Below are 72,089 nucleotides of genomic sequence, written 5' to 3'. Positions count from 1 at the left end.
CTGAAGCGTCTGTTCACTTCTCTCGTCCTCAAGCCCACTGGAGTTCTTGGAGAAATTTAGCGAGCTCAGTTGTACATTTCAGAAAGCTGATTCACAAATGCCATACAAACACACCCAACACAAAGCCGGCCAAAAACTCAGTGAGTCATTTTTTTCCAAACAGACAGCGTTTATGGGGAGGTAGATTTAACAGAGCACACCAAACCCCTCCTCTTTCTCCTCCCCATGCTTTCTGTCTCTCTCCCCACCCATTTTAGTATGGTTTCTTATGTTGATTTGCTGGGCCAGTTTCTATTAGGAAAAGATAGTTTTGATAGTCAGCATCTTTCAAATGAGACTTGCCCTTCACCTAAATTACTAAATCAAAAATCTAATTGTTCTGTGGCAACTTTGATGTAGATTTCAAAGATATTTTGAAAGAGATGTGGATGGGTGCCAGGATGTTATTATGTGGCGATAAGGCATTCTAAGTGTTTATTTAGCATTTTCTCTAGGGCAGAACGAAGCTATTGCTGATAAACAACAAAGGAAGACCCGTGACTGATTTCTTTTTTAGGTGAATATGACTGTGTCTGTCAGGTTTCTCTCTCTCTCTCTCATACACACACACACACACACACACACACACACACACACACACACACACACACACACACTCTTTCCCTCAGTAACCTCTATGCTCTGATTAGCTCACATAGTCTCACACACTATCTGGAATGTCAGCCTGACTAATAATAACATGGAACTGAATAGTAGGCCAGCATGTTCGCAGCTGTGGTGAAGTGACAAATCCAAACACACAGATACTCATGAGACAATCAAAGGTACCGTCTTCTCTACGAACATTGCAATGTTTCTTTATTATCTGACAAACTATTTGATACTGGTCTGAACCTTACTAATATATTAGAACATATATTAGAACATACTAATATATTACATTTATAATTATCACTTGGACATGCAACATTGTTGATTATATTAAAAACACACTTTGCTTTCCAGGTGTGTAATGTTATGTATTTGTTTTGAACGGAGCACCAGTGGCAGTCCTGACTCACTTAGTACCCTGGGGAGAGACATGAGCAAAGAAAAATATAAGCTGAGTTAGAATAGTGCTACTGTTTTTAATTAGTGTGCAAGGATCACTGGGTTATAATCTTGAAGTAATATTTAATTTTTTAAAACTTGACAGCCTGTAATAACCATGTATGTAATGGTAGTAAACGGGAAGTTTTGAATACACTTGGCTTCAAAATCAGAAGGTGCATGACCCCTGAATTTGAATGGACTTTGGACATTGACCCCTCTCACCCATTTTGATTTATATATATATATAAAGTGTGTCAGATTAGGTAGGTCAGTACCTGCCCCTTGCTGGGCCACCTCATGCAGATCTGAGAGGGTCTCAGCTGAGTGTATTGCCTCAGGAAGCTTCAGGGTAGACGGCAGAATGTCTCTAATATGAAACAAAGAGAGCCAGACAGACAAATAGTGCGTGAAAGAGGGTAATAAAAGAAGAGCAGGAGAAAATACACACAAAATTATTCACTCTTTTCTTATATTAATGGTGACAGGTCAATTCATTAATCTAGATTACATTTAGCTAATTTAATAATTCTACTCTTAATGGGCGGTAAAAATTGGTATTGATCAGAGAGAAGGCAGACTTTCAGTTTCTATGAGCGGCTTGAGAAAACAAACATGACGTGAAGAACTGTTGCAATATTCTGACTTATGGATGACATCAAATAAATAATTTGAATTTAGAGACATATATTACTATATCCTGTTGCTGATAAGGTGATGGATATCACTGGGTTTTATGAGCAGTGGGTTCATTACTGCACCATCATTCATTGATCTTTACTCATAAATCTTGTTTACATTCTGTCTTTTATGCTCTTATCATGCTTTAGCACTGCAGTCAAGGTAAAGACAACAAGACAGCAATGAACATTTCATCCATTCCCAATGTATGAAATCAAATTGTTCATAGTGGATTGTTTTTATTTGAAGAAAATGTGAGTGGTTGAGTTACATGGCAAAGTATAATGCTTAGGGCTAGGGATTTGTTCAAATTCCTCATAGTATGCATTAGCAATTGCAATAGTGATGCTTGCCTTAGCGGTCTAATACTTGACCAGTTTAACAATCGTCAGTCATTGAAAAAGTGTTACCTGCTAATACAATAAAAGGCCACAAGATGAAAGAGATCAGCAAAACTAATTCCTGAGCCCTCCAGAGAAAATGCTAGGAAAAAAGAACAATATACAAGAATTAAGATATATATTTAATCTTCAAGCATTTCCATCATTCCATCAAATTTCTGAACTGACTCTGAACTTGGCAGGTAAAATGTTCACAAGCCTCCAGCGCCATTCAGACCACATTCATTCCCAAGGCACAGAGGATATTCACAGCTGGATTGTGCCCCGGCCAAAAACACTAGGGTGTGTCTGATATTTCACATGGAGATTTTCTTGGAACTGCACTGCTGTAAATGCCTGAAATACTGCCAGGCTACTATTGTGACATTTAGCTACAAATATGGTGCCTCTGTTTCAAACCAAGCCAGTTGCAAACGACCGTTCAGGTTATTACAACTGATTAACTACCTGTGAAACAAGAGGGAAAAATGTCCTATTCTTTTACAAAACAGAGATTTATAAAGTGACATTACATAGAAAAGTGCATGTGTGTGCAGTCAATGGCAAGCAACCTTTGACCTCTCGACTGCGTGCACGTGAAAGCAACAGGCCCCTCAATGTCAACAAATCATAAAAAAGATAATAGATAAAAAGACCATAAAATGAAAGAAGAAATCTCCACAAATCTTTCACAGCCAAACATACTGAACCAAAGGTGACACAGTACTCAGAAGTAAACATAAATAGATGTGAGCAGAGTGTCAACAAAAGTTATGGCTTATTATGATATAAGAGACCCGACATACTGTACTGGCTCTCCTTTAAAGGGATGTGAATCACAGAGGAGTCTGAGGTACCATCCATGTGGAATGACAAGACCTTCTTTTGCAGGACAGATGACCTCCAGACCAAAAACACCTGGACAGGAAGAAAGAACTTTTTTTGCTGTCGTTGTTGTTTTTTGGAGGAGGATTTGCTTAAAGGGTTCTAATGCTGTGGTTTTAAAATGGGAGTTATAAAATGAGAGTATTGATATATTATATATTGATTGATATATTGATATATTAAATTTAAGTGGTAGTTCACACAAAAATGGAAATTATCCCATGATTTACTCACCCTTAAGCCATCCTAGGTGTATATGACTATTTTCTTTCAGACGAACACAATCGGAAGTTATATTAAAAATATCCTGGCTCTTCTAAGCTTTATAATGGTAGTGAATGGGGCGTGGTATTTGGAAGCCCAAAAAAGTCCACCCATCATAAAAGTAATCCATATAGCTCCAGTGGGTTAATAAAGGCCTTCTGGAGCAAAGAGATTGGTTTCTGTAAGAAAAATATCCAGATTTAAAACTTTTTAAAATATAACAACTAGCTTCCGGCAAACATCCGTAGACTCTGTACGCATCGAGTTATGGTGAGTAAGAGTTAAAGGTGCAGAGTGTAAAATTTGGGAGGATCTATTGACAGAAATGCAATGTAATATACATAACTATGTTTTCAGTGGTACATAAAGACCTTACATAATGAACCGTTATGTTTTTATTACCTTAGATTGAGTAATTTCTATCTCATACATCCCCCTCCATGTCAAGTTGTCATTATGTGCCAGCATGTTTCTACAGCAGTCCTAAACGGACAAAATTTTTACACACTGCACCTTTAAGAGTTAAGAGTAACCTCTGACCCGACGCATGACCTAGGAGCGTAAGCTTAGACGCCTCTCGCAGTTTAAACAAATAGGGCTTTGCAACAAACTCAAGCTCCTCTTAGACTTCTAATTCATAACCGGTGTTTTGTTTTGCTCTATCCTCTGCGCTTCCGCGTTCATCATTACGTCATGCATCGGGTCAGAGGTTACTTTTCCGCTGTAACTCGATGCGTACGGCCACTTGCCAGAAGCTAGTTATTATGTTTTATAAAGTTTTAAATATGGATATTCTTCTTACAAAATCCCATCGCTTCACTTCAGAAGGCCTTTATTAACCCACTGGAGCCGTGTGGAGTACTTTTATGATGGACGGATGCACTTTTTTGGGCTTCAAAATACAGCGCCCCATTCACTAACATCATAAAGCTCGGAAGAGCCAGGATATTTTTATATATAACTCTGATTGTGTTCGTCTGAAAAAAGATAGTCATATACACCTAGGATGGCTTATGGGTGAGTAAATCATGGGATAATTTTAATTTTTAGGTGAACTATCCCTTTAATTAATCATGATTCATTTTTGAATTCCAAAAGTTTCATAAACTTTATGTTCTTCTATTAAAACAATAGTTATTGAGGGGGGAAATTATGATTTCAATTTATATCTTGATTTTAGGTGATTTATATGCTAATTTAAATTAGATTATTTTAATGTACTAATAATAATGTATTAATTTAAAAACCTACATAAGTCATCCTGAGGCCCCCTAATGTATTTATCAAAAGTCTCAATCAAAGTTTCTAGCTCATATTTTAATAATAATTTAATAATGGAAATTCTGTATTCTGCATGTATTCACCCTTGTGTAACTGAGTCTGAATGAGATGAGGTTGAGGGCAAACTTTTTAGTAAATAATAATCTTTCCAACACATAAAAAGCAATAATTATGGCTTCAGACTCAGAAAAGATGCATGAAACATTTTATGATACTTTTGTCATTTCTGGAGCTTTTTTATATGGAAAACAGCAATCTGGACATCCTTGTGTCTTTCACAAAAATCAAATGCATTTGGAACAGCATGATGATGAGTAAATGATGACAGAATTTAAAATTATGTGAACTATTATGAACTATTTAAAAATTGTCTGGTGTCTTTGTGTTTACTCTCTCAAACATGTTTTACCCCAGCTGGTTGCTGCAGTAGGATGCCAGTGGCCTCTTGCTGGTCGATGGAACGCAGAAGCCAGATGGGGTGTGTGTGTATCAGTTTGTCCAACACACTCACACTTGTGCTTGTACCATCCCCATCAAACGCAGGATACTGTAGACACACAGTGCTCATCCCTCCCTCTATCCTACAGAGAACAAAACAGGGGATGGCTGTAGTGGTTGTCTTTGTTTTGATAGAGATTTCTTTTTATGTCCTTTAATGGAAGAAAAGACTGACTAGAGACTGGCGCCCTCTACTGGACACTGTAAAACATATAGAGGTTCTTTGGGAATGTAATGACATATTACAGTACATTAACTTAATATATATATACACAAGCAATGCATCTATTAATAGTACAGGTAACACAGGTATAGTTGCATTTAAATACACTCCTATTTAACTTATTGTACAATGATGTTATTAATGCATTCTCATCACGTGTACGGTATGTGTACTCACTCTATGAACATAGACGTGTCTGGATCTCTGACTGGATCTCTGTCTTTTTCCTGCGTAGCATGAACCATTTGTCGCTCCAACGTACCCAGTGACAATGCAAACGCATCGACAAGCTGCACATTCATTAAAAAAAAATAAAAGCAAAATCGTAGTTGTCCAAGCACCAAAACATTTTGGTGAATTATTATCTGTAGTGCTCTTTTTAAAATCCACAATGGCAATATTGAAAGAATCTAAGAAAGAGAGAAACTGACACGAAACCTGTAGAGAACAGTGAAGAAAAAAAACAGAAAGCTGGAAAATACTGTAAAAACAAGCTGAAAGAGGCTTATTTGTGACCAAAACAAGAGAAACCGCTTCAGCCTCCTCGGACATCTATCCATGAGCAGGAAGCAAGTTAGTCACTTTCCTGTGTTCTTAATCTATTCTCCCCGACAGGAAATGGGATTTACCATGGCAACACAACTCAACCATCACAGCACAGTGTTGTAATGAACCATTAATAAGTCTAGACTTTTCGATTACTCTGTGCAAGTACTTGCATGTAGATATGCAAATACACAACTCGACTGAAAAAACACTTTTTCCTTTCTGAGTTCTATGACAACCAAATGACAAGACAAATAGTTGAAAAGGGTAAAAAGTATCATCAGCAGTTTTACTGGTATTCTGAGTGGTTTATAAGAAGTTACTTTGCGATATCTTTGCTGTTAGGTGGCTGGTATTTGTTAAACTGCAATGTAAATCAATGGGATTTTTGGGTGCATTTGATTGTCCAGGAAATATCACTTTTGGAAAAGTAATAGCATATCTCTTCTCAACAAGGTGCATGATTTGAGGCAACATGCATGTCGAGTGAACAAAGGAGCAGGACTAGTTTGATACAGTTCCCAAACTCTTTTTATATTACATAAATTTGAATTTATTTTCTGCATAGTAAAAACAACTGTTTGTGTAGTTTGTAGATAAACTACATAAAAAGCAGTGCCTGGCAGGATGATAGTGACATTCTAACCAAAACTACTTTTTAAAGTAAAGTAATGTTACTAATATGGGAACTGCACTTGACTCCATGTAAATATTTTGAATCAGTGTGCCAACTTCCTGGGCTTTTAATGTTGACCTGCAATTTTGGACTATTTTGGATTAAATTGAGGGCCATTAAATTCAGATAAAAATAGTCAAAAGGCTCTATGTTGTAATTCCTAATACTGATTAATTAACAGAGTGAACGTCATAAAATAAAATATATACTATGGAAGATAAACTTTAGGTGAGTGAGATGGAGGATGAGGACAAAACAGAGAGAAACTGTTTAGACTGAATGATAAGATAGCAAAAAAAGCCCTGGGAGAAGAAGGACTAATTAAGGAGAGAGAAAGAGAGATGTGCAGACATCTATTATGGGACGCTTGAATGGTTTTGTCTGGGCAACAAGCCTGGCTGCACACACACACACACACACACACACACACACACACACACACACACACACACACACACACACTGTCTGTTCATTGATTTTTACAAGGGACACCAGGCAGCCAGTGAATGTACGCAGTGGAACAGAAAATGTTCTTTAGGAGAATGGGGATATTTATACTAATCCAAAAACAGTCCCTGCATGAGCGCATTGGATAATGAGAGTTTGTAGCACCATCTGTGTGTTCTGCTCTTATTAAAATGTTACAGAAATGTTTTAAGCACAAAGGCAGCGTAGATTTATAAACTCAGAAACATGAATTTGGATATAAAAATGATTTTAGTGCATCAATTGAAAACATTTACATCTAAAGGATATATAATCTTCATTTACAGCAGCCTTCTATTCAAGAGTGTGTAGTAATGTAGTAAAGCCAGGATCATTATTACAATTACATCTATACATTTTGCATTTGAATCGTCCTGCATTGTTTTTGCTATGAGTGTAAACCTAAAGTTTATGCTTTAAATCATGTCATCATTGTTAAGGAGAAGTGTGTGACTACTTTTCTATGATTTACATTTACAATTTCCACCACTCAGACAGTAAAACAGATTTAAAAAATCCCAAACACTTAAATTGAGAGAGGGAATCAGCAACTACCACTTTGACACAATTCAAAAAGCTCATAAAGAGATTGTTAAACTAATCTATATGAATTGAGCGGTTTAGTCCAAATTTTCTAAAGAGACACGATCGCTTTATATGATGAACAGATTTAATTTAGGCTTTTATTGAAATATAAACATTCATTAACTCATCAAGCATGTTTGTTTGACGCATGCGAGAACCAATGAGGTTCATTCTTGTGTGTTACGCAGCAAGTTTGATCTCGCGCGTCAAGTAAATACAGTTGAGCTTCTGTTTATGTTCGCTGATCAATGTTTATATGTGAATAAAAGCCTAAATTAAATCTGTTCATCATATAAAGTGATCGAGTCTCTTCAGAAAATTTGGACTAAACCACTCAATTCATATAGATTAGTTTTACGATCTCATTATGAACTTTTGGAAACTTCAAAGTGTCAGTTGCGTAGCTGTCAATGGAGGGACAGAAATTGCTCAGATTTCATCTAAAAGATCTTCATTTGTGTTCCGAAGATGAACGAAGGTCTTACGGGTTTGGAACGACATGAGGATGAGTAATTGATGATTTTCTTTTAGGGTGAACTAACCCTTTAAAATTTAAGTGCAGGTCAAGAAATGAAAAAACATTATAAAACACAGAATGACCATCTTACCTGAAGAAAGCTACCACTTCTGTCTATCCGACTGAGTTGAAAAGACGAGTCCATCGCCATGTTGCTCGTTTTTTTTTAAAGTCCTGCAATTCAAAGAAGGCATAAGGATCACTAAATAAAATAATAATATAAATGTGTTTTCAGAATGACCGATGCATACATTTGTACTGTATTTGCCATGCTCTTGTCTCCCTTTTCATTCTCTGTAGAGGTTTTATTATTTATGGATGAAAGATTTTGTCTGTGAGCCTGTATTTAGAGTCTGGAAGCTATAATCATGTCTTCAAAGAGACAATTACACTCTGATGGCCCTGTCTGCCTGACATTTCTTGAATCTATTAAACAAATATTTTCTAAAGCAGTATTTGTTTAATTAACTCACAGCACTAAGAAGTACACAAAAAGTCACATACACACACAAACAAGATCTTAATCAGATCATTTCCTCAAAGCTGTTTAAAAAATTAATTTGCAGAAGTTATTCATGGGAACATACAGTCAGTGGTCAGATCTGAGCACGGTCACAGCATACAGTGTGTGGCTAGTACAGGCCCTAGGTCTAAAATGACAGTATAATGAAATGAATGAGATTATACACACTCCAGCTCACCTGCAGATTGAACAGCTAATCACAGATCAGCGAAGTTATCGTGTTTATGAAAGCAGCAGGAGTTCAGTCATCCCTTTCGCTTTCTGAACTGCAGCATCAATGGAGCATTGTTGTGTTCTTCACACTATTGATTCTGTCTTTGGGGACATCCATAGCCTGGAAATAGTCTGAAGTGAAACTAGTGTGTATGTTAGTGTGTAACACAGCTGCAAACGGACAAAGACACATGTGACCAATACATTGAGAGCGAAAGAGCAATAGATGATTTTAAAGAGAGCATAAAATTGTGGTTTCTTTGTCACATACACAAGTGAACATTCTCTCGTATACTGTATATATATATATATATATATATATATATATATATATATATATATATATATATAAGGGTCATTAGTATATTAATAAAAATATATAAATATTTTATATAATTACTTCATAACTTTAATAGAAATATTTTTAAATGGATAAATGGGTGTGTATATACTGACACTTAAAAAGGAAGCATGTCTTATTACACATATTCCATTTCACACACCAATGACAATCACACAAGAGGAATCTAAATAAATCTAGTTCCTATATCCATTGTATGAACATAATTCTTGGTAACCCAAACCACAGACACACATGCATAAATACATGATGGAAACATTTCTCAATAGGCAATGAGGTCTAAGGCTGAAAGTTTGTTTTCTGCACAGGACTCAGGAGGGTGAATGCTCTACAGCTCTCTACCCTCATTCATCCTCTTTCTATGCACAAACACATACATCTTCCAGCTTGTTCCTGTCATTACAGTATATGGAAGCAATTTGATGTGAAAAATCCTTACAGATGGACCACATCATTGCACAATGCATGCTGGCGCCATGAGGGTCTGGAGATTCCACAAACAAACCAACAAACAAAATAGGACCATGATTACACTTACTGTAACTTTGTTGTGGACGTATATTAAAATGCTCAATTGAAATAGTTGCAAGAATTTTGTAAAACAGACTGTGCTCATATCATGCACGGTATTTTACAATACCGCTTTTATAGAAAGTTTCACAAGTCAAACATTGTATAGCCATATATGGTGGACAAAGTAGATACCATTAATGTTTTGATATTTGTGGAGTAAAAATTATTTTTATTTTTTAATGAAAATATAAAATAAGACCATTGGGCTAAGATACCTCAGTATTTTAATGAGTTAAATGTACAAAAGTTAGGCCTACTAAATAAGCAAATATTTGTATTTACTTCCCCATTTTCCTATTCATAACACATAGGCTGATAACAACAGTTTAGAAGAAGGAAGAAAAGAATTAGAGTGTTGAAACTCTTGTGTGAATAAAACACAGTGAATCTGCATAGCGTTTAAAACCTTGCTGTCTCTCTTTAAAGCAGGGAAAACAAACAAGCCCAAGGCGAAATGAAACAATTTCACTGTTAACGCATTTAATAACAAACTAATTACGCAATACTATCATGTAAGAAAAATGATATTACATAGACCTACCCATGAGTGCTCCTCTCCAGCAGACGAGTATTTAAAGCGCGTTCCGCCGACACATGTTTCTTAACACAATGATGACAGTTCAGTGATTCTGCTACTATCCGACAGTTTGACGCGCGTCACATCAAAGCGCTGAGGTCACATGATCACAAGACTGACGCTGCACGTCATTGGTGGTAAAAAGCTGTATAAATAATATGACAGAACAATTGCTAAATATGGTAAATAAATATGGGGGAAATTTAAAAAGAATAATTAAAGCGGTTAAACTTAATGCAACTGCTTTGACTGCTAAATATGCTGACACTAATACTGCTATGATGAAAAATGTAGTCTGAGCCCTTTGTCTCAGACTGTAATGTTCTTGAATGTTGCTTGCTAGACATCTTTTATATTCATAAGAAAACATGTACACATAAAATAAACATGCCTGTTTTTATAATTATCTGAAGGAAAATTCATTCATTATAAATTCATCAAAGCTGTACAGATACACGTCTGTTTTTCACGTTTAGGAATAATCCTACTCAAAGTCCCATGCAATAAAACAGATTACCTCACAAAAGCGCTTTTGTGCTTTGTCAGTTGGTCACACTTTTTATAAGAATATAAACCCAACGTGCGACTTGAATGACCTATCCAATTTCATTTGACTGCCACCAGGTCTGTAGCATCACCAGCAAAGCATTTTGAAGTAATGGAAAATATATTTATGAATAATGATTTCACTTTGTAGATCTAAATGAGATATTCAAATATGATACATAAAAAGAACAATGTTACTTTCCCAGTTATGCAATAAGCAAAAACGATACACATTTTTCTTTTCTGTTTTTATTAAATCATATCACAGAGATGTATACATTTAAATAAATTAGATGGCCTAGTAAATATTCAGATATGTTCAAAGTAGTGCCAAAATACCACTGATATGTGCCTGAGTCTTTTTTCTACTGGTAATTGTGGAGCTGCCACTTGTTCTTGTGTGTATATACAATCCAAGTTTCAGAAGAAAATCCGACTGGGCACTATCGTGGACATTTGAGAGGGACAGTAATGAGGCATGAGCTGCAATGAGAGATGTCCCTGAAGACAGCAGCATTCCCCTGGAAAATCTGGATCCGCAAGTTGTAAAATCTTTAAAAAAAAACAAAGAAATACAATGAGCACACTGTGCTATTTGGTGTCAATCTCCAAAGAACAGCCCCTGGAGTTTGATTCAGTTCAATAAAAAAAAAAAAAAAAATAGAAAAAACAACTGAATTATGGGAAATAAGAGAAGATAATAGATAGATAGAAGAAAGATAGATAGATAGATAGTGAGGAAATGGTTTAAGAAATAAGAGACCATAAGTATGACTGTGGCTGTATAGTTTACCGTGAGGTACTCTATGGTTCCCGTTCAGAGGACACATCTCCCTCTGCTCCGCTGCTGGCGCTGGGGTCTGCTTTAGAGCGCAGAGCTGCCTTCTCTCTGCTGGACTCGGAAGGGCCTTTTGTCCTGGTTTTTTCTTTTCGCTGCTGTTGCTTCTCTTGTTTGGACAGCTGAAGCATGAAAAAAAAGGAAGAGAGGTAAACCGTTTTATGGGTTCATACAGTCCCAAAAATAAGTCATGGAATATTAAGAACTAATAAATAATTTACAAATTTATCAAGAATATAATATTAAGGCATCCATTTCAGCACAAATCGAAGCTGGATACCTGTTTAGGGTCTGTAGGGCGAGTAGGAGACTCCAGATGAATGGTCACAGGTCCATCATTCTGAATGAGTACCTGCATTTTTGCACCAAACTGCCCATCTACAAGACAAAGCTGCTTGTTTTCCAACCTTTTTATTAACAGAAACTGGGAGTGTTGATTTGTTAATTAACAGCAATTCATTTTAGAGTTCTAGAAATTTAAAAAACTTCTGGAACTCTAAAATTAAAATTAAAATAAATAATAATCCCTACTTTTTGACTACAGCTACTGAGGGGGAAAGAGAAAAAAGAAATATGCTTTTTGTTTACATTTTGAATGTTTTTACTTTTTACCACTTCAATTAAGTTAGATTATTTTAATAGATTAATAATTATCAGGGTTATTATTGTTAAAGGTGCAATATGTAAAATGTTCTGTCCGCTAGAGGTCGCTAGAGGCCTATTCAAAACAAAGGCGTAGCTTGATGACGCCAAATTTGAGCCCGGAATCTTGAGACATGTGGTCTTCACCTTACAGCCGGTGGAAAATAATCAGGATAGGACATGGACAGAAATCATGTTCATGGATGCGATCATTAACGTTCCTGTAGTATGAAGTAGAGCAGGACCGAGTGTTGTGGGAGCTGAACGAGGCCGCTAGAGCGATTGCGCAACACACGAGCAGCAGAACTTTTATTATGCAACAGTTGCCGGAGCTGCTTCCGCTTTTCCGGTGATGAGTTATAACGTTACTGCGTTCGCTCGGTGGCTGCTGTGAGACACTTGTTACACACTGCAGTAAGTTAGACCGATTTTAGAATATCATATTAAATGCTGGATGGCTTGTGTTGAGAAATGGCATGGAATTAATTTTAAAACGTAATGTATGATGGAGAAAATGCTGTATTACTGTTACTAAAAATAAAGCTGCATCTGATTATGCTATGTTAGCTACTTCACAAAATAGTGTTTTTCTCTGAGGCATGGTAAAGCATGGTACTCGCAAAAAAATCAAGAAAATTAGATTTAAACAATAAGACGTGCTGAGCTATATAACAATAATTAGTTTTCTTACTATAAATATATCAAAACAGTTGTTCCCTTGTCTATAACATGTAATATATTAAAGCGTCTTTGGTGTTTCCATGGTTTCTACAAAATAAAACCAGAAACCGAGGATAACGCAGGTATGACGCAATTGACAGGCGACTCATCACACGTCCCGGAGCCTTGGTTAAAATTACAATTTTCTCAAGATTTACAAATAGTTGGAAACATTTGGGATATTTTAAGTACTCAAGTGAACAAAATATATAACACTGACCTAGTGGTTTTTGGATATTTTACTGCAAAATTCTTACATATTGCACCTTTAACTAACACTAAAATTACAAGATTATATATATATATATAAAACATTTCTGTTAAGTGACAAAGCTAAAATAAAATTAAAACACTGAAAGAAAAATAAATTAAACCTAAATAGCAATATTTAAAAATAAAAACTAAAATGAAATATAAAATGCACATAAAATATATAGGTTTTATTATTAACTTAGTAATTTAGCATTTTATATGATTAATACAATTATTAAATCAATTAATTATTTAATTATCTATTAATTTATTATTATAGTAATTAAAAGTAATACATTAAATGGTTGATACCCACTGCTCTAGCCGTCCTTTTACTACATAGTAAAATTTCAAATTTCTGTTTAATTAATTATTCAGTGACTAATAGTATTAAAGGAATAGTTCATATTTCATCATTTACTCACCCCAAAACAGTTGAAATATTCTTCAAAATATCTTCAGCAGAAAAAGGTCAAACAAGTTTGGAATGACATGAGAGTAAAAATCTAATATTTTGGTGAACTATCCCTTTAATGTAGCAAAAACCTTAAACAACAAACTAATCTTCATCAGCAGAATGAAATCTTCAAGGTTTAGCTGGTCTAGCCTCACCTTTGATGAGTTCTGGTTTATACGCTTCCCTCATCTGCTCCAGCATGCTGTTGTAGAAGGGCTGAGCCAGTTCGGCCGGCATGGCAGAGTGGAAGTCAGGCTTATTTGCCTTGAGGATACACTGCAGAGTGAACTGACTCACACACAACACCTCCAGCTCTCTGTCCATCACGCTGCGGCTCCAGGCACGGCCGTTCTCATCCTCAAACACACGCAAGTTAAGAATCTTACGTACCCTGATAAACAACAACATTCTGATCAGACATACATATTTGACATTCCCTGGTCACTGTAGGCTAAAATAGCAAAGAGCAGCATGAACATTCCTTAAAACATCTTTGGTGTTCCTAGGAAGACGGAAATACAGTTGAAAAAATGACAGAAATTTAAATTTTGGCTCAACTGTTCCTTTAAGGCCACAATGGCACTACATTTACTACAAGACTCACACATATCCGTGTTTGTCCCTCAGGAGGAGAGTAAAGAAATGCATTTACTCAAGTATTATTTTGGAGTGAATAATTAATTAATAGTTTTATTCAGCATGGATGCATTAAATTGATCAAAAGTGACGAAGACATTTATAATAGTACAAAAGGTTTCTATTTCAAATAAATGCTGTTCTTTTGAGCTTTACGTTTATTAATGAGTCCTGAAAAGAATCTATCATGGTTTCCACAGAAATATTAAGCAACTGTTTTCAACACTGATTACAATAATAATAATATTAGCAGCAAATCAGCATATTAAAATGATTTCTGAAGGATCATGTGACACTGAAGACTGGAGTAATGATGCTGAAAATTCAGCTTTACATCACAGGAATAAATTACATTTTAAAATATATAAAAATAGCAAACAGGTATTTGAAATTGTAATAATATTTTGCAATTTTACTATTTTACTGTATTTTTGATCAAATAAACGAAGCCTTGGTGAGCAGAGGAGACTTCTTTCAAAAACTTTTTAAAAATCTTACCCTAAACCTTTGAACGATAGTATAAACTATATTTTTTACTAGGGCTGCACAACGATTAATCGCGATTAATCGTTTGCAAAATAAAAGTCTGTGTTTACGTAATATATGTGTGTGTTCTGTGTATAATAATTATGTATATATAAATACACACACATACATGTATATATTTAAGAAAAATGTTATATTTATATATAAAATATTTATATGTAAAATAAAATATGTATGCATGTATAAATAAATATATATTTATATATTTCTTAAATTTATACGTGTGTGTATTTATATATACATAATTATTATACACGGAACACACACATATATTACATAAACACAGACTTTTATTTTGCAAACAATTAATCGTGATTAATCGTTGTGCAGTCCTATTTTTTACCTTAATTTTTTTGTTTGATTTAGACTGTTTTTTCCTCTTTTTGTCAATTTTACTGAGCTTACATCCCAATAAAATTACACTCCCCGCTTAACTTGTGGTCTATGGTCATTCATCCTAGTGATTCTTTGCCCTGACAGTCTTTGCCCTGAAGCAATCCGATGTAAAAGATGAATGCTGAACACAACACAGGTGTCAATCAATAACAACAATAGTCAAAATCTATAAAATCAGTTGTGAAACAATTTCAAGTTAACACGTATCAGGACAAAAGTGTCAGATCAATCAGATGATACTTTTCCAAGATCCACCACTTACTAAATCAATCCCACAGCACTGATTTAATGAATGAAATCACATCTCCAAAATAAGAAAAGCAATGAATGCAATTTATTCATTAGTATTTGTTATTATTATATTATACATGAACTCATTTTGACCAGACATCAGTACTTACATGTAGTCAACATCCTTCTGTGTGTCCTCCACTGAGATGCCAAGTAAGACACAGAGTCCTCTGCCTATGGAACTGATCTGCTCCTCCCCAACTGTGTCATAAAGCGCACGAATGACGTCATCGTACAGTAAAGTGAAGGCAACACGAGTCCTTAAAACAGTGCTAATCTGAACACTTATATCTAATGCATAGGTTTCAATGTCTGTGTATAGTTGTTAATAAGTTAGAAATGTGAAGTGGGGCACGCGTGACATCAGTGTATAGTGTACATACTATGAAGCTTTCAGTTTCATTTCAATAAATTAGCCGAAAATATAACAAGGAGTGTCCAGCTGACAACAGCATTCACTATGAAATTAGGAGCTTTGTGCCGTACCTGTTACGCTTGCCTTTGTTACTCTTTGAATGATCGCCTTCATTGTTTTTGTCTCCAATCATGTGTAACACTCGAACACTTTGATCTTCCGGTTTCTACGAAGCCCCGCCCCTCTGAGCGGCTGCGCGCAATGACGCTTTTGCCCCCTTGTGGACTAAAAGCGCAATTCCTTGAATTATTGCAGGTATTCAGGTGTATTTTTAATTTAACATTAATTCCATTTAAACAGCCTGACTTAATTGGATACTCAAACATGCATTTTAGTCTGGGACTAGGCTTAAGCCTTGTCTGTGAAACCGGGAATCAAAATTAAAGCCAAAACACAACCCACCCATAAGCCTGTTTTTGCTTACTGTTAGTAAGTGCAAATCACCATAATGCAAAAACAAAACCCCAATAATATGACATACATAAACATTAAAAAATACATTTCAATAAACACACCAACAAATGTTTAGAAAGAAGTTCATCATCCGTTATATTTTCCGGACAGTTTTTTTTAAAAAAGCTTGGGATTTCAGAAGCCAGTTAACTTCACATATAGCCTACTGTGAACACAATATTCATTTCTCTAGAAGTGTTGACTGATCCAAAAGATGATCTTTAAGATGCAAGGCGTATATTCTGGTTGCCAGGGAGCTTGATTCTCTTCAATTAAAACTGCAGTTGAGTTGAATTGTCCCAAAACATACATACGTTTTTAATTAATCTTTTTGTCAGAAAGAAAAAACTGTCAGTTTATTTCTCTTCTTCATGTTTTTCACTCTCTGGAGAACTTTCATTTGTAGATCTGAAGAGGTTTAAAAACCTTGTGGAGAATGGCACAAAATTCTCCCTATGGACAATGGTGGTTTTCGAGTGTGTCGTTTCATATTTCTTCACGTTAGGTCTGTTGTCTTCCTCTTCGACGGGCATTTCAACTAAAAAAACAACAACAGTATATTATGAATATGTGCAATAACACATACATGCAGTTTTGAAATTGACAAAACGTTGTCATTTCTTTAGTATAATAACGCCCTAGTGATTATTAAGCTGCTATGACAATTTAAAAAAAAATTAAGATCAACATTTACATACGACATTACTGAAATGTAAGTCAAAATGTCTATAGGTGAAGTGAGCTATAACGCTCTAGTGTCCTGTTATAATTCACCTGGAAGATCGTCTCTGTACGTGTATTTGTAATATCCGTAACCAAACAGGGTCCAAACGCCAACAGCATAGATCAGCGACGCACGCCGGTTCCACCTTACAGGATCCATCTGCAATATAATGTCAATTTTTTTATTCAGGCTACTGGAAACATTTACAAGGACGCTGCCATATTAAAACATGATGTGTGTTGTCACTTCCCTAGAGAATGGCCAATCAGAGCGAGTGCCTTAAAATGGGCGGGGTTAAATGCTACGTTTTTTATTTAATTAGTTCAAATACTTTTAAAGAGCGTAATTATTCCGATATAAATTATTGTCCCGACCCCTGCTTAAGTAGCAAATAAATAAATAAAATAAAAATAAATAATAATAAAAGAATAAAAAATAAATAAATAAAACCCTGTCACCTGGTATCTGTTACTTTTCTCCGCTCAGGCCAGGAGGAACCAATCGCAGTTGTTGGTGATTACTGCACAATTAGATTTTTTTTTTTTTTTTTTTTTTTTTTTTACATTTCATACAGATTTATTTGCATGTCAAATATCAATAGTCAAACGTCTTTACATTTGCTTGCGACTCCGATATTCCGTTTAGCAATCGGCCTAGCGACCCTTTGAAGGCGCCAGATTCCACTAACCGGCCTGGAGCAAAGAACGTTTCCTGCGGTCTTCTATTTTGTTTCTATCTAGAGACTTTAAAAGAATCTGTTGCCTATAACATTTTATAATGCAGGCGACTCACACAATTTTAATTTAATATCTATTGATATTGTCAAATAATGTTCTATAATAACAATTGAAATTATTGAATGTTACGAACATGAAAAAATACTATAGTAATTTATGTAAATACTATAGTAAAGTACTTGAATTAATTTGTTGTGGTAATTGTATAGTTGATGTGGTATTATAACAACTATAGTAATATAAACAAATTACTTTACCCAATACTGTACTAAGTTTTCTACAACTATAGGGTATATTATACTACAAGTTTACTGTAGTAAAAACTAAATTATACTACAGTATTTATTACAGTTTCAGTTCACTATAGTTAATACTACAGTATGCTGTAGCATTCTTTAACAAAGTGTTGTAAATACTATAATATATACAGTATACTACAATTTACTATAGTATTTACTATAAATTACTATAGTATTTTTTCATGTACAAGTAGAAATTGTTTAGAATTAAGTTGTATTACAAATTATCAAGAAAACTTTAGTTAAATTAATGATATGGAAAATTACAATACATTTTTTATTATTATTTTGATGCCACATTTTATCAGGCATAAAATCTTGATATAAGTACAGATGCCTCAGTCATGTTGATTTGTAATATTTTATTTTAGATCAAGACCAGATTTTGCACATTCAAGGTGCTCAACTTCGTCTTTATCTTTTGAAATGAAATACACCTAAAAGAGATTCTTACTATAAATAGTATGCATAGCATTAGTTCATAATCATAGATCAAGGTAAAACTGGAATGTGGGCCATGAGTCACATTTAAATTCTTTACATACAACACTCATTTAATTACAGAAATGGAAGAACAGGACTATGAAACACTGTTTCTCCCCGCAAGTGAGCAGATCACAAGTACAGTTCATGAGAGTGAGAAGACTGTCGATATGTGCAATACAAAAAAAGAACAAACGAACAAAAGGATACTCGCAAATAAGCCTTAATAGAAATTTCAGTCTGAACAAGCTTGGGAAAGAGCAACAAGCAACATGATGACAGAAGACATTCTCTCTTGTGGGAAATCAGACGTTACAGGGGGAACATATGAAACGTAACACTTTTTTGTTAGACAAAACCTAAACTAAATTAATTAAATAAGCAAACAAACATGACAGACAAATCATAATTACGTGTGTAGATGAGAATTAGAAAACATCTAACAACCGTTTCTCTGGAGGACCTCCTAAACAAACATGGAGATGCATTTTGTTGTGTGTCAAGGTTGGAAATGGAAGTTTCTCCAGATAATTGGTTCAAAAAGTTCTTCTCCACTCTAAATGTACATCCTTTACTGATCCTCAGCAGAAAGTTTAGGCTGAACTCGAAACAGCCAGTTTCTTGAGATGGTCCATGAAAACTTGCAGACTAACGTCATCTGTGAGGATTGGTGCTCCGGACTCCTAAAAGAAAGATTTGTAATATTAGAGGTCAGACATTCTTGAAACACCAATTATTTCAAGCATCTAAGAGATAAACATAAAAAGGTGTGTACCTGGCCCCAGGCGTAGAGGTTGTTATGTGTCTGAGAAGGGTTGACTTTAGAGAGGAGGAAGCGGGCCTGTGAACCTCCGTGCTCGGTGTCGATGTATCTGGGCATTGGGAAGCGCGTCTGCAAGATCTCCTGAGCGTCGTCCAGAGGAGCTTGAAGAAGCTGCTTGAAGTTCTCATACTCTGGCATCTCCTGGTATCCAGCCTTCCTCCACTGAGCAATGGTCTGTGAAGATGACAATAACACCATCACTAAACTGAACCATTTAACTCTGTAAAGCCTGACATATGAAATAATAGTCATTTTGTTTGAAATGCAACAGTTTATTGAACCTTTAGACAAAACCTTTGTAAGTTTTTATTTTTTTATTTTATTGTTATTGCAACTGAGAAGGCCAGTAGTAGATTGTGTATGTCAGGTTTTTCAGCAAAGTTTTGATCATGTTGATAATTTAGCAGTCTTAGAAATTTGCCTATCAAATATGATACAGTAGGCTTTATAGGGTTAACATTTGAAAAACCACCTGAAAATAACAGTTCTGGTCCAAAAACTAGTGAGCTGCCTACATAGACAGCATTTTTAGGCAGGAAATGACGTTACCTTCTAAGATGAAATTTTGGCCAAATTCTAAAGTAGCATGTATCCAAGGAATACACAGCAATTAGCTTTTTTTTTTTTTTTTTTTTTTTCCAACAAAGACACTGATTTTTTTAATGAAATCATTATCTAAATAGTTTTGATATTATACAAGCATTTGAATTTGTACCTCGCCATGGTAAATCACCAACTGGAAGAAGGTGTCCATCAACAGAATGCGATCAGGAAGGATGCTGCTGCTGTCCAGAAGAACAGGCTACAAAACCAAACAAATACAGGATGAGTACAAGCTGAATTGCACAGCATTCTGCTCTATAACATTGCATGGATGGATTTATAATCACCTCTGGAGGGCCGTAGAAAGAGTAAGAGTAAAGGATGGGCTGAATCATTATGAGCGACTGTGTCAGATCCTGACGCACAAAATGATGCCTGTAGTAGGATGACTCGTCCGGACTGTTATTGAACACCTGCAGGAATGGGGATCTCCTCAAGTGGAACATGAACTGTCAAGAGAAAACCAACAACTTTCAGTATCAGAAATGTGATATTTTCAAACCATTTCTCCACATATGCACAGTTTTTAAAAATCAAATTAAAAATTAATTACCATATGTCCATACAATCTCAAAATAAATCATGTATTTAACTTAATTAAATAGGCAGACATTGTGTCGCATCAAGTAACCTTGGATTTTTAAGTTCTCAACAATAATTTTTTTTTTTTACAGGTCTTTTCATTATAAATACACCAGGACTCTTAATTTGAAATGTATATGCTTTACTACTTCCAGCTGCTCATTAAAAAAGATGAAGGAGCTAAAATATGCACTCTGACAAGAATCACTGTCATAATTCAGCAGCAGTAAGCAATCGCTTGGCATAAATACACGGTATTCATCGACTGTGAACTTTTGCCACATTTTGAACATAAAACTCTCACATTTATTTAAATCATCGCCTTTTGAAGTTTAATAATCGTATCCTTTTTCCCCCGTTCCCAAACTTAAGACCTCTAGAAATGATAATTAAGACTTTAAGACTTCTTTGGACCTTGATCAAACTGACTTTTTATAAACCTCTATATCACAAATATAAGAGTCAGTGTTTTACCTGTGGGTAGAGTGAGAGAGATTCAGACAGTCTGAAGGAGTTTGGATCATCTTTATTGAACTGGCCAAACTTCTGACACTGCAAACAAAACAACAAACACAAAACTTGAGTGTGAAGCAACTTTTACATTCATAATTGTAATAACGGCTTAACGATTTGTCATATCGCCTCTTATGAATGAGGCATTGACCTACATTTCCTTCTAAATAGCTGTGATACTCACCAAGCGAATGAGCTGCCTGTCCAGCCAGCGGAGAACGTCTGGCCCCTCCTCTGACTCTGCCCTGAAAACGCCGAGCCGGGCCATGAGAACGGCAGAGGCCTCCTGATCAAATGACGACTCGATGTGTTGGATCTGGGACTGTGCGTCAGCCCAACTAGGTGTGACAACAGAAAGAACCGGTTTGTCGAGAACGAATAACACACAAATTGAACACTCAAGAATGTGGGCTATTGAAGAGCTAATCAGGGCTTAAACTACACACGTATCTATTTTGAGCTACAACAAACACAAATAGCACATGGAAACTTGAGATAAGTTGACTGTAGATAACGAAGGCCACATCAAACGTTTACATCAACAAAAGAAAATCTTATGAATGAAAAGGAACAACCAAGTCATTGACTTCAATACGATATCGACTGATATCAGAATTTCATGAGGTTGTAAGCTGAAACCCAGACTCACTTCCTGGCAATGGTGGTGACACGGATCCGCCGCTGTGTGTTTGAATGCTGGTACTGTGTGACAAACTGAATAGCTCCTCTTCCACCCTGAGGAATAGGGGCGTTGTGCTACAAAAATAAAACATACCAGTTTTATTATAACATCAAAGCACATACAATACAACAGCCAATTATATAATAACTTACCTGATTTACTACTTCAAAGTACATGGCCAAGGTGGTGGCAGGCGTTAGACTGCAAATCTTCCACTGACATGTTCCTCCAACGCCCATTTCCTGTGAATTAATAAAGAAACATTCTCACATGTGTATACACATGGGTGAAGTCTTATTGGAATCCAACGCAAAACTAGCTTAAGCTCGCATGAAATGAGATGTTACATGCTTGTGACTTACATTGTCTGAAACACAGGGTCCTTTAGAGTTCAAGGACACGCATGGCCCGATCGCACCCGATACCTTCAGCTCTCTTGAGGTCTGATAAGGAAAAAGCAAATAGGTTTAAGAGGTTGAATAACAAGAAAGCATGACTTAATAGCTTACATTACTGTTCAAAAGTTTGGGGTCAGCAAGATTTTTTAAAGAAGTCTCTTATGCTCGCCAAGGCTGCATTTTTTTGATCAGTAAAAACAGTAATATTGTAAAATATTTGCAATTTAAAATGTAATTTGCTTCTGTGATACAAAGCTGAATTTTCAGCATCATTACTCCAGTCTTCAGTGTCACATGATCCTTCAGAAATCATTCTAATATACTGATTTGCTCCTCAAAAAACAATTCTGATTTACATCAATGTTGAAAACAGTTGTGCTGCTTAATATTTTTGTGAAAATGCTAATTTTTTTTCAGGATTCTTTGAAAAATAGAAAGTTCAAAAGAACAGCACTTATTTGAAATATTTTTTTTTGTAACATTGTAATGTCTTTACTGTCACTTTGGATCAATTTAATGCATCCTAACTGAATAAAAGTATGAATTTATTTTAGAAAAAAATGTCAGAACCCAAAACTTTTAAACAGTAGTTTAAGGCCAACTATGTTACCTTCACTTCCAAAGTACCGCCAAAAGCCATGCGGAACTCTCCGTTGTAGTCTTTGCTGAAGACTCTTTGGAAGGTCTGCTTGAACAGAGACGTGTTGAAGGAATCCCCCATGACAATGTGGCCCCTAAAATAAAACAAGAAATCATTTCAGCCATATATTACATTTCAATGGAATTGTTTGGCATTAAAGAAATTATTTTCTGATATTGAGGACATTAAATGATTATTAAGATCAATAATCTTCAATCAATGCTTACCCTGTGAGGTTGGACAGACATTTCATCTCTAGGAGTCCCGTCTGATCCAGTGCACAGGCGTAGATATCAACACTGTGTCCGTTTACTGCTGTGCGGTTAGCCAGAGTCTCGTAATACTAAACAGACATCAACAGAAACCCTTATTTAGCTTTTGAGGAATGAAACAGAATGTTTCATATTAAAAGTGCTTCACCAGATCTGTATTCACCTTAGTGGCCTTCTTCAGATGGCGAGCGTTGTCTTTCTGGATGTCGTGCCAGGAGCGGATGGGGGTCTTCAGTTCATCTCCCACCACCATGCCGGGCCCTTGTGTTGGGGGGCCACCGGTGAACAGCATCACACGGGCCCCTGTGTTAGGAAAAGTTCCCTAGGAGTAGAATAATAGAGAGAGACAATGAATGAAATGCAAACTTGTATTTTAATGTTTTCAAAACTGAATCTAAGGGTGTGTTCACACTCAGTTCAGTTCTCTTGGTGCAGATCAAAAAAGAAAATGATACGTTTAGCACAGGTTCGCTTAGTGTTCACCTTGTCATTTTTAACACTGAACCTAAAGATCAGAAACAAAAACCAAGCTTTTAAGAGATGTATTTTTGACGGAACATCCAAAAAAATCTGTGTGTTGGGCTAAATGCGCTCATTGTGTGTGCATACGTATGGTGGTATTTCTACCAGCTGAGAACTCGTGAAGAGCTTATAAAATGTGTAAAGGAATCAAAACAATGGCAGGAATTTCTCCATTCCACACACAAACGAAGATCTGCTGCAAAGAGACTGCGTTTCCAACACCTGTACCAAACTATAATGGGCAACGTAGCTCATATGACGAAAGAACCAGGTATGCTTGAGCATTCTGTCCTTTTTAGGGTCGCACCTTGTTTTTGGTTCGTTTAGATGTCTTTGGTCCGAACCGCACCAGAGTTCATTTGGAAGTGGATCGAGACCCCCTGTAAATATGAGTTTTGGTCCACTTATTTGGTGCACAACAAGGTTTGGATGACAGCATTCACATTTATTCATATGAACCGCACCAGTTTGTTTTAATTGAACCAAACCTGCCAAGTGTGAACACACCCTGAGTGGATTTAATTGTCTCAGTGTATTCAAGTCTAAACAATCGTAAGCAACATTTCTCACATATTACAAATATTATTGTTTTCTTTTAAAGGAATAATGCATGCTAAAGTTAAATCAGTCATGCTAGACTTATTATCAAACAAGAGTGCAGTTGGTAGTCTGAATCTTATCTTGAGAGTTATGCAAGTATAATGATTGGGTTGAGTACTAGGTACAACTGTTCTGATATGACATGACAGCTGAAGTGGACTTTGAACCTCATAGCCAGCATTACTGACAACTCACAGCTAGACCAGAGTTACAATGCAAGGAAGAAAAACGTTAGTTTAGTGAAGATGTGCAAAAACAGCAAAGTTGCATTTCTGAATATAATCACCTAAAACTAATAAGTGTTTCCTGAACATTTCACATTTTTACATTCTCTTAATCGCTCTTTGGTCAAATACATATTTTATTGTGCCATACAAGATGAGCTTTTTAAACGAATAATGTGCTGGCTGTACCTCCAATAGTCCAATAGCAATGGAAAGGGCGATGCCCGTGGAACGCAGAGGTCTCTTCCCCTGAGGAACAGGCCATGGGTCTCTTTGCAGCTCCCCAAGAAGGTCGGTCAGGTTCATATCGACTGCTTGAACAGGCTGCAGAAATCTAAAACAGGTGCAAAGAAAATAGAAAATGAGCACAACTGCCTTCATTTACATCATTTTCTTGCATGCTGAGGAGGACGGATTTCACAAAGTAAAATTATGACAATCATCTCACACCTGCAGGAAGCAGCAGCGTCATGAGGGGCTAGTGGTTTGCCTTGCTGTCCAGAGGTGGCTGGCTTCATCAGTCCCAGCATCTCCTGCAAACACATGATGAACCTAATAAATTTCACTGAAAACTCTGTTTTTATACACTCTCTTGTTGGCTTTTTTGTGCTTTTAGGAGTGGTGAATCAAACGCAATAAAGAAAGATCACTGACCTGTATCTGTTTGGGTGTTAGCTCCTTTGTGCCACGGAAGACGAAGCTCTTGGCAATACCTTCACAGCTGAGCTCATGGACCTGAACCATACGGCCGAAGGTGATGAGACCCACCAGGGCGTTGGGTGGCAAGAGACTCAGAGACATCTGTAGGGATTCTTTCAGGGCCTGGAGGTCTTCTTCCTCCAGACATGTGTCCACCACATAAAGAAAGATGAGAGGGGTTGGAGGTCCACGCTGAAGAGAAATACATAAGGTTACATAATTGTGACAATAATTACAATTTTGTAATAATTACAAAAAAATACAATATAAGCATCATTCATTCATTTAATTCATTCATTTATTGTTATTATTTTGTTATATTATTCATATTAATATTTACACTTCCAAGTTCACAAGTTTGGGCTCAGTAAAAATGTTTAAAATGAAATTAATACTTTTATTTAGCAAAGACAAGTTTGATTGATGAAAAGATTTTGATTTCAAATAAATGCTTTTCTTTTTAACTTTCTATTAAATCAAACTATACTGAAAAAAATTTTTATCAGTTTCCACAAAAAATAAAAAAAGCTGTATAACCATCTTCAACATTGATAATAATAAGAAATGTTTCTTGAGCACCAAATCGGCATATTAGAATGATTTTTGAAGGATCATGTGACACTGAAGACTGAGTAATGATGCTGAAAATTCAGCTTTAATATATTAAAATAGAAAAAAAAAAAAATGGTAATAATAATTTCACAGTATTATTGTTTTAACTGTATTTCTGATCACATAAATGTAGCCATGGTGAGCATAAGATACTTACTGACCCCAAACTTTTGAAAGGTACATATATACACTGACAGAAATGACATATTTCACTTTAAAATTTAAATATGGAAAAATGTGTCACTTATCAAAAGACACTAATAGTATCACACAGAATGACAACGTGGCTTTTGACAAGCAGCTGTCTGTGAGCTAAAGGAGTTGTAGTTAATCTAGATGTTTGTACAGTATGTTATGTCTATGTACAGTACAGAGTACACAGGGTAAATGTAAATTTACCTGCACTATGTACTCAATGGTGGAGAACTGAGGCATTAGTTCTGCAGGCTGATTCACTTCTGAAATGCCTGCGTATGATGGAGGAAACTGTGAAGAAACAGATTAATATTTACTTATAGTGACAGGTGTGACTGATGTTAGAGAATCATATGTAGCAAAGCCAAGAATGAAAAGGAGTTTATTCAGTAATATATACTCACAGAGTTTCTCTGGAAGCAGAAGTTGCAGGCCCATATCTTGGCTCTGAAGTCCACTTGACTACAAAAAGAAATCAAGTGTTAAAGGGGCTAAAGTTGTCTAGGACAAACCCTTTCATAAGCAAGTCATTAGCACATGAAGAGAAACAATTGTCTTCCTTTATTCACAGCAATGTGTCACATTGTCATTGTGTATGTTAATTGGGTCAGGTTAGTGAACTGCTAATTGTTGCTTTTAAGTCTTTATAGACTATTTTAACATTTTAAAAAGCTCTGGAATAATGTGATTAGCAAGTCTGTGGAAAACTAAAGGAAAGGACCAAATCTCCACTTGAGCAAAGCACTATTTTACTAACACTAAATAAAAAAAACCCCAGAAAAACAGTCAACACCAAAATACATCTAATCCAGGTTCACCTAAAGAAATCCCCTAAACCAAGTTATGTTGTGCTTTATTGTGTTTATAAATTGATTGCAACAGCAGTATGATAAAAGAAAACAACGTTCAATAAAAAAAATGGAATAAAATGTTCTGCTGACCGTAAGCTTAATTCATACCAATTCTAGTCCACCAACTAATTAGTCATTCAGATATCATCAGATGTCACCATGATATTTATCTATAATGACCACACACTGTACAAACAAACACTGCTTGGAAAAGTGATTCAGTCCTTACCAGAGTGGGTTGAGTACGGCTTTGCAATTGGCCCGGCTGCACAGTACTGGCTCGTACTGGACAGGAGGCAGGTCCGGTCTCTCTTTGAGAGGAGTGTAAAGGCAGGACACAGGAACCACTAGCCGTGTAGCCTCCAGGCGGCTGGAAGGCCAGAGGTTCCAACTGCAGCGTATTCCATCACGATCTTCGTTCTGTTGGATGAAATCTTGGTAGGTCGCCATGACAGTGTGAACAACTGTGAACGACCAGAAAGAGCAAAATGAGTAAACAGTGAGCAGCAAAGTCTTTTTAACCCTAAACCACACCTAATGGGTTGAGTCTCCAAACTGGACGAGTAGGATAGCAGAGCGTAAAATTAAAAGCAAATACCTGAGTGACAAGTATGATGTCGCCCATGTCAGCAATGCAAACGGAAATTGCATTCCTTTATATTCGTTCTGACTTAGGGAATTCTTTCACGCAGCTGTCATCTTTGAACAAAGCCACTTGACGAGAGTGGTTATCGTCGCCAAACCCAAAACGTCATGAAGAATTTGTTGATCAGAGATCTGCGTAGATGTTTTGAGGTGCAAAACCAGATGCTATTTTTAAGCCACGTGTACTACTTTGGGACACACCTGTGCTAGAGTCTACATTCTCTGAAAAAAAAAAAAACTGTCACTGGGGCAGCACACTTATGTACCAGTTGACCAATATGTACAATTTAGGTACTAATATGTACCCTTAAGGGGTAAATAGGTGTACCTTTTGAAAGGGTACTGCCCCAGTGACAGCTTTTGTACAATTTTTTTCTGAGTTTGTACTCAACTCAAGTCACAGGTTTGCTGACTAAACACAAATCACTTCAAAGTATTAGAGAAGACTTTAGCCTCTGATAACCCTAAACCAGAGGGATCCCTGGAAATGCCTGTCCTAAACACTAAATCATGGTCCAATACCTGTATTGACTGTTTGGTTACACAATGATAGAGTTTCCAAACAGGCATGAACTCACTGTTCCAAATGACATAGACATGCTGTGCATGTCAAAAATCACAAAACAAGAAAAAAAAAAAAAATAGTCTAACAAACTGTTAAGAAATGGTCAGCACACTAGACAATTTAGCAACTGATTGAACAGGGTTTTAAATATATTATATTGGCATTAATATATTATTTTACGATCAAACATATTGTAGTAAAAATATAAACATCTGATTGACTTCAAGCGTACATATACATTTTAGTGGTCAAGCTAGCATCGGATAATTCCAACACAGTTTCATTATACCACATAAAATGAAAGCGGGGGAAGCAAGATATACAGTAGTAATATAATTTAAAAATATTGATTATCTTGAACATTAATGCCAAAACATACTGCTAAATGCATCCGTATAACCGGTTAACGCTCACTAACATTACTGACTTCCGCTAACCTAATCCGGGGTCGGCGATTTAAATCTAACACATCAACGGTCCCCGATTTCATTCCTAAAACACAGCAATAGACGTACCTTTTTAATGGATGAGGACTTTGATCCAGGCTGAAATAAATAATATATAATAACCGCGCTCACACCACCATGGAAAAATGAAAATGACTTCGTCGAGCAGGATTCGCCCCCGGCCGGTTCCTGGAGCTCAGTAGAGTGACGTGTTACTACACACTAGGTGCGCCACGATTGGCTGCTTCCGCCTGACGTGACGTCAAGAGAACGTTCCGCCGTAGTGTCGAATTTCTGTGCGTAGATGCGTCGACCGGTTTCTATAGCAGCGTTGGATGCAAATGAGTTCTGCATAAACACATGTGACAACAAATTTCTCAGATACTTTAAATAACGTGGAGAAAAAAGGGCTAGGCAATGTTTTGACAGGTTGTGAGTCGTAAGAATGTTTATATTAAAACGTATTATTATATTGTATTATATTATAATATTATATTATATTATATTATTAAAAACTAGCAATTAGTACTGAATTCCGGTAATGAATATTGATGGATTTCTTTAGGCTAATATGCAAATACGTGCATTTTAATTAGATGTGCCTAAAGATGTGGATAAAGCCACAATACAAAGAATCTTGTGTAATGTGTAATTAAATATATGGTTTTATTCAGGGTAAAAAAAAAAAAATAGCCAGGTCAAGGGGAAAAATGTTACTGAATATTTTTTTAGTTGATAGTTAGGAAATATTTATATTTCCGAGTAATTCTATAGGCCTATTCATACATACAAATCAGCTTTGAAAACACACTATGATGTAGGCCTATACTCCATTTTTTTGTTAAAGATTTTTACACTTAAAAATATTCAGTACATTTTAAAGCTGTGAAATAAATGAAATATACCTTGAATTGGGTAAATGTAAGTAAAAAAAAAAAATTGATCTGAATAACTACATTTGGTACCATGTGACAAATAAAACTGAGTATTAAGGCAATTCAAATAGTAAACCTATAGTAAACCTATAACCTATAGTAAAGGCTATAACCTATAGTAAAGGCTATAACCTATAGTAAACTCTTCATTTGAATCCATTTTGGAATGTTCAACTCAAATAATCACTTAAGAGATATTCAGAAAGTTTATTAAGGTAGCATAGTTAATTATTATTGTGATATATATATATATAGCCTATTATTGTGATATATATATATATATATATATATACATATATATATATACACACACACACATATATTATATCTATATATATATATATCTATATATATATATATATATATATATATATATATATATATATATATATATCACATATATAGAGAGAATGTAAAAGAAAAAAAAAGTACCTAAAATCTAAAAGGTTTATGTCAAAATATACAATGAAGGTAGACAGTACAGCTGTATAATCGAACATAACTGCCATAATTACTATTTATCTGTAGTACCTCAATGTGTCCATAGATGGCGCATAGATGCAAGCTTAAATGCAACTTTCACAACAGCATCACCTATTGGCAACTCACTCACACAAACAGACGACACGCAGAGAGAGAGAGAGAGAGAGAGAGAGAGAGAGAGAGAGAGAGAGAGAGAGAGAGAGAGAGAGAGAGAGAATTTACTCAGTGGCTGCAGTCACGCTCATTTCTCCGGAGCTCTGGCTGAGGATGCTGCCGTCTCTCCTCCTCCGTCTCCATGAGGATGGTGAAGCGCCCAGAGGCAGACGGAGGCGAGCGCATCGGGCCGCCTGAAACCATCCACATTTACCCGGCTATCCTATACCGTCACTTTTATAAACTTACAAGAACTATGAATTGGAGTCGATGCTGAATAATCTGGGCTTGGACTTGTTCTGTATGCCGCCCTTCCTTCTACTCGTCAGCTGCATCAGCTGTTGCTTTGGGGAAAAGTCGAGGCGACTCCCACTCTAAGGGCATCGGATACGGGCATCACTCCACGATGCGTCCTCTGTCTCCCTGACTCCTCCTAACACAGCGGATGCTGCCTGCCTCATTAATATTTGATCAGCACCTGGTAACACAGCAGCAGCTCACCTCTTCTGATGGAGAAAGCGCAATCTCTACAAGCACAGCCTGGATCGAAGGCGTCAGAAAGTCCATCAGAAGACATCTCCAACCTCACGGATGAAGATCTCCTGCAATGGAGCAAAGAGGAGCTGGTGCAGCGACTCCGAAGGTCTGAAGCCGATAAAATGAGCGTCATTCTGGATCACAGTAATCTGATTCGGGAGGTGAACCGAAGCCTCCAGCTGCATCTGAACGAGATCCGGGAGCTGAAGGTGAGCAGATGAGATCATGGGTGTCTGGAGCACACCTGCGCTCTCTGAGGATGCGCCAGAAACACTTAGGTGCACATCATTCTTCCTGTAGGAATAACGCCTTGAATATTTTCTTGTGATTAAAACAACTTTGCAAAAGCACTGAAATAAGCTAAGTAATTAACAACTTCTTAGCTTCTTAGCCAGACAAGAAGCCATTTTCGTTATTTAAACCGTACCTCTTGTGTAAATGTGAGCCTTTTCCAAATTTTAACCATGAATGATGCATAAAATAAATCAAGGATGTACCCTTTAAAGGAACAGATTATCAAAAAAATTATATGATCAAGCTGTCTTTTCAAACCAGTATGCTGTTATTTTTCTGTGAAACACAAAATGGGAATTTTAAAGGATTTATTCAGCTTTATTCCATACAATGACAATTCCTAGTGACCACATATGTCAAGCTCCATAAAAATAGTCCATAGGACTTTTGCACTATATAAGTCTTTTGAAGCCATATAATATCTTAGTTGTCATTCACTACAATTATTTTGAAGCTCTGAAATCTTAGTTAATCAAGTTCAGTTATCAGTGTAGATGCATTGCTCCATATCACTGATGCAAAAATGCCATAGCTTCTCATGTGTGTCGGGTGAACTATTGCTTTAATTGAACTCAGGCAGATGTTTGTCAAATGTGGCACCTAAGAAGATCATACCTTTAGACCAGGGGTGTCCAAACTCGGTCCTGGAGGACCACTGTCCTGCAGAGTTTCGCTCCAACCAGCTCCAACACACCTGCCTGGACGTTTCTAGTATGCCTAGTTAGACCTTGATTAGCTGGTTCAGGTGTGTTTAATTGGGGTTGGAGCTAAACTCTGCAGGACAGTGGACCTCCAGGACTGAGTTTGGACACTCCTGTTTTAGACTGTTCTATCTTAGATGAAGGATGAATCTTCTTTTAAACGTTTGTCTCATAAGGAATGATTAATTCAGAGAAATTATATCATACAGTTTGTGTGGCCTCACATCTTTTATTCTATGTCTTTAAAAACAAAACTTTAAAAACTCTTTGTAAACACTATTTTTTTTGTGTGTTTCCCATAATGCTGAAGGAGGTAAACCAGAAGCTGCAGGATGACAATCGGGAACTGCGAGACCTGTGCTGTTTCCTGGACGATGACCGGCAGAAGGGCAAGCGAGTCTCGCGTGAGTGGCAGCGTCTGGGTCGCTTCAGTGCCAGCGTCATGCGGAAGGAGGTGGCACTGTACCTTCAGAAGCTGACAGAGCTAGAGCGCAAGCAGGAGGAGGTGATTCGGGAGAACCTGGAGCTTAGGGAAATTTGTCTGCTGATAGATGAAGAAAAAGTCGGCAGCGGAGGGGAAGGAGTCCAAGGTGGAGCGGGTTCCATTGGATGTCGCAATTCCATTGACAGTCAGAGTGGGCTTCTGGTACCTGGCTTGATGCGGGACGTGGGGGATGGAAGCAGCACTTCTAGCGCAGGAAGTGCCGACAGCTCTGAGCATCCACACCATAAGCAGCCACAGCCACCGTCTAGCGGAGTAACTGGGAGTAAAAGCCCGGATCTCCAGAAGTCTCGCCCTGGGAAGAGAGGGGAAGGAGATCGCGGGGAGATCTCCAGCCCTGACCCTCCTGTTAGGCACAGAAGCACCAGCCTGGAGTATCCCTTCGTTCTGCCTCAGCCCTGCCGACCTCGCTGTGGCTCCATATCTGTGCCTGACCATAGGCTGATTAGAGGGCTAAGTCCAGAAAAGTACGGTCGATCTCTGGGCCACCGGAGTCCGGAGATGCATCCGAAGCTCCATTTGGCTCCAGGGCAGCCCATGAATCCCGAGCTCTACATCCAGAGGCACAGGGGCAGCTTAGGAAGTGGGCCTGGGAGTCCAGAGTCTAGACACATGCTGCTAGGAATGTCAGAGCTCCACCATGACAAAAGCAAGCTGGGAGGAAGTAGTCCTGAGATGCTGAGGCACCAGTACAGCATGAGCCCTGAACATGGGAAGTTTGGCAGCCCTGGTAGAGAGACGTCACCACGTAGACTGGCAGGAGACGAGCTGTCGCCACACCATCGGAGCCTTTACAATGGTGTGAATGGTGGGTCTGACTTATAAAATGACACATATATGAAAACATTGAAAGTGTGCTGTTATGCCTGAGATATATTTCTCCTTTTCTATCTTTATCCTATTTTCACCCAGCTTAGTATTAGCCAATAAGCCAAATATGATATGTTCTGATAAATGGCGTAATGAGAAACATTCTTATGCTGCCTTCATGTGCTATTGGACATGTCCTACTTCTCATTTCTGAAGTTGTTATTACAGTGCTTTATTGTCAAAAAAAAAAAAAATAGGAATCATGGAGGATGGCAGGTTGATTCTTGCCTATTTCTTTGGGAAATCGTATTAAATCCAAAATGTATAGAAGCTTTTTAGTCAATATCCAATAGATTTTAAAGGGTTAGTTCACCCAAAAATGAAAATTCTGTCATTAATTACTCACCTTCATGTCGTTCCAAACCTGTAAGACCTTCGTTATTACCGGTTTCAAAACCCAGAAAGGTAGTAAAGACATCGTTAAAATAATCCACGTGACTACAGTGGTTCAACCTTAATGTTATGAAGTGACGAGAATAATTGTGTGCAAAAAACAAACAAAAATAATAACTTTATTAAATTTCTTCTCTTCCATGTAGTAAACACAGTGCAGCGCTTCTACGTCAGAACGCTGACAAATTATTGGCCAGCTCCTGCGTTAGCATCACACGCGTGCGTCGTGGTGCTCAAGTAAACAGCGTCAGCCAATACTGAGCCCGTGTTCTGATGTAGAACCCGGAAGCGCTGCACTGTGTTTACTACGTGAACAGCGTAAGAGACTGACATGGAAGAGAAGAAATTGTTGAATAAAGTCGTTATTTATTTATTTAATTTTTTTGCACACAAAAAGTATTTTCATTGCTTCATAACCTTAAGGTTGAACCACTGTAGTCACATGGACTATTTTAATGAAGTCTTTACTACCTTTCTGGGCTTTGAAAGTGGTAATAACATCTGCCACTGTCCAGAAAGCTCACGGATTTCATCAAAAATACCTTAATTTGCGTTCCGAAGATGAGCGAAGGTGTTACGGGTTTGGAACGACATGAGGGTGAGTAATTAATGACAAAATTTTCATTTTTTGGTGAACTAACACTTTAAATAAAAAGTAGCATCCCATTTGTTGGCAACCATCTAAACATTTCCCATATCTAGATCAGGGGTGTCCAGTCTTGCTTCTGGAGGGCCACTGTTCTGTAGAGTTTAATCAAGCACTTCAAGAATATTATTAATATACATAAGTACACATGACTGTATTTGCAAGAGAAAGCAATGTAGATGGAGTAGAACAAAACAAACAAATACAATTTTTCACTACAGCCTCTGCCATGTTTAAAGTTTATGGCCCACCCAACTCTGAAACTTTGGTATCAAAATTATCTCTGAGATTCCCAATTGTAAATAGGACTTGAGAGGCCGTTCATGACTGATTTCTGACTAGGAAACTCATATTTATATTTATATACTCATATTTATATTTATAAACTCATATTTATTCCGATAGCAAATGAAGGTAGCATAAGACACATCAAATCAACAGAACACTTTTTTTTTTTTTGTCACCTGTTGCTGTTGTCGAGGTCTATGCAGTTTCGTTCAGACTAGCCTGCCACCCACAGTCAGATTGCCACGGACTCTGCCAAAGTTACCCATGATTGGCTCATCCACCTTGAAACAGAGTTAATTATTTCTCCAGAGACACCAGACCTATGGCTGGTATCACTGAGAATCAAACCAAATCAAGTAGACACAATGTGTTAGACTTTCTCATTCAAACAATGTCCTGTTTTGCCTTATTTATGACTCAAATTTCAGTGCAAAGTTACAAACACATAGTCCTATAGTACAAAAATGTACTATAGCATGATATTAGCATGGTAATTACTATAGTTAGGACTATGTCCTAAAAGCATAATTAGCATTAGCATTAGCAAAAAAAAACAAACATCACAAAGATCTTGCTAATGCTATGGTGCTCTTTTATAACTAACACAAACACCTCAGCACACATACAAAAATAAAATAGCCTATTAAAATGCTAAAAAAAAAAAAAAAAAGCCGAAATGATAAATTAAACTCGGTGTCTGAAATCGCATACTGTCCGGGTAGATACTGCATTTGACTTTGCAGTTGTTACAAAAGTATGTTCTGTATAGTACAAATGTGTGTAGTATGAATGAATGATGTACTACATCCACCATGTTGGCTTTGTCATGTGACCAACCATTGTCATGACCATTCACAAGTATATAGCAGGTCATTCGGGTACTTTTCGCCCACTGTTTTTCTGAATACTATGTATTCAGACATACTATGCTGTACTGTTTTTCGTGTACTATATAAGGTAGTAGGCATATTCAGATGCAGCTCATGTTTTTTTCTTTTTGCTGCTTTATGGAAGTTCTTTACGAAATTGAACTTATGAGATGAAAGGTGTACTGACTGTACAAAATCCCACATGATTTTAAATAAACACACACACACAAACACATACTTAGTTTATAAGAAATGGTGAAAATCAAAGGCACTAGGCAGCTATGTGCATATCCCACAGCTGCAGATAACGATTTCTACAGGAGAACATGCTGAGTAGCCTATAGTTCACGCTGCCCATAAAACACTCACCTCAAGGTGAAAGATGTGACTCACTTTGCATTCATTAGCTTCAAGAAATGCCCCTTTAAGATGAAATAAGAACCATGAAAGATGTCCTGATTTAAATAACTCAAAATACCAAAGAACTTCTTTAGCTGACTCTTGACAGTGTTGAATTAGTTTCCCTCATCTTTACAGATGAGATTTTTTTGTTACATTTAAGATGGAACATCCCTGGTGGTAAAATAGCATTCTCCCACTTGACAAGGTCAAAATGAAATCAATAATAGTCATTGAAAGATATTAGCTTTACAAATTGCAAAGACCCTCAAGAATGCCTTTCAGCTAAGCACTAACAATAAAAGGTAATTGCTAACAAGATGACTGTTGTTGCCAGATGCTATGGTTTCAGCACTGTCCTGCGTGTCTGTAATGCTGCATTTGTCACTGTCCCCATTGTTCACCGACCCCATACACATCCAGATCATCCGTATCTTCACATGGACAACCCTAATGCTGCTCTGAAATGCTCTGTGGTGTTAATGAACTGAGTGTGTGTAAAGTATTGAGTTACTCACCCTCAAGTCATTTCAAACCTTCTTTAAACATGAAAAACAGTGTTTTTTTTGTCCATACAGTAAAAATCAATGAGGTCTAGTATGGTTTGGACCATAATTTTCTACAAAACATTGTCTTTTGTGTTTCACAAATGAAACAAATACAGGTTTGGAATGACATGAGGATGAGTAACAGAATTTTAGATCAAACAATTTTTAATCAAACAATCCCTTTTAAGCCAATCAGTTTACTTAACAAGAATACTGTTCTGACATCTGTATTTGTTGAAGTGCCCTGTCAGTGACCGCTTTTATAGAGAATCTATCAGCATTGTCAGCATTTACTGTTGCAGTCACGGTGCTCAGGCAGCCAATATTATTTATTTATTTTTCCACTCAACAGCAGTAGCTGTAGTGAATATAAACTAAACTTTTGAGTTCTATCATGGTTATATCACAGTTTAACCAGGATTATATCACAGTTCGTGAGCTTTGGTTGTCTATTTGTAGACCGGCATGATGGAAATGGTTACCGCATTGTGTAGCTATTGAAAAACATTCAAATGGAGTTAGCAGTCACGACAACTCATAAATGTAGTATTTGTTGTGGGAATTAAACTTGTGCGTAGATGTAGGGATGTAGTGATGTTGAAGCTCTGGATAATCCTGTAAGAGGTTTTCAGAGAATTATAATTTTTCTGCTTTCTTTCTTAGCGTGTGGCTCTTATTCAAAAAGCCAAATCACATGATTATAAACATCACAGTGCTTTAGTCGACAAAGTTCAGATAAATGAGCATCTAAATAACAGCGTCACAATACAATCCCTCTGCATTTTTCGCTGAAATCCTGCATGAAAACAAGCACCTCTTGACCTCCTCAAAACTAATCTTAATACCATTGTGCTGCTAGTTTTTTTCTGGTTAAGATGCTGGAAGGCTTTATTTTGACTTTGACTTTGCATGGGAATCACGTTGTACAGTAGCTAATGCTGTCAGCTCATGCCGGAAATTTGGTTTCTGGTTTTGGATTTCACATGAAAGCTGTTTTCATAGAGGCATAACACACTGAGCTGAAAATATCTGTCAATATCCAGCTTCATGCCGAAGAAAACGTGTCTTGAAAAGTATGTCCACGTCACTGAGCACTAAAATGAGGGCATTGTTGTGTAGGCAGAGAAAAATAGGTGCTCTATTCTCTGTTTAGCTCTCTATCTCTTGGCTCAGATATGTATTTTTTTTTTGTTTTTTTTGCTGACCCTGCACTGAGAGCAGATGGAGGGACCAAAGTGTTTTTTTTAACAGTGCAAGGTTAAATGACCAGTTCACCCAAAAATGAAAATTCTGTCATCATTTACTCACCAACATGTCACGCCAAACACATATGTCCTGTTTCCTCTGTGGAACATAAAAGAAGACATTTTTAATAATGCACTAGTTAATCTATTTTTCAATCCATCCACTTACAATGAATATAAGGACTGGAGCTTTCAAACTTCTAATGGATTAAAGCACCATAAAAATATTATAAGAGTAGTCCATATGACTCATGAACTCTATTCCAGGTCTTCTAAATAGCATTGCGTGATTGAGACAGAAGGTTGAATTTCACTGATAATCTTACCCTTCATTGAGTCAGTAAACTCATGAACCAAAAAGGTTCCAAAAAGTTTTTTTTACAACCATAGAAGAGCCATTTTGGGTTCCAAAGAACCTTTCAGTGAACAATTCTTGAAAGAACCATTTCTGTCTTTGTATGAAGAACATTTTAATAATCTAAAGAACCTTTTTTTGACTATAAAGAACCTTTTGTGGATGTTAAAGATTCTTCATAAAATTGTAGATGCCAATAAAGGACCTTTATTTTTAAGAGTGTAAAGACTGATTTTATGAACAAAATTATCTCATTCAACAAAAAGATGAATTTGTTCTTGAATCGGACATCGCTACTTCTCTCATATGCCCTGCTTACACCTGGTATTAAGATACGTTTTGGTCGATCAGATCCGCCTATGATGACCTAATGCGTAAACATTATGGGAAACGCGCTAGCCAGACGGGATTTAAACATTGCTGGCTGAAGACCCAAGTTTGGTTTGAAGATGAAAAATGCACCAAGCCCACCATTCTCACCATTCCTGATTTCTAACACACACTCACAGCATTCGCCGTGGTCTTGCGGGTGTCAGAGCAGAAACGAAAGCTGATGCTCTCCGTGTGTTTTTCCGTCGTCTCCGGACACTCTCATATGTAAATTGCACAAGCTTATTTTGTCCATTAGATTGAAAGATCTGAAAAACACATACATTTACCCACCCATAGACCCTCCTCTCAAAAAAATCAGGACAGAAGTGGTTGAAAGTGGACCTATGAGACAGATTAAAACACCAGGTGTAAACGGGAATGTCCACTTGTGATCCGATCGACCAAAACGCATCTTAATATCAGGTCTAAACAGGTCCCTAAACTCAATACCATTATAATGTTTTTTAGCATGTTAAATCACATTAAACATGATGGTCTAAGCTTCTCTTCTTAAAAACTCAGTGAAACTTTTAAAACTCTTGAGCATGTGAGATTTCTTTCACTTGCGTTTAAACCGTGGCAAATCTGAGACCTTCCTAATACCACAGATAAGGCTTTTAAAGAGGAGACAAAGCGGCCATTATACAACTCCTGAAAAAAGCCATTTCCTGATAATACAGAAGTCAGACCTCTTCAGACTCAAACTCTCCAGTCCCCAGGGAAGCCTGTGGTTTAGGCAGACCTGTATCTCAATTGCTGTGTGTGGGTGTGTGTGAGCACGAACGCTGTTGTGTGTGCTCCTCCGTGACCTTGGGAGATACCCCCCTCTGACTCCAGCTCTAAATTTAGCCCTGAAGCTGACAGTTTCTCAGTGTTTACCTCCACACATACAGTTGGCAAATACCTTTCCCCTACTTCCACTAACACACAGTCTTACAGGTGTCCTGATGAATCATTTTTATTTCATTTTATTTAAAAAACAAAAAAAACAAAAAAAAAAACACAGGTATACTGAAGCCTACATTTTAGTTTTTTTATTTTATTTTAATTTATTTTAATAAAGTTTAGTAAATTTTAAACTCTTTAACAAATTACTGTATATATCTGTATATATATATATATATATATATATATATATATATATATATATATATATATATATATATATATATATAAATGTGTGTGTTTTTTATTTCATTTTATTTTATTTTTTAGTAAAATTTAAAAATAAATAAAATAAAATGCATATATACAGTAATTTGTTAACCTGTAAACTTTACTAAAATGTTATTAAAATAAAATAACATAAAATAAAATAAAATAACTAAAATGTAAGCTTCAGTAACCTATACAATAATAGTGTAAATTGTACTAAAATAAAAATAAAAAATAAAATAATAATAAATTAAATAAAATGCATCTATATAGTAATTTGTTAAAGAGTGTGAACTTTACTACAATTGTATTAAAATAACATTAAAAAAAAACTAAAATGTAGCCTTCAGTATACAAGTTTTTTTTTTTTTTTTTTAATTTTAGAATTTTACTAAAATAAACTAAATGCTATAGAGAAATAGGCTTACATTTAGGCAGTGGCATGGTTTAAGCACATGAACGGAACAAAGACAGGATGGCAAGTGAGAAAATGTCATATAATTCTTGCCCTGTGTGCCATATTTGAGTATTTTTATTTCCCTGAGAAAGAATATTACAGTGAGCTCTTAGTCACGGGCCCCTAATGGATTTTCATGGCGGGCTCAGCTTAGAGTGTTGAGTCATTACTTTGTGTGAGGATTGTGCGTTTCACAAAAAAGAAAAAGAATCCCCAAAAAAACTTTGTAATTTCAATCATAACTGTTTTCTGACAGGTTTCCCAAACACTGGAGTGAGAATGTAAAACATTTGAACAATTTAAATGGTCTTTTTTAAAAAGCTTGATAAGATTTCCATGTGTTTTGGCATTAGCACATTGCAAAATCCAAAAAGAATGAAATAATGCTTTTGATTTTGTGTTTATTGCAAATAATAAGCCATGTATGGGATTAAGAAAACAAACTGTGCACTACAATAGAGCCAGCAGCAGGGTGAAGCAGGCTGAGCTGAGCATGACTCTGCCTGAAGGGATATGGGTTAACACTGTCATGAGATGCACAAATGTGCAGTGAGCTTAATTAGGCGATGACCTTCAGTTAGCATGCTCTGTGAGAGGCATTGTGGGTATTCTTTGGATGATACAGTATGACAGCATATAAAGGCATTATTTTAGTGTGTTTAAAGTAAGCTGTAAGCTGTTCTATTAACTTGAACCGCACGCAATCAGCAAACCCAAACAGACAAAATGACTGACAGCCAGAAATCATTTCTGATTGGCTTTTTTTTCTGCATTTTTTGCTGGTTACAGTGTTGGGGGTAACGCATTACAAGTAACTTGAGTTACGTAATCAGATTACTTTTTCAAGTAACTAGTAAAGAAATGCATTACTTTTTCAATTTACAACAAAATATCTAAGTTAATTTTTCAAATAAGTAACACAAGTTACTTTGTTTTCACATTTATTGACTGACAGCTCTCCTGTCCTCATGGTGAGAGAAATAAAGTGCAGAGGTGTTGTGTGTGCTGTGTGAACATGATGGTTATTGTAGTTCTAGACTAAATGTGAACATGCATTTACTCATCTCACCTGCACCAAAACATTCAGTATTTCTCAAAATGAATAAAAATGAAATGCGAACTCAGAATTTTAAGCAAACTTGTAATAATTAACTATATTAAATTACATTAATATACTTTATGTACACTATATTGCCAAAAGTATTAGGACACCCCTCCAAATCATTGATTTCGGATATAAAATCAAGCACCTAGGCATGCAGACTGCCTCTACAAACATTTGTGAAAGAATGGGTCGCTCTCAGGAGCTCAGTGAATTCAAGCGTGGTACCGTGATAGGTTGCCACCCATGCAATAAGTCCATTCGTGAAATTTCCTCACTACTAAATATTCCACAGTCAACTGTTAGTGGTATCATAACAAAGTGGAAGCAATTGGGAACAACAGCAACTCAGCCACGAAGTGGTAGGCCACGTAAAATCACAGAGCGGGGTCAGCGCATGCTGAGGCGCACAATGCGCAGAAGTTGCCAACTTTCTGCAGAGTCAATAGCTACAGACCTCCAAACTTCATGTGGCCTTCAGATTAGCTCAAGAACAGTGTGTAGAGAGCTTCGTGGAATGGGTTTCCATGGCCGAGCAGCTGCATCCAAGCCTTACATCACCAAGTGCAATGCAAAGTGTCAGATGCAGTGGTGTAAAGCACGCCGCCACTGGACTCTAGAGCAGTGGAGACGTGTTCTCTGGAGTGACGAATCACACTTCTCTGTCTGGCAAACTGATGGATGAGTCTGGGTTTGGCGGTTGCCAGGAGAACGGTACTTGCCTGACTGCATTGTGCCAAGTGTAAAGTTTGGTGGAGGGGGGATTATGGTGTGGGGTTGTTTTTCAGAAGTTGGGCTTGGCCCCTTAGTTCCAGTGAAAGGAACTCTTAATGCTTCAGCATACAAGACATTTTGGACAATTTCATGCTCCCAACTTTGTGGGAACAGTTTGGGGATGGTCCCTTCCTGTTCCAACAAGACTGCGCACCAGTGCACAAAGCAAGGTCCATAAAGACATGGATGAGCGAGTTTGGTGTGGAGGAACTTGACTGACCTCAACCCGATAGAACACCTTTGGGATAAATTAGAGCAGAGACTTCTCGCCAACATCACTTCCTGACCTCACAAATGCGCTTCTAGAAGAATGGTCAAAAATTCCCATAAACACACTCCTAAACCTTGTGGAAAGCCTTCCCAGAAGAGCTGAGGCTGTTATAGCTGCAAAGGGTGGGCCAACTCCATATTAAACCCTACGGATTAAGAATGGGATGTCATTAAAGTTCATGTGCACGTACAGGCAGGCGTCCCAAAACTTTTGGCAATATAGTGTATCTCACTTTTTTAACCAATGTCTTTGCTGCTGAACTTCAATGATCCAATTCAACCATAATAAGCAAAAGTTACTTTAGATTAGATTTAGAAATAAGAGTGTTGAACTTCCTTCTCCTGTATCATATTCTTCTTTAATCCAGAATGGCAGCACAGCTGAAAGGTTTGTTTGAGCTGCGCCCTCTACTGTACAGGCATAAATGTACATTTCCTTCAGCCTGAGGCTTATACGTTTCACTTTTGGTGTGAAAGGACCTTAACATTTGCCAAAAATATAACTTTGTTTTGTTGTTATTAAAAAACAAACAAGCAAGCCCAGCACAGCTGAGAAAAAGTAACACTAAAGTAATGAAACACATTACTTTTCATAAAAAGTAACTAAGTAATGCAATTAGTTACTTTTTTAGGGAGTAACACAATATTGTAATGCATTACTTTTAAAAGTAACTTTCCCCAACAGAGTCTAAGACTTTGTTCAGTCTTGCAGCAAAAAATCAGTTTTTCTTCAGACTGAATGCTTTTTGTTAAATCTGTTGCTAAAGTCTCACAAATTGGTGAATGCGCATTTGCATCGTTATACTATCACAGTGTACGTGGTAGCAAAAGTGACTTCAAAAAATCAGCTCTGGCCACATATAACTTTATATAACAGTTTTTAGTCTACAAAATTAGATTAAAGACAAAAAATAAAAATCATGTTTCCTCTGCAGTGTGAACAAAGCCCAAGGCTGTCAGAGAGGTGATTATTTCAATGATATCTTGTAGATAGTAAGACATTTTATGCATGGTATTAAAATATTAAAGCTGTTTTTTTTTTATAATACAAAATCTACAACTAGGAGTGCAGATGTGTGAAAATGATAAACTGACAACATAAAAGACAACATCTGTGTTTTTATAGGCAAGAATTTATTAAACTACTTGGAATTACAAATATGATGCACGCAGATGTCTTTGTGTGACAGCGGTGATCACGGACGAAAAGAAAATGTGAACATTTACATAACGGTGATGTTTAAAGACTCCTGCATCTATTTAGAACTATTTAATTATTCATTCCAAACAATTCAGAGGAGAGCAAGTAGATTCTCTTCTCACTGATAAGAGAATTTTGTGGCCTCCTCCCCCTGTCAGAGCTTAAGCGTTCCCATGATCTCTGAAAATATAGGACATTCTCCTATAATCCCTGTTTTACGATGATGGAAAAATGTGTAAGTCTATCTGCATTCGTGTTAGCTGTGTATCTGTTTGTATGTGTGTGTGTCTGTTATAGAGACAGGAGAAAAAGAAAGAGATATTCATCTTGACACAAGTTTTAAACTTACACAAATATGAAATCACACATCTTGACCTTCGCACCGCCTCTTTCTGGATAGACTGTATCTGACAGATCTGAGTCGCCCCACATGGCATAAATATCTGGCCATGAGCTCTCAGGGCAAATTGAATGTTATAATCTACCAGCCAAGAAGCACAGTGACATTATAAAAGCCTACACAATGCAATTTCAATATTCAAGCTCAAGAGCTAAGCGCATACTTAGGCCATTATTATAATGTAAAGCCTAGTATAACGAATGTTAATGTTAATGGTAGGATACAACAAGTGTTTCAAAATAACTGATCTAAGTATTCAATAACCCATATGAAAGAACTGTCTTTTAACCCTATAAAGCCTATACTGTATCATATTAGTTGCTATACTGTTGTAAAGATCTCATTTGATCAGTCTATAATCCCACCCACTTTGAAGCGGTATTAACTGCAATGGAAAAGTAAACCGAGCCAAAGCGAGCTGAGCTGAGCCGAGCCGAGCCGAGTCGTACCACACGGTAGAAAAGCGAAGCGAGCTGAGCCATGCCGAGCTCTACCATGCAGTGGAAAAGCGCCAATTGATTTACGTTACAAGCTATTCAAATTTAAAGGGGACCTATTATGCAAAATTCACTTTTACATAGTGTTTGAAGTGGACATGTTAGCATGTGTGTTAAATGTGTGTTAGCAGTGTGTGAACACTACCACCCTACCCATTAAACCAAAGCAGTCTCATTAGACATGCCGTTTTTTATTCTCTGAGCAGTGTGACATTACACTGCTCAGGCCCCGCCCATGGTCGCTGACTGACAGTCTGCCATTTTCTCCACGCTTAAGCAGCTTTACAGACAACAATGTTCGTAAGCGATCCCGGTGTTCTGTTGTTGGATGTAAGAGTGAACATAGGAGTCTTCATTTTCTACCAACATATGAGCCACTGAGGATGCAGTGAATTAATTTTTGAAGGTAATGCGACCCAAAATATACCTAAATTTGTTTATGTCTGCGCAAATCATTTCACTCCAGACTGCTTTGTGAACAAGGGCAAAGACTATAGATATAGAAAGACGGTTCACTCCTATTAGTTATGAATGGAAGAAACTGTAACGCGCAATATGGCGGAACAAGCCCCGCCTTCTAAGTAAAAGAGCCAATCGCTGATTGATAAAGTCATTGCGTCACTGCAGCTGCCGTTAGAAGCTCCGGTTCCCATAGAAACCTGAGACTCGCGCTTAAGTCTGCACATGCGCATTGGCTCGTCTAGTCTGAATAATACATTTTTTATCGCAATTTGAGCACATGAAACAACATTTATGGGACAGTTCATGTCAGATTTTGTTGCTGATTTGAAATATGTTATTTAATTGTGAGTTCGCCAAGCAGTTTTTGAGATTTCAGGATTCCCCCATTCAAATAGATAGGACTTGGTCTTGGATGCCCGAAATAGCTGCCTGGAGGCATTGCAAATATGGCCGCCAAGTGAACAGACTTTCCTTAAAAGGGACTTTGACGAGGGTCAATGCAAAGGGACAATACAAAACACAGGTTTTGCTATAAAGTTGTTACTCAAGGATGGATCAGTATAAACTGTTTGTGATCCAGCTTATAATGTCTCCGGAGCAAGCAGCAATGAAGGAGAGAGCACGCACTTTACGGATATAAAGTTTACCAGTTTATTAAGCACCCCCATTGAAAAAAAGAATAAGGTCTGTATATATTTGTTTACTGTTAGTTGTAACGAGTGTTTTTAATTCGATTGCTGTGTATGTCGATGATCTATGTTGATGTTGATGTTCTGTCTCCATGCAGCATATATTCTCTGGCTCTGTAGGCATCATTGTCTGACTCCGGTTCGAACTGAACACCATTGCCGACAGTTTCGTACATTTTCAGTGCTTGAGATTGTCCTTTGTTTGTTGCATGAGCTCTTGAAGCTCAACCCCCTTTTGAAAGTGGTCCGGAAGCAGCAGCTCATTTGCATTTAAAGGGACACACACAAAAACAGCTTGTTTTTGCTCACCCCCCAAAATTGGCTATTTTAACATGCTATAAAAATCATCTGTGGGGTATTTTGAGCTAAAACTTCACATACACACCAAATTGCACATTTTTGCTCAGTTTGGGGGTGTTTTTTCCTCCTCGAGTGTGAGCACCATATTCACCTATAACATAAGCCACTTTCCACCATCAGGCCGAACAGTTCTAAGAATGGTAAGGAATGGTTCCATTTAGCAGGAAGGTAGAGACTGAGGGTTGTCTGTAGGAAATAAGAGGCTCCCAGCATAAATTGTTGCCCTCTCAGCACCTGAGCAGTTATTTTCTCTTTTTAAGGTTTAGTTGCACACTGGAGACCACAGGCAAACTCTCGTTTATCTGCTTTACTGAGCCCGGCAACAACATTTTCTCCTGCATGTCTGCCTAGACTAAACCAACTGTAAACCTGTCTGCTTTTCCCATATGCCACCCCATCAAGTGCACACACGCACACACACGAGCAGACATAGTGACAGTCCTTTGGGCTGAGAAACCTCACACTCTGGAGTGTGTAATCTGCCAGAGTAAGAACAAACAGTAAGATACTATTCACAATGTCATGTCTACATTCTCAGACTACTTATGAGAAAAATCCTACATGCAACATATATGAGCGCACCTTTCATTGGCAGGTTAATCTGAGGTTATCCAGATTTCCTGCACTCTGACTGTTCAAAGTCATTCGATATTCATTCAGATAGAGTGACGGCACATCCATTCTGTCTGAGCTTGCCTCCATTAAGCCGGCATCAATAGTGCTCTATGTTTCATTCACCGCTTCTGTTTTTTCATCTCGTTATCATATTTGCTTCAGGCGTGCACTCGCAGTCGGCCATTAAAGATTCATGCCAGTCTGTGGACTTCTAAGAAACACTCTAGGAGGTTTTAGCAGTTATCCTGGCCGGTTCACCCACCAACATTCACAACGTGAAAGCAGATAAAGCATGAAACAGCGCAGGAACACCTAGTAACACAAAATAAATCTGATGTCCAGGAGAGAGATAGGGCCTCTGCTTTGATCAGATAACAAGAACGACAAAGAGGTTTAGAAAACTGCTCCACAAATGCTCAAAGGATGATCAAAGATAAGCATCCAATCAATATTTAGTGATGAAACAAATCTAAAAGCAAGGATTCCCAGTATCGCGCAATCAAGACTGAGATTTCCATCCACTGAAGCACAAGATGCTCTTTGGAACAATCTCAAATCATATTGGATAACAATGAAAACTGAAAACTGAATATGAAAAGGTTATATAAAAGAAACATTGCGAATGATGTAATTTTTTAATAATAATTTTTATTCATGGTAACATTGTGGTCTCTACAGAAGCATGTACTATATGATTGCTTAACAATCTCTAAGCTTTTGGTAGGTCTGTCTTGCATGGTTTACACGTTATCATTAAAAATAAAGAAAATTGGCTTTGTACTTCCAGACCCAACTGCTGTGCAATAACATTCACAAAATTCTTTTTTATCTTCACAGCTTTGATATCAGCAGGATGTTGCAGCAACAACTGCAGGAACGTGAAGCTCTGGGACAGGTGAGTTTTGCTTCAGTGTCTTAGGCTCTGTTCCAAACCCTAGTGAGCTGCCTAACTAGACAGCATTTTTAGGCATCACTGGTGTGCTTCTGTTTATTCCAAAACAGTAGGCAGCTAAATTATGCTGCCTTATAAGAAACCTTATTTTGACCAAGACAGCATTGTATGCATCCTTTGCTGATGCATTGCAACAAGCTTAGTGCAGATTTTCAATAAATATGGCAAAAAGGCAATAGTAAATACACAATGCTGGGTTAAAAACAACCCAAGTTGGGTTGAAAATGGACAAACCTAGCGGTTGAGTTAAATGTTTGCCCAACATGCTGGACAGTTTTATATTAACCAACTATTGTTTAAAATGACTATATGGCTGGCTTAAAACGAACCCAAAATAGGTTGGAAGTTAAATATCAGACACATAATTACTAGAGGCATCAATAACAATCAAAAGGTGAAAATTATTAATAAGCAATTTAATAAATGTTATTGTTTAATTATTATTCATTAAACATATTAATAAATGTTCATTTATTAAACATATTAATAAATGTTAATTTCCAACATACTTTGGGTTCATTTTAAGCAAGCAATACAGTAATTTTTAAACATTAGTTGAGTTAAATAAAACTACCCAGCAGGTTGGGCAAACATTTAACCCAACCACTGGGTTAAAACAACCCAATTGCTGGGTTTGTCCATTTTCAACCCAGCATTTTTTAGAGTGTACAATTTATTCAAAGTATTAATATAAAAATGTGGTATGTAATTAAAAATGAGCTATTCTACCCAATATTTGTGCGTCAAATTGTTAGTTTAGCAACATTCTAAAGTCAAACTAGGATTAATAGTGAGCACTAGTCAAGACTATTATTCGGATCAGTGTTGTTATTGTTACTAAAGCTAAAACCATTTAAAATCATTTTTGTTTATTGAAATAAAGCTAAAATATTCCACAAAAAGCTCAAACTGTCTTGGGAACTAACTAAAATAAAATACTAAAGTTAAGTTTAAGTTGAAGTACTAAAAATGACAAAAGTACATAACAAAATTACTAAAACTTACACTAAAATTAAAACTTGAAAATATGAAAATAAAAGCTAAGTCAAAATATTCATAAATACTATAATACTGAAATAATACTGATTCGCAGCTTATTCTAGCCAAGGACACCTTAATTAGAAAGGAAGAAACTGACTGACTGATATATAAAATGACCAATCACAAACAAAACCAGTGATGCCACAATAACAGACTGACATTGAAAAACTCATTCAAACTGTTCTACAGGTCTACAGAAAACACCAGGCTGTAGAGAAAGACAATCTTTCAAAATTTGATGCTTCAAACCTAACAAACTTTGGCAAATTGAGAGACTAGCTCAGTGAAGTGCTCATTATATTAACCAGAAACAAAATTTTGTTTCCTGGCTGACTGATCTGTTCACCCCGACTCCCAGAAGTTGCGAAGCAGTCAAGAGTTCTGTCTGATCTGATTTTCTCAAGTGCTTTCCAGTTTTGTGTGCAATATGCATGAACAGATTGTACCTTCTGAGGCTGAGACTAATGGGGTTGCTGCCTATATAGAGCATTTTAATTTTCATTTCAGGTAGAAAGCTGTTAATGTAGACAGAATACAGTGAGGCAGCTTACTATAGTTAAAACATGCAGTGCCTAAGTGTCACCATGATCCATGCATGTATGCTTCCATATGTGTATGAATACAACGGTAGAGGTGACCCTGTCTATCTGTGATCTCGTAAAGCTGCCCAGCAGGGGCAGAAAATGGCTTTGTTAATATTTAATAGCTCAAAGGCAGACATTTATCCTTAGGGATTGCTCACCAATCCCACCAAGATTTCACTACGGTCACAGGAATGCAGATTTTTTCCCATGATTTTCAATTTCTTGATGTTTGTGGTAACTAAGGACATCAACTTCCATGCCATACATGGATGATTTCTGTAATCCTCTTGTAAAACCTGTGATTACAGGAAGAGTTTTGTCATGTTGCAAGTAAAAATTGTTGTCATCATTTACTCACCTTCATGTTAAGGCACCTGTATTGTTTTCATTCCTCTGTAAAACAAAAAATTATGATATAAACTGCTAAGCTCCCAAAAAAATCTTCCCCTTTTGCTGAAGTTTTGAAATCTTTTTTAAGCTTGCATTCAGTCAACAAAAGCAAGTTTGAAAACCACTGCACACGATATTTATGAAATATGGCAGAGGTGAACAATGACGTAATGATTTCAGAAGACTTGAAATATAGAGCAAAAGGAGTATGGACTACATTTATGGTGCTACTATGGTGCCTTTTTTTAATAAATCACCATCCATTTTACTTGAATGATTAACTAAAGCTCTCCTGAAGATATCTCTTTTTTTTTTTTTCGTTTCACAGAAGAAAGAAAATAATACAGGGTTGGAACAAAACAGAGGTTAGTAAATGATGACACATTTATGGGTGAACTATTTGTTTAAAAACGCTCAACAGGCACAGTTTTATGTCCAGTGTTGACATATGCTGAATTCAGAATAGCATACTACTATTACTATTTCGGTAACACTTTATTTTAGGGTCTTTTAACTAGTTGCTTATTAGCATGCATATTACTAGAATATTGGCTATTTATTAGTACTTATTAAGCACATATTAATGCCTTATTTTGCAAGACCTTATTCTACATTCTTAATCCTACCCAATACCTAAACTTAACAACTAACTTACTAACTGTTAATAAGCAGTAAATTAGGAGTTTATTGAGGGAAAAGTCGTAGTTAATAGTTTATATGTGTTCCCTATAATAAAGTGTTACCACTATTTCTTTATATTGTAGAAATAATGTTTTTAAGTGCTTTTAAAAAGTGCAAAAATGTCCCAATAAAAGTTTTACTTTTAAAGTACATTTTAAATCATTATGCTTTAATAATCTTTTGTCGTACACTTATTTTGATGTGTTGAATACTAAGGTAAAGTAGGCTACTTGATTATAACTTTAACTGTAGTGTGGTTGTTAATATTACATTGAAAGTTACTATATTTTAATTGTACTAATTTACAACTTCATCATTACAATTGTGCAATTAGAAATATATTTAAAATACATGATACAAGATTCAGTAGAAATGATAATAACAATGACATGAAAAAACTCATTAAAATTAAAATTGGCGATCTGTGAACCCATGAACCAGTGTCTAATTTTAACCTGAGCTAGGGTCAGTTTTCTAAATTTGTAGACATTTAATGACACATTTGTATAATATAAAGAATTGAAGTTAAAAGTCTCTTATGGGTCTGATTAACCAAGCTCTCCTTAATACAAACAAAACAAGCCCTACGATTTAATAACATAACATATTGTAAAGACACTTCATATTTAATGGTATTAGATGACTTGTTAATTGTATTTAATAGATTACACCTTCAAAAAAAACATTTGCAATTGGTTTGTAAAAAGTGTATTTATGCATGTTTGGGCACTGTTCTGACCAGCGTGTGGCGTTTTGTGGCTTCGAAACAGTGAATCATTTTGTGAAGCAATTGGTTCAATTGAAGCTTTGCTTCTCCCATCACTGCAGCCAACAGGGTGGGAAAACAAGAGACCCGTAGTAGAGCAAAAACATTGATGGTAAACAAATAGGTATACTGGACCAGACCAGATTAACCAACCAACAGGAACAAGAGCTTTGTCACAAAACAAACTAACACAAGACAGAGCACACAAGGGAAATATATAGGAAAAGAAATGAGGAGGGTAGCGAGGGAAAACAGGTAGGGCAAATGAACTAATAAGAAGATAACAAGTGGACAGGACAAAGACATGAGACAAGAGAACATGTGGCACATAGAAACAAACATGACAGGAGCCATGTGATCACACCTAACATGACAAATGAACAACCATAAGCCATGTGCTCAAAACTAAAACCACAACACATAAAATTGACAAGAGCACTTGGTAAGGGAATCAGCAACCCATGCCATGTTCCCACCCAAACAAGGACACGGAGCATGAGCATTTGGGTCCCGACACCAGAACTGACAAAGAACTAGACAGACCCAAGCAGACCTCACTCAGGCATCCTGACAAGGATCCTGTCGCCAACCCTTAACATGACAAAGCAAAGAGACAGGATCCTGACAAAGTAGTAGGCCTACTCTCTAACCATATTTCAAAGACAATAGAAGTAATTATAAAATTAAAAATTAAAATGTACTTAAAGTCACCATGAAATCAAAATTGATACTTTATCCGTGCACATTATTATTATTTTTAATCAAAATAACTTCCCCTCCCTCTTGCAGCGACATCTCTTCTCTGATTACATGTTTACTGACATGAGAGCGGGACAACCTGTCACTCACACGAGATTCACCAATAGCAAACCACAGCCATTCAACCAATTCCCGTCCTACATTTTTTCTTGTTTGAGAAGCCATTTCACTCAGATATACGTAAGAATAGGAAACTCGCAACTTCTGTTTCATACCGAATTTAGTGGGTCAAAAAAAGCACTTGAAAGTTCAACTAATTGCATTTAATATAAACTATAATACATTTTCAGTTAATTGTATATAACATGCAATTAAGTGTCTGAAGACATTTCATTAAGTATATTCTTTTAAAGTATATTTCCGTAATAAGTGCTATTTTAAAAAGTATGCTCAAGTGTACACTGTAAATCTCAATAAGTTCAGAGAACTCAAAACATTTAAAATATTTGAGACAAGTGGGGCGGAGCCAAGAGCCACGGAAGCGGAGCAAAGCCAGCATGGTGCACAGGTGTCTCTCATTAACAATCACATCACCAGCATCCCTTCACTCCTACAGTTCTCAATCTTGCCCAACTAACACATGCTATTATCAAAAAGACTGTCATTATATACTTGCATGTATATAATAAAACAACAGCCCATTCTCAACCTAATCATAGGCTCTACTCTTCACCACAATGGTAACCCTACAAAACTAACATAACAGAACCCCCTGTAAATCCCAACATAACACAACATTAAACACAACTTATGTCTCCCTATGTTAATCTTGTGCAAAAACACACAAAATAACACTTAATTTCAACATTTATTTATACAGTCTGACGCAAAGCATGCTGGGAATTAGAAATCTGCTGCAACTCAGCTCAATCATATTAAAGGGATAGTTCACCCAAAAATGAAAATTCTGTCATCATTTACTCACCCTCAAGTTCCAAACCTGTATACATTTCTTTGTTGTGCTGAACATAAAGGAAGATATTTTAAAGATTGTGGGAAACTGAACAGTTCTGGGGCACCATTGACTTCCATTGTATTTTTTTTTCTACTATGGAAGTCAATGGTGCCCCAAAGCAGCCTGGTTACAAACTTTCTTTAAAATATTTTCCTTTGTGTTCAGCAGAAGAAAGAAATGCATACAGGTTTGGAACAACTTGAGGGTGAGTAAATGATGACAGAATTTTCATTTTTGGGTGAACTATCCCTTTAAGTTCAGCTTACTACAATGAAATTTTGAGTTTACGCAACTTTTTTTTTCTAAGTACAATGAACTTTTATGAGTGAAACAAACTCATTTCATTTAATTCATTTCACTGTTGGGTTTTACAGTGTACTTCTTTTTTTTTTTTTACAAAGGTGGTTATCTGTGTTTTAATAAAAGTCTGAAAATTTAACATGTGTATTGGCTAAAGGTTTATTTTGTCAATTTTTAAAAAAAGTATGCAGATGGCTTCAAACATAGACTAAATGCTGCAAAACTCCAATTTTAATTCCATGGTCTTCTTTAAAGTCAGGATAAAACAAAAGTTTTATAGTTTTATGTTTCATATTGTGACGCATATGGCGGGACGTGATTTTGTCCATTGGGAATTGATTGGATGGTTGTGGTTTGCTATTGGTGGATCACATTTGAGTGACAGGTTGTCCCGTTCTCACACCAGTAAATACAACATCAAAGATAAGATGCTGCAAGAGGAAGGGGAAGTTATTTCGATTAAAGATTACGAGGGCACATGAATATTGATGTCATGATTTTATTCATTTAAGTTGTAACCGCTTACAACTGAAATTTCTGTCTCCACAGTTTTGATGGCTCCTCTTGACCACGCCCTTGCTTGGAGGTTTGGGGTGACGCAGGGGCCCCTGGAGCCCCACTCTCACCAGGCAGATATTCCATCCCTTCACCTTGTACTCGATGGGCCGAGCAGTCTGGGCTCATTTCAGTTGTCATAACAGCAGTTTTCTTTGTGGACCCACTGGTGCAATCATTTCAAAGGGGACTAGAGTGAGACGCAGGATGTTTTCCCCACCCGTTCTGGTGAAAGAAGACGCTCACACAAACCACAGAAACAGACACACCCATGCACAGCTATGAGAATCGAAATGTCTCCTGTGGTTTACAGATGTTTAACAGCACTGCATTTGGGTAATCAAACACTCGAGCCGTCCCTCTCTCTATATCGGTGTCTCTTTGTATCATTCTGAGTAGCAATAGGACACATGAAACACGATGCTGTGGCTTCTCTGAAGGTGCTTCCCTGTCCTTGATGTTTATTTATGCAGTTTCTTTTCAACCAAAGCTATTTGAAATATCCTTAATGTTCATTTTTCATCCAGGCATCTATGAAGGAGAATCAGTATCATGTTTGCTAGTTTTTCCATATCTTGGATTGTTTTTTTTACATGACTGACACCAGTGCAAGGTGTTTGTGTATGGTTTATGGTCATCAGCGAAAGCAGAATGGACTCTGTACATGTTGTCAGTGACTGAATAACCTCATCAGTGTTTTGCACTGATTCTGTGTGTGTATGTATGCGTGTTTATTGGCTTTATTATTCCTTCCCTCCAAGCTCCTGTATATAAGCTAATGAGGTGTTTCTTCATGTTGTTTTATATACAGAAGTACAGCATAGTATAGTAAATTAATGGATTAGTTTTATATGCATATAATGACTATTATTTTTGACTTACAGTTATTATTATAACAATAATAATATGAATATATCTATGTGCAAAATATTAAAGGATTTTCATTATGTATGCATGCATGGAATTTATTATTTGTTTCACTAATACTAAAGCACAAAGCCTTAATCAGCAATCTGCAGGAGCAGTTAGATTCCCAGGTTGCTAATTGAGTTTAACCATCCGATCTGTTTTTAACATCAAACATCTTTCTATATGAAGCAGAGCTCTTTATTGTGCCATAACATCAGTGAGTATTTTATTACAAGCCTTTATTTTTTTGTGTCATGAATAAATTCATATTTTCTCAACTGTTATACCGTGAAATCAGAAGCTTTTCGCTTTGGTTTTGAGATCCGGCTTCTGAGCCGACCTCAATCCGTTTCATCATTGCTCAAGCAGGGAGGCTCCGGACGGATTTTAGTTTCTGAGCATTTGCCTGTGATGAAATCAATTGATCCTCTTATCGACGACAGAAACGCTGTTTAGATAAGAACTGTGTGGTGCTTTAAGATCCCTCTTAAAACGGCCTTTTATCATAGAGCTGCATATAACTTTATGTTCTTTGCAGATACTTTCTCTTAGTTTCTTTGAGTTCATAGAGTTTGCAATTCACGGTGGTTTGCACCCAAATTACAGATAAAATAAAATCCCTTGTGGGTCTATGGCTGAAATGTAAAAACTAGTGTACTATTCACTGAATTTTATGCAGTATATGCTGCCTATATTCTTTAAAAATAGGGAGTGAAACTGTGTGCATTATGCCACGATAAATATTTCAAATAGTATGCTATGCTGTCAAATTTGCGTTTGTAGGAAAAAAAAAAAGATTTAATTTTGTTTAAAAATGTGATTACACTTTATTTCGATAGTACACTTAAAATATTCTACTAACTATAAGTAACTTTGCAACTACATGTCAACTCTCATTAGATTAGAGTATTAGTAGACTTAGGTTAAAGGGTTAGTTCACCCAAAAATGAAATTTCTGTCATTAATTACTCACCACACCTGTAAGACCTTCATTCAATCTTTTGTTTCGAATCAGTGGTTCGGAGCATGTATTAAACTGCCAAAGTCACACCCCCCAGTGGTGAACCACTGAAATTTCAAAACACTTATGACATAACGAAGCCTTGTTTACTGAAATCACGTGACTTTGGCAGTTTGATACGCGCGCCGAACCACTGATTCAAAACAAAAGATTCGTAAAGCTTGTAAAGTGTTTTGAAATCGCCCATCACTAGATATTGTTGAAAAAAGTCATTATTTTGGTGCACAAAAAGTATTCTTGTCGCTTCATAACATTAAGGTTGAACCACTGTTGAAAAACTGTTTTAAATATGTTTTTAGTACCTTTCTGGGCATCTGAAAGTGTTAATTATCTTGTTGGCAATGCAGGCCTCACTGAGCCATTGGATTTTATCAAAAATATCTTAATTTGTGTTCTGAAGATGAACAAAGGTCTTACGGGTGTGGAACGACATGAGGGTGAGTGACAGAATTTTCATTTTTGGGTGAACTAACCTTTTAAGGTTAGGGTTAGTAGAATAAGTTGACATGTAGTTATAAAGTTACTATAGTAGAATGTCTGTTAGGGAGCATCAAAATGAAGTGTTTGCAGATATTAACCAGATAGTCTACTAATACTCTGACTGGTACTTGCAAAAGTTAGAATGTCTAATGTGGACTATCGAAATAAAGTGTTAAAAAAATGTCTTAAAAGTTATCAGCCCAATCAAATCATGAATCAAACTAGACATTTTACAAATTGAGATTTATTAATTAATTATTTCCAGTTCATTCATAACACTGGAAATATAAATTCATGTGCACTGCATTGTGGAATACAGTATTTGACACACTGATGTATACACATTTTGCAGTAAGTCATGTGGGTACTTATGGATACAGAAAATTTGCATACTATCTGCATAGTATATGTACTATATACTGCAGAAATAATAGTATTAGTAGTTTATTAGTTTAATAATATATTCATATAGAACCATACAGAAGTCTTATTTGCTAGAAGAATCCTCTCTGCCACTGTGGAAAAGTATCTGAATTTTGTGGAAGCATCCTTTTATGGAGCAATTGATGCACATATCTATGAATCAATATCAGTCTCAATTTCAGACTAGCTCATCCAGTGTAGACTGTATGTCTGATGTGGAGAGTAAAGGAGAGAAAGGCAGTGCAGTGTGATTAAGACGCATCCTTGCCAGTGCAGGCGAGCTGACAGAGGGCTGGTCTCTCAGGTTCCCTGAGCTGCACCCAGTTCCGCTCTGCTGCATTGCAGTACAGTAAAGACGTGAATGGTAGAAAAGTGAGGAGAAGAGGAGGTAAGTAGAGATGGCAGAGATATGCAAAGGATAGGTGGAGAGGAGATGAATCAGAGCGAGGAAGTTGGAGGCCAATGGGTAATTAGAACTATAGTGGGATAAGGATCAGAAAAGTTATGAATAGAGGTTATGTTATAGTGGAGTTTATGTAACAGGCATTTAAATTTGAGGATAGGAGATGCAGTAAAGAAGTTAAAGGTTCAGAGAAGAGGGGAATATATAAGTTATGATCATAGGGCAGGAGGTGCAATAGAGGAATTATGTTTAGAGGGTAGGGAAATTAAATTAGAAGAAAGGAGGTGCAGTAAAGGAGTTATGACAACAGAGATAGAATTGCAGTATAAGAGTTATAATAGAACAAATGTGCAGTAGAGGAAGTATGATAAAAGGGAAGGAGTTGTAAAATGTGCATTAAAGGAGTTATGATTTGTGAGTAGGAGGTGCAGTATACAGCAGTTAGGTTTTAAGAGAAGGAAGTGCAGTTGACGAGTTATGATAAAAGAGAAGGAGGTGCAATACAGGAGTTATGATTAGAGGGAAGGAGGGACATAATACACTCATTCTAAAGAAAGAGGTGAAGCTGAGCTATGATTAGAGAGGCTGTGCAGCAGAGGAGATGAGATAATGATTATTAAGAAGGAGGTGTAATTAAGGAGTAATAGCTATCCAGGAAGAGAAGCATAAGATGAGTTGTGATAAATCATTATAAAGAAGGAGGTGTAGTTTAGGAGTGATAGCTATACAGGCGGAGTAGCATAACAGGAGTTGTGATAAAAGAAAAGGAGGTGCAGCAGAGGAGAGGACATAATAATTATAAAGAAGTAGGTGTAGTTGAGGAGTAATAGCTATCCAGGAGGAGGAGCATAAGAGGAGTTGTGATAAAAGAAAAGGAGGTGCAGCAGAGGAGAGGACATAATGATTATAAAGAAGTAGGTGTAGTTGAGGAGTAATAGCTATCCAGGAGGAGGAGCATAAGAGGAGTTGTGATAAATGATTATAAAGACAATTATTATAAAGAAGGAGGTGTAGTTGAGGAGTAATAGCTATAAGAGGAGCATAAGAGGAGTTGTGATAAAAGAAAAGGAGGTGCAGTGGAGGAGAGGACATAATGATTATAAAGAAGGAGGTGTAGTTGAGGAGTAATAGCTATTTAGGAGGAGGAGCAAAAGAGGAGTTGTGATAAAAGAAAAGGAGGTGCAGCAGAGGAGAGGGCATAATGATTATAAAGAAGGGGGTGTAGTTTTGGAGTAATAGCTATCCAGGAGGAGGAGCATAAGAGGAGTTGTGATAAATGATTATAAAGACAATGATTATAAAGAAGGAGGTGTAGTTGAGGAGTAATAGCTATAAGAGGAGCATAAAAGGAGTTGTGATAAAAGAAAAGGAGGTGCAGTGGAGGAGAGGACATAATGATTTTAAAGAAGGGGGTGTAGTTGAGGAGTAATAGCTATCTAGGAGGAGGAGCATAAGAGGAGTTGTGATAAATAATTATAAAGAAGGAGGTGTAGTTGAGGAGTAATAGCTATACAGGAGGAGGAGCGTAAGAGGAGTTGTGATAAAATAAAAGGAGGTGCAGCAGAGGAGAGGACATAATGATTATAAAGAACAAGGTGTAGTTGAGGAGTAATAGCTATACAGGAGGAGGAGCAAAAGAGGAGTTGTGATAAAAGAAAAGGAGGTGCAACAGAGGAGAGGACATAATGATTATAAAGAAGTAGGTGTAGTTGAGGAGTAATAGCTATACATGAGGAGGAGCGTAAGAGGAGTTGTGATAAAAGAAAAGGAGGTGCAGTGGAGGAGAGGACATAATGATTATAAAGAAGGGGGTGTAGTTGAGGAGTAATAGCTATCTAGGAAGAGGAGCATGAGAGGAGTTGTAATAAATGATTATAAAGAAGGAGGTGAAGTTGAGGAGTAATAGCTATACAGGATTAGGAGCATAAAAGATAAAAGAATAGGAGGTGCAGCAGAGGAGAATGCATAATTGTTATAAAGAAGGGGGTGTAGTTGAGGAGTTAGAGGGCATGAGGGTTAACATAGTAGTTCTGATTTGTAGAAAGGTGCAGTAAAGTATGATTAGACGGAGAAAGGTGCATAGGTTATGATTGTAGTGAAGGAGGTGAAGCAGAAGAAAGGTATGAGGCCAGGAGGTGATATAGAGGAATTATAGTTAGAGAGAAAGACCGCAGTAGAAGAAATATGATTAAAAGGAAGAAGGTGCAGTAAAGGAGAGGCATTTTGACATGTGAGAAAGAGATGCAGTAAAAAGTGACATGATGTGTAGCCAAGTATGGTGTCCCATACTCGGAATTTGTGCTCTGCAATTCACCCATCCCAGTGCACACACACAGCAGTGAGTATTGAACACACACACACCGGAGCAGTGGGCAGCCCAGGGAGTGATTGGGGGTTAGGTGCCTTGCTCAAGGGCACCTCAGTTGTGGGTAATGAGAGTGGAAGAGACCTCAGTTGTGGTACTCACCGGTACCGAGACTCGAACACGCAACCTTCCAACTCTCTAACCATTAGGCTACAACTGCCCCAAGAGTACAAGAATTATAATAGGACAAATGTGCAATAGAAGAGGTATGATAAAAGGGAAAGTGGTGTAATGGTTATAAAGAAAGAGGTGCATAAGAGGAGTTATCATTAGAGGGAAGGAGGTGCAGTAGAGGAGTAAGTGTTCTAAAGAAGGAGGTGCAGCAGCTGAGTTACAGTTAGATTGAAGGAGGTACAGTAAGAGGAGAGGTGATGATTATAAAGAAGGGGTAGTTGAGGAGCCATGGCTTATAAAGAAGGAGGTGCATAAGAGGAGCTATGATTAGAGGGAAGGAGGGATGCAGTACAATAGTTTTGATTATTTGAAAGGGGGCACAGAAGATGCGTTACAGTTAGAGAGAAGGAGGTGCAGCAGAGAGAGCTGCAGTTCAGAAGTTCTAAATATACGGAAAAAGATGCATAGGAACTGTTGAGTGGATGAATAAAGAAAAGAGAATCATGAGTATTATAAATGTAAAGGAACCTGTCATTGCTCCAGGGAAGGGCACCAGTGCAGTCTGGGCATCCCAACAAGGTCGAAACAAGTCAATTGCTCAATCTGCATATGAAGCCCAGCACAGAATCTATAAATACACATGCACATGATCTGGTTCTGATGAAGGTGGACTGAATGCTCAAGGTTTATGGCATGATGGAGACCTTAGTCTGTGAGCAGATCAGATATAGACCAGTTACATTGTCAAAATTGAATATTTCATCAAAGACATCAACTGAATGTGTTGTCTTGATTATTTTATTTTAATTTCAAAAGTCATATTTAGAAATTCGGACAAAACCAAGAATAATTTAACCTTTTTATGTAAAGTTATTTATAGTCTATATAAAATAAGTTCAAAGGTCAAGTTTTCTATGGTTGAGAGCTAGCACAAGGTGTACACAAGAATCAGTTATCTATGCCTATTCAAAATGCCACAAATTGTCTAATGAAATATTATCTCAAATTTAGGCTGTTTTCTACGATTTGTTTGAAATTACTGTATATCTCTTCACATGTATTAATTTACCACAAAATCAAGTGGTTTGTCCTGACTCTGAGGAGTTAAACAGCCAACTGTTCTTCAGAAAAATCCTCCAGGTCCTGCACATTCTTTGGTTTTCCAGCTTCTTTTGCATATTTGAACCCTTTCCAGCAGTGACTGTATGAATTGGAGATCCATCTTTTCACACTGAGGACAATTGAGGGACTCAATTGGGGAAAGTTACTTTTTTAAGCGTTGGGGAAAGTTACTTTTAAAAGTAATGTGTTACAATATTGCGTTACTAAAAAAATTAGTTACTCTTGCGTAACTTTTTTTCACTTGGGCTGGGGCTTGCTTGTTTGTTAAAAATAAATAAATAAATAAATAAATAAAATCTATTTTTGGCAAATGTAAAGGCCCTTTCACACCAAAAGTGAAATGAATAAGCCTCAGGCTGAGGGAAATGCAAATTCACAACAGTACAATAGAGGGCGCAGCTCAAACAAACCTTTCAGCTGTGCTGCCATTCTGGATTACAGAAGAATAGGGTGCAGGAGAATAAAGTTCAACACTCTTCAGCAATAAAAACAAAAATGAGACACAAATGTGATGTTTATCTAAAACCATTTTTGGCTGAATTGGATCATAAAAGGTCAGCAGCAAAGACATTGGTTAATAAAGTGAGATTAACTACATGATTTATATGTGTGTTATTGAACTTATTAAATTATAGCAGATTTGCGTAATATTCTTAGTTTTTATTTCACAGTTTTTATTCATTTTGAAGAATACTGAATATAGATCTGTTTTTGTGCAAGTGAGATGAGTAAATGCCTGCTCACATTTCTCACAGAACTACAATAAGCATCATGTTTACACACTGCACTAACTCCTGATTTCACTCAACATGGAGACAGGAGAGGTGTCAGTCAATAAATGGGAAAACAAAGTAACTTGTGTTATTTATTTGAAAAAGTAATATTTTTTATAAAGTGATATTTTGTATAAAGTTAAAAGTAATGCATTACTTTAAGTTACTTGAAAAAAGCAATCTGATTACATAACTCGTTACTTTTGTACTAAATGAAAAATAACATGCAATTTTAATGATGCCTCTTATTTTGTTAAAATTATTAATACTTTTTCAGATTCTGCAAGGGGTATGTAAACTTTTGAGCACAACTGTATACTCAAACAAAGGGTCAAATGGCATCCCAAAAAGATAAAAATATATTAACATTATACATTTGAAACCAGTTACACTCAAAGCCTGAGACTTTAGATTTGTTGGTGTCTAAATACATAAATGCATGGTGAACATTCCATGCAGGGGGTTGGCACCATTCATAATTGTGAACAAGAAGACTAAAGGTTTCGAAAGAGATCAAAGGCAGAGATAATGCACTTAGGAGCTGTTCTATAAGCACTGTGTGAATGATAGTCTTTAGCCTGAATGGGGTCTAATTTACTAGCTCTAATTACTGACTGCTAGTTCTCAAAGTGCAGAGAGATAGCATCAGTCATTAGACCTTTCCTAATTTCCCAGCCTGTCCATTTTCTACCATACCAGCCTTTATATTATCTGCTCTGTGCAGGGAGCCAAGAATAGAACAGGGAAAGAGTGTTTTTGGCTTTGTGAATGCAGTTGCATTCATCTGGCGTGCTTCTCACAGACTCATGCATTGAGACGGGTAAAAAACTGACAGTTTAGAGCAGATGAATGTTGGAGATTGTTTGTTGCAGGCTCACTTCTCTAAGTATACTAGGCAGCTAAAGTGAATTACTACATTAATGGCATGACTTTGGTGCAGGACTACCTGTTTGTTCAACCAATGTTCGCTGTTACTACAATGCCTTGTCCACTGGGAAAAAGGAAGCTCTTTGAGAGGTTTAAGAGTAGTTTAGAGGATGTTTTTGAAGTGTTGTAGTGTGATAGATGTTGACAACTAAAAAGGAGTACAGCACAAAGCTTTGCAGGTCACTGCACAGTCATGCAGTACAGAGACAAAATCTGAATGCAACTCACAAACTAAAGCATAATACTACACTGAAGAGCATATCAAACAGAGTGCATCACTAGCCATGTTTCCGTCCACCTATTTTAATGTGAATTTTTTAGGGATGCACCGATACCATTTTTTAAGGACCGAGTACGAGTACCGATACTTTTTTTCTAGTACTCGCCGATACCGATGCCTATACATTTATTAATTTCTCTCTCTCTTTTTTTTTTTTTTTGGTGATGTTGCAGTTTTCCAAGCACAACACAGTGAGACTAATGAATGTAGAATGCAGCTTCTTTATTATTACTCCAACGAAAAAAGTAATAATTTTTATGTGCTCGTCACAAACTTAAAGAACAAAAATTTCACAGTGTCCAATAACCTTCAAAGGGCATAATTACCAATATATATAATTGTTGTTATATAAAAACAAATTTACAAACAATACAACAAATACTATAGAGATACAAATTAAATAAACTTGTTTTTCAGATACAGTAGGTTTATTTACCATGTATACATTTATTTAACATCTTTTGTTGTTTTATTAACATTCATGACAAATATAGGCTACGGTCCCTTTAAGACCGAATCCATGGATACTGACACATATCCTGTTTTCACCCAAATGTTTACGTCCACTTAAGCCATAACCGACTGTATTTACGTGAGATACTCCACACGATGGACATTTTGACAACTATGTGTGCATTTGACCATTCAGGCGCGAGGAGAACTGATCGCTCGCTGTCTGAGAGAACTGGGATCGCGCGCAAGAAAGAGAGAGAGAGAGAGAGAGCGCGCGAGAGAGAGCGTTTCTGGTCTGTGTCATTCAGCGCGATTCTGCCTATCCCGCCTTCACTAATCAATAACGAATTGTGATTGAAACCATGCAGTTCGCAATGTGTGTGTTGTCATCATTAATTTTGAAGTATTTCCACACCTCTGAGGCTGACATTGTTTCTGCTGCTGCCGCCGGTGTCTCTGTGCACGGACAATTCTGTCAGTTGCGTCACGTGAGGTATTGGTCTTTGGTATCGGGGGTATTTTTACGAGTACAGGTACATGAGCTTGGTATCGGGCCGATACCGATACTGGTATCGGTGCATCCCTAGAATTTTTGGATATTGCATAAAAAATAAATGCTGGATGGAAATGCCAAGATGCACATAAATTCTAAAAATGCTCAATTGAGTCAGATAATTTTTTTTATCCAATAAATAGACATGCATAAACTATGATGGAAACACATTTACAGAATAACGTGACTGCCCCCCAAAAGAGGATTTGTTTGGATAATTGCATACCAAAATGATTTGGTATAATGACCTCCCAGAAGCATCTCACATGATTGCATTCCCAAACACCAGTAATGTAGGAATACATGTAGGAAAAAAGAGCCACAGTTTCTTCCCTGATTCTAGCAACTTCCATTATTATTACAGATATTTTGCGCCAATTTCCCAGGAAGTGACGATTTTGTTCTCTTGAACATATGGGATGGAAACGCTGCTTTATTCGTAAATGTTTTATGTGATATTCCGATTTTGCGCATAAGTTAAATTCACAACTTTAGATGGAAACATAGCTGAATATTAATTGCAAGATGATATGTAAAGTGCAATTTCCTTTAAATCAGTGAAGCATTATGTCTGGAATTATTTAACCACACTGCTGTGCCTGTCTTTTATCTGTAGCTAGTACCCATGAGACCATAAAACCTGACAGTGCAAGAAAAAAGTTCAAATGAAGTAAATACCACCCAATTAGAAGCTCTTTACTGCATCTCAGACAAGACAGACTGTTGTAAATGAGAAAAATCTGTTCCAGGCATGCAGTTCACTGAGTGTCTTTCAGTAATGCAGACTTTGCTAAAAATACCAGATGCTGTGAGGTAACTCTGGGCTGTTACGAAAATAAATGATTAAATAAATAAAGAGAAATGTACACTGCAAATTAGACTGGACTCCATTGTCTATTATGAATATGAGTCTGAATATGAGGCTTTTTATGCTAATGTGATGAGTGAATCCATAGGGATTTCTTTGGCCAGCAGTCCATATAATCAGACAGAATTAGTCACCACAGCCACTGCCAAGTAGACTTTAGTTCTAATGAGAAGAGAAAAACTTCTCTGAGCCATTTTTGCAAATACTTTTAACTAACTGGTGCTGAGGTGATTGTCAGTGCATGTATGTCAGCTCCCCTCAAGGTGTCCTTGCTAAGAAGACCTATAATATCTGTAAAAAACATTAGAATCCCGTTCATTGTAATGGCCAGGTATATGTACAAAAAAGTGACAAAAAACATACATTTTTGCACATTTGCATAGACACTGATTTATGCATTATTGACAGCATCTAAAATGTAAGCATTTACATATATAGAAAACTTTAGCGACATGCAAATATTTGCAAATCCTTTCAGGTTCATAGAATATTATATTAAGGGAATTAATAGGTTGATTTTATTGTATTTAATCAATTTATTAAATATTTTCAATTTAATTACCTATTTGGATTCCCTCACTTTACGCAAACCTATTAAAATGTTAAATTGAATGAAATTCTGTCATCATGTCATTATTCCTTAATCTTTTAATTTTTATTTTGTTTATCATAGAACAGCTGTTGCTAAAAATGCACCATAAAAATATCTATATAATAGTATTTAACTACATTTCTGTCATGACAACTCTCGGAGTGTTTGGCATATGACAATGTTTATATGTTTGGTCTTGGCGGAAAAGATCTGCTACTCTGCTGCTGCTTTTATTGCTGCTGCAGAGCAAGTACAGGACTTGCTACTGGCAATACATACATGACACGCTGCTGTGAGCAAGTAAGACATGCTGCTGCTGTACAATATAGCATACATGAATTACCTGTAGCAGATCTATACAGGTGGAGCTGGGGAAGGTGGAGGGTTTCTGAAAGCGTGCTGCACTGCTAAGGCAAATGCTGCCCATGCTCACTGGCTTCTGAATACAGCAGGAATCAGCTGTGTCCTATATAGGGGTGGGAGAAAAAAATCAATCCATCGATGCATCGCGATTCTTTCTCCAACGATTCTGGATTGATTCTGAGAATTTCAGAATTGATTCTGAGCTTAGTTTGTATTCAGATTCGCGAGTGTGCTTTAGAAACACCCGGATTCTGCTTGCTTCTTTCATAAAGTTCGGAAAGGTTGAAGCGAATTACAACGCGGGCTTCACTGCACAGGATGCGCTGTGAGAGACGCAAGCTTTGTTTGATGTTGCTGTGCGTGGTCTCGCCCGCCGGTATTTTCCTTATGCTCTACAAAGTCATCATTTATGTCATTTGGAATGCAGTGGACTTATATATTTAAAATATGAAACTCACTTACAAAAGGCTGCTTTCAATTTCAAATGCTGACGCTTAGTTTGTGTAGAGTGCTCACGCATGCGGCGTTGCGCAACTCCGCGTAAGTGGTTTAATGTAGGCCTACTTGCATCTCAAAATGGTTTATGATGCAAAATTAATATAATTTAACACAGCCAGTTTTGTCTTAAGGGATTAAATGGACAGGACAAACCGCATTACTTATTATATTTCAAAAGAGATCCGTGCGTGAATGCAACTTATTAGATCTCCCACTGTCTGATGTAACAATCAAACGACAGTAAACAGGAGAAAGAAAACATTCAGATAATCTTAAATACTGAAAGCACTCTTTGTTTATTGCTTGTAATATGTTTCGTTGCTGCTCTTTATTATTTGCTACTTGCTTGTATGTTTTGAAGTTATATTAGTTTAAAATTCTTAACATACAATTGTTTTAATTTTGTAATTATTTAAAAAAGTAGGCCTACTTATAATTACTTATGTAAGGATACGTAAATGTAAGGATTTTAAGGTTTTTAAGCTGGTAAACTAATTAATTAATAATAAGAAAAAAAAGTAGATCAGGAATCAGATCGTGGCTCCCAGAATCGGAATCGGAACGGATCGTGAGGTGACTAAAGATTCCCACCCCTAGTCTTATAGATAATGATGTGGTTACGAGCAGGTTAAGTTAAAGGACCTATTAGCCTGCGCCATCTAGAGTTTCATGGCAGAACTTTGTATTTATCTGCATTTTACATATACTGTTGTGAAGTGTTTAGGGTAGGGGTGTGGCTCAAAAATATGATAGGGAAATGTAACTGTTCAAATATATTTATAATATAAATGCTTCATAAAGATTTTTACATTTTAAAGATGTGTGAACGTTAATATTTTTATGTTTTAAAAGCTGTCAATACATCCATATTGTTGCCAGATGAAGAAGATGGAGATGAAGGAGAGTTCAAAAGGGTTTCAATAAACAAAAGGGTTCTTTAATGAGAACAAACTCAGGTAATCCACAAAGTAACAGCATGTCTACACACACACACACGATGTTGTGAACGCAGTGGTTGCTCGGCTTGCTTGCTGCCAGTTCAGTTTTGAGCCAGTCACATGAGCCGTAAATGCCATGTGATAAATCATTCTGGAACCACAGGAAAAAGTTGTCAAACTTATATCATTAACTATGGACATGCTCTATACTAATGTTTGACATTGTGTGCTTGGGCTGTCTTCCATCACATCCTGATTTTGCAGAGTTAGATATGTTATAGGTCAACATAATGTTGATCCTCATATCCCTACCCCTAAACCAAACCCTACCCATCCCTAAAATCAACAAAGATGTTGATCCAGGAACATGTTGCACATGGTGAAATCAGGTTCTGCGTCTTCGCAGTGTGCATCCATTCGTTTTAAGGCAAATATTGGCCAAATCCCCATTATGCTATGGAAGAGAGGTATTTTCTGATGGGACAAAAGAGCAGAGCTGAAATAAGTGTATGAACTTAAAAGGTAAGGTAATGAAATTAGCTAGATGCTAACACTTACTGTACATGTAAATCAATGATTCATTCAACGCTTCGTTCGGGAAACCTGTGTGCAAACAATCATTATTTTGTCAAATTCCCTCCAGTGATGGTACTTACACACTTAAGCTTTAAAGGAACACTCCACTTTTTTTTGAAAATAGGCTCATTTTCCAGCTCCCCTAGAGTTAAACAGTTGAGTTTTACCGTTTTCGAATCCATTCAGCCGATCTCTGGATCTGGCGGTACCACTTTTAGCATAGCTTAGCATAGTTCATTGAATCTGATTAGACCGTTAGCATCTCGTTAAAAAATGACCAAAGAGTTTCAATATTTTTCCTATTTAAAACTTGTCTCTTCTGTAGTTACATCGTGTACTAAGACCGAAGGAAAATTAAAAGTTGAGATTTTCTAGGCCGATATGACTAGGAACTATACTGTCATTCCGGCGTAATGATCAAGGAACTTTGCTGCCGTACCATGGCTGCAGCAGGCGCAATGACTCTTTGGTCATTTTTTAACGAGGTGCTAACGGTCTAATCAGATTCAATGAACTATGCTAAGCTATGCTAAAAGTGGTACCGCCAGACCCGGAGATCGGCTGAATGGATTCGAAAAGGGTAAAACTCAACTGTTTAACTCTAGGAGAGTTGGAAAATGAGCCTATTTTCAAAAAAAGTGGAGCGTTCCTTTAAATTTGTTTTAGTATGAAAGTGGTATAGCTGCATATTTTAAGTGTTTGTGGCACTGCCCATTTCCCTGATATAATAACTTGTCCCTCAAATCTGATTTGTTGATTGGAATGTTGTTTCATGTTTGTTGATTGGATCAACAAAGATGTTGATCCTGGAACATGTTGCACTTGGTGAAATCAGGTTCTGCATCTTGACTCCACAATAAATGTGGTTTACAATAAGGTCCATTAGCTAACATTAACTAGCAAAGAGCAATATATTTTTTGCAGTATTTATTAATCTTTGTTAGTTACCAACTGTTTGTTGTTAGTTTGTGTTAGCTCAGGTCTATTCAATAAGAACTTAAATTGAGAATTTAATAATGTATTAGTAAATGTTGAAATTAATATCAACCAAGATTAATAAATGCTTTAGAAGCATTTTTCATTGTTAGTTAATGTTAACTAATGTTAATAAATGGAACCTTATTGTAAAGTGAAGTGTTACCATAAATGCTGCCTGGTTTGTTATCTAATGCATTCAGTATATATATAGTTTTATTTTCACTCTGTCTCTCCTGACACAGTGCTCTGCCAGTCCTCTCACACTCTATCATTACTGTCAGTCAGGGGTATAAGATAGATTTCATACAACAGATTAATGGACCTTATCTTTACACAAGCTCACTACATATATACCACTCACCGGCTGTTCGTTGTACAAATCCATCTCCCCATATTCCCTGTAGACATTCATGCACTCACTACAGCTTCCTGTTAAACAAACAGATCAGGGAGCCAGCACTATCTTACAACATTTATCACAAGTAACCGTTCACTCATCAAACATGCAGTGGCTCATTCTGTCTGCAGAGTGAAACGTGCATAATGCATAGAGACTCACGGTGCTCTTTCATTGGCCGATCTGAATCAGGCTCACTGTCAGAGTGAATGATTGATTCTGTGCATGAGCGTTGTACTTCCTGAGTGCACAGCATTAGATGAACATCAGATGAGCTGAATCACTGGCATGGCTGTGAAACGGAGCTGATTGACTGTGCTGTGGTGGGTTTGTCGGGAGATCAGTTAAAGAAATATTCTGAACCTGTCCTTGTAGCACATATAACATGTTGATTGCCACAGGCAATCATTTTGACTGTCCCTCAGTTTGTATAAAGAAAAGGAAAATATATTAAAAGTAAATATACTTGTAAAGGAAATATAGGCTATACTATATAAGGAAATATACTCATAAATCAAGATGGCCGGGTTAAAAAGCAGAAATGTGAATATCAAATGCAACAGACAGGGAAAAATAAAAGTCCATTTCATGCGTTAAAGAGACCTCCAAAAAACACCTACTATAATATAATGAAATATTTACAGTATTTATCAGAATACACAACTATGTTTGAATGGCCATCAACATAAAAATAATTAACTAGTCAATCTAATATTAAATGCTTTTAACTTTATTATATAATATTTAATATTAAACATTTTTGAAGGAGAATCATTAAAATTACTAGACAAAGGTCTTGTTAAAGATTTTCTGTTTTCTTCAAAGTAATGAAATAAACTGATTTTTTATAACTTAAGAATATGTAAACATATGGTATTTGGGGCAAAAAGCACCCCCGCTGTTGGTAAATTAAACAATTTTTTTCATCAGTATTATTTTAATTATTTGTTGAAATAATTATTTGATGAACAATCATTATCTTAGATATTATGCCAAACATATCACTTTAGCATTTCACTTTAAAGTTTTTGTGTCAATACTGGTGAGCCTTTTTTTTTTTTCCTATAGCCATCTCATACATTTATATGATTTTGAAACAAAACAAACTACTTTTGCAATTTATGATTTTAATGTGTTGCTCTATTAATGCTCAATACAAAGATATATATTTTTCTGCAGTCATACACTATGTATTACGAATTGCTGGTCAGCACTCATCAAAGACGAAGGAGATTTAAATAACAGACTTTATTAACTGTCCAAAATACTCAGGAGATCACAGGAACACTCAGGATAAATGCCAGCCAAACAATACATTAAAGAGAACCAACAAAGAGCAACTGAAACACATATAAATACAAACAGAGGAACCAAATAAAGGAAAGATACAAACAAAGGAAACTAGATGAAGACCAGGTGCACATAATCAAACAATCAAGTGGATACCACAGAAACTAACACGGAATAGGAACACAGGCAAACAGAAACAGGGAAAACGAAACTAAGGGTATTGTGATGGTTTGTTACACGACAACGATGTACTAAAAAGGAAAAGTTTTTCCTTTGTGTTTTTTACGTACAGACGACAACCTTGTCAAAACGATCCCCGTTCACACAGATCTGCGAAAACTACTAAAAGCGCTGTATTATGCTGCCAGGCCAGTAGTTGGCGATGTCACTATGTAAAGAAACATTATGTGCCTATAGACTATAGACACATAATACGCATGCGCATGACGTCACTGTTTTCACAAATTTGTGTTTTTGTAGTTTACACAGAGATGATAACAGTATCGTTTTCAAAAACTTGCACTTTAAATCCCGTTTTCAAAAGTTTGTATTTTCAGGCCCTCAAAATGCTGTTGTCATGTAAATGAACAGCGAAAAAGCATAAAAAGTTTTCAATTTTTAGTGTAAAACTGTCATGTAAATGACCCCAAAACACAATGAAACTAAACATATCTGTGACAGTATGGGATTAGTTTCCTTGAGGTGTGAATTTAGCCTTGTTGTATCTTACTACTATTTCTAGCAGATTTTCAAAGTGTACATCCATTCATTTTAAAGCTAATATTGCCCAAATCCCCATTATGCTATGGAAGAGAGGTATTTTCTGATGGTGTACTTTTGACTTTTGTTTTCACTTGGACGAAAGAGCAGGGCTGAAATAAGTGTATGAACTTAAAAGGTAAGGTAATGAAATTAGCTAGATGCTAACACTTACCGTACATGTAAATCAATGGTTCGTTCAAAGCTTTGTTCGGGAAACCTGTGTGCAAACAATCATTATTTTTTGCAAATCCCTTCAGTGATGGTATTACAGACTTAAGCTTTAAATGTTATGGTTTAGTTTTAGTATGATAATGTTATAATTGCATATTTTAAGTGTTTGTGGTATTGCCCATTTCCTTGATAAGCTTCCATTTCAAGTGTAAACATGTTTCCTGTTTGTTCATTCGAAGGGACAAGTCGATTTTATTGCCAGTGCTAATCGACAGCAAGACACGGATGTGGTACATGGACATTAGGTTGGAAATAACCCAGAACTGTCCTTTACTCCTGCACACTGCGACTCCCATATTAGACCCTCTGGAAAACTAGACCACTGTGATTTGCTTTCTAGACAAACTGCCGCCCACCTCTGACCCAAAACTCCCACAGTGAACGTAAGAATCAAAATGACCTTTCTCTCTCTGTCTTTCTGCCTCTCTCTCTCTCTCTCTCTCACACACACACACACATTTCTGGCTCTGATTTTTAATTACTTTGAGGCGCCTCCCTTGAGTGTGCTCCCCTTGGCTCAGGCTGTTCAGTGTTGACTCAAATCTGAGATCTGATCCCTCTCATCATCACACAAGACAGTCACATCTCACAGTGCCACTCCAGAGGCCTTCACACAATGTGCTGATTCATCCTCTCATCATTCTCAGCCACACAACTTTGTCTCACTGTTACTGCAGCCAACGTGCATCAGATTGAATCTGTAATGAATTTAAAATGTCTTAACTGGTGGAGCTGAGCAAGCAAAGAATATGAGCAGATAAATATATCATTTCACCAAAGCAATCAACATTAATGTCCATAATGGCCATATATCCTTCCTGTTTTGCACTGCCTTTCCCCCAATCCATCTCTCATCCTCCTCGTCCTCATCATCTGAATCAGGCACCTTGTTTTTCTGAGGAGCTGTTTGTTAGGCTCTTTTCTATGTCGCTATGGGCTGCTCATTGATCTGGCCGATCAAGAGAGAGGTAGGTGGTCAGAGATATAGAAGAGAGGAAAAAAACAAAACAGAATGAGACTAAGAGAAGGAAAAGGTATATAAATAAATGTAACACTGTATTTCAGTGGTCCACTTTGGACACTCTATAAGTAACTTTGCAACTACATGTCAAGTACCAATCATTAGAGTATTAGTATGTCTGCTTAATATCTGCTAACATTTTATTTGATACTACATGTCAACTTATTCTACTAACCCGAACCCTAAGTCTTCTAATACTCTAATGAAAAATAGTTGACATGTAGTTGCAAAGTTACTTATAGTTAGAAGAATGTTTAAAGTGGACCATCGAAATAAAGTGTAACCAAAGTAAATAAATAAACAAGCATCGGTATTTCTTCTTTTAAGGCCTTCTTACATTAACATGAATGTTTCACTTAGTAAAACTATCTTATTGTAAGTGTCACCAAATCGTAGTTTAATATCAGCAGTGAAAATCATTTTGTCTGGTCAGTTTTAGAACACTCCTCTGTAAAAAATTTGGCTGCATTGATGGCATGCAAATATTTGTGTTAGTCTGAACATTTAAAAGGTTTAGTTTACACCAAAATGAA

The 72,089-nt window shown here is 36.7% G+C and overlaps 4 protein-coding genes across 13 annotated transcripts in view; 1 reads left to right on the top strand and 3 right to left on the bottom strand.

Moving 5' to 3' along the window:
* The window catches only part of rin2b (Ras and Rab interactor 2b), a 22,822-nt gene extending 12,347 nt beyond the window's left edge, over positions 1 to 10,475 (bottom strand). For 3 of the 9 annotated variants that reach the window (XM_051896145.1, XM_051896152.1, XM_051896153.1), the window contains exons 1-8: positions 10,323 to 10,469; positions 8,813 to 8,979; positions 8,203 to 8,285; positions 5,479 to 5,591; positions 4,990 to 5,161; positions 2,957 to 3,068; positions 2,181 to 2,253; positions 1,368 to 1,459 (exon numbers count right to left, since the gene is read on the bottom strand). In XM_051896145.1, coding sequence (XP_051752105.1) covers positions 1,368 to 1,459; positions 2,181 to 2,253; positions 2,957 to 3,068; positions 4,990 to 5,161; positions 5,479 to 5,591; positions 8,203 to 8,262 — 622 coding nt within the window. In that variant the 5' untranslated portion in view covers positions 8,263 to 8,285; positions 8,813 to 8,979; positions 10,323 to 10,469. Of the gene's footprint in view, positions 1 to 830; positions 1,070 to 1,367; positions 1,460 to 2,180; positions 2,254 to 2,956; positions 3,069 to 4,989; positions 5,162 to 5,253; positions 5,280 to 5,478; positions 5,592 to 8,202; positions 8,286 to 8,812; positions 8,997 to 9,647; positions 9,667 to 10,322 lie in introns of those variants that run through there. The other 6 variants (XM_051896154.1, XM_051896146.1, XM_051896147.1 and 3 more) reach the window with 6 other exon arrangements.
* A 658-nt stretch (positions 10,476 to 11,133) lies between these two features.
* On the bottom strand, positions 11,134 to 17,537 carry dtd1 (D-aminoacyl-tRNA deacylase 1). Its single transcript, XM_051896158.1, has 7 exons — positions 17,325 to 17,537; positions 16,169 to 17,088; positions 15,793 to 15,883; positions 13,969 to 14,204; positions 12,023 to 12,120; positions 11,698 to 11,864; positions 11,134 to 11,456 (listed from the first exon to the last, which is right to left on the bottom strand). Exons 2-6 carry the CDS (start codon positions 16,209 to 16,211, stop codon positions 11,709 to 11,711), a joined length of 624 nt encoding a protein of 207 aa, XP_051752118.1. The 5' UTR covers positions 16,212 to 17,088; positions 17,325 to 17,537; the 3' UTR covers positions 11,134 to 11,456; positions 11,698 to 11,708.
* Positions 17,538 to 18,657: 1,120 nt separating this feature from the next.
* sec23b (SEC23 homolog B, coat complex II component) lies at positions 18,658 to 28,927 on the bottom strand. The gene is made up of 19 exons (XM_051896155.1): positions 28,735 to 28,927; positions 27,239 to 27,473; positions 26,563 to 26,620; positions 26,363 to 26,449; positions 25,307 to 25,543; positions 25,103 to 25,185; positions 24,842 to 24,986; positions 23,470 to 23,628; positions 23,262 to 23,377; positions 23,005 to 23,128; positions 22,359 to 22,439; positions 22,149 to 22,238; positions 21,964 to 22,070; positions 21,499 to 21,652; positions 21,276 to 21,353; positions 20,507 to 20,668; positions 20,332 to 20,418; positions 19,569 to 19,790; positions 18,658 to 19,476 (listed from the first exon to the last, which is right to left on the bottom strand). The coding sequence occupies exons 2-19, from the start codon at positions 27,457 to 27,459 to the stop codon at positions 19,387 to 19,389; spliced, it is 2,301 nt and encodes a 766-aa protein (XP_051752115.1). The 5' UTR covers positions 27,460 to 27,473; positions 28,735 to 28,927; the 3' UTR covers positions 18,658 to 19,386.
* Positions 28,928 to 30,054: 1,127 nt separating this feature from the next.
* Positions 30,055 to 54,170, top strand: ccdc85al (coiled-coil domain containing 85A, like). 2 transcript variants are annotated; one of them, XM_051896156.1, is made up of 5 exons: positions 30,055 to 30,982; positions 32,079 to 33,078; positions 47,074 to 47,131; positions 49,532 to 49,568; positions 53,214 to 54,170. In XM_051896156.1, the coding sequence occupies exons 1-5, from the start codon at positions 30,746 to 30,748 to the stop codon at positions 53,217 to 53,219; spliced, it is 1,338 nt and encodes a 445-aa protein (XP_051752116.1). In that variant the 5' UTR covers positions 30,055 to 30,745; the 3' UTR covers positions 53,220 to 54,170. The 2 variants fall into 2 exon arrangements, with proteins under 2 accessions (XP_051752116.1, XP_051752117.1); XM_051896157.1 differs by lacking the exon at positions 49,532 to 49,568 and having other exon boundaries at positions 30,060 to 30,982.
* Positions 54,171 to 72,089: the final 17,919 nt, after the last annotated feature.

This window comes from Ctenopharyngodon idella, chromosome 6, assembly GCF_019924925.1.
Source record: "Ctenopharyngodon idella isolate HZGC_01 chromosome 6, HZGC01, whole genome shotgun sequence".
Lineage (NCBI taxonomy): Eukaryota > Metazoa > Chordata > Actinopteri > Cypriniformes > Xenocyprididae > Ctenopharyngodon > Ctenopharyngodon idella.
This window is presented reverse-complemented; position numbering and strand designations above follow the sequence as displayed.

Coding starts and splice junctions, on each gene's coding strand:
- dtd1 (XM_051896158.1), bottom strand. CDS start 16,211: ATGAAGGCGATCATTCAAAGAGTAACAAAGGCAAGCGTAACAG. Junction 15,884..16,168: donor AACAAAGGCAAGCGTAACAG/GTACGGCACAAA, acceptor TTTATGACACAG/TTGGGGAGGAGCAGATCAGT. Junction 11,865..12,022: donor GCCCTACAGACCCTAAACAG/GTATCCAGCTTC, acceptor TTCATGCTTCAG/CTGTCCAAACAAGAGAAGCA.
- sec23b (XM_051896155.1), bottom strand. CDS start 27,459: ATGGCGACCTACCAAGATTTCATCCAACAGAACGAAGATCGTGATGGA. Junction 23,129..23,261: donor TGTCTGTCCAACCTCACAGG/GTAAGCATTGAT, acceptor GTTTTATTTTAG/GGGCCACATTGTCATGGGGG. Junction 22,440..23,004: donor GCGGTACTTTGGAAGTGAAG/GTAACATAGTTG, acceptor TTTCCTTATCAG/ACCTCAAGAGAGCTGAAGGT.
- ccdc85al (XM_051896156.1), top strand. CDS start 30,746: ATGGAGAAAGCGCAATCTCTACAAGCACAGCCTGGATCGAAGGCGTCA. Junction 30,983..32,078: donor ACGAGATCCGGGAGCTGAAG/GTGAGCAGATGA, acceptor ATAATGCTGAAG/GAGGTAAACCAGAAGCTGCA. Junction 33,079..47,073: donor CCTTTACAATGGTGTGAATG/GTGGGTCTGACT, acceptor TTATCTTCACAG/CTTTGATATCAGCAGGATGT.